Genomic DNA, 72,089 nt, shown 5'->3' with positions numbered 1-72,089 from the left:
CCGAAACATCACATTTGTCACAAGTGAGAGAGACAGTGTGTGTGTGTGTGTGTGTGTCCAGCAGAGAGCAGGATGCAAAAGAGCAAAAAAGCCCAATTAAGATTGTTTTAAAAAAGCCAGAAAACTAGCAAGAGATGGAGACAGAAAGAGTGCTGATGAACTAAAACAAAGGCAAATGGCAAATGAAAGACTGACCTCTAGTGGAGATCACGAGAGAATTCAAGCACGTTTCAAAATTCAGATCAGTGGATATCACAAAATCCATGTGTTCTGTAGAAAAACTGATCACTGCAGAAGCAGGGGAATGCTGTCTGCAACAAAAACATTTTAGCAATAAATTATGCCTTAATGAGATACAAAGACGATAAAAGAATAAAAAACAAAATAATAATAATAATTTTGGGGCATAATCTTAATTTTTAAGATCTAAGAATGAAGTATAAAAAGTATCACACTCGTACATTATCTTATATACTGATGTTCTGTCTGATATTGATTTGTATGAGTGTTTGTACAGTACATCATCTGTGTGTGTGTGTGTGTGTGTGTGTGTGTGTGTGTGTGTGTGTGTGTGAGAGAGAGAGATGCATTCAGCCAAGGCTATTTTAAGTGCAAACACACATGCACACAAGATTAACATGGTTCTGCTTGTCTTTGACTGTGCTTTAAGAATCATAATGCAGGAACACTTTTAGGATTTAATGTATATTTTGTGTGGGGTTGTGTAGATTTCTCTGTCCTGCCTTTTATCTCACAAGATCTTTTATTTTGCTTGGTCTTATAGGAAAGTAAAATCACAAATGCTCTTTCCCTCCGATGTTGTCGGCTGTTTCTCATAGCAATATAAATAAAGGGAGAAAAAATATAAAGGTTTTCTTAACGGTTGTGCAGAGCTGGAGACACCTAATTTGATGTTCCTGGTGCAAAAATTGATCTGCCTTTTAAGAAGTGTTTTTAAATCTCTCATTATGCTGTACTATCATGACATCGGATTCAGCTTGTTTTGTTTCAGTTAGCACAGGTTTTGTATTTCTTTTCTCTTTTTTTTTACAGATTGATCATATGCCTCATTGAGCTGAGCTTATGCAACACAGTTTTTGAGCAATAAATAAATAAATAAATAGGCACCTTATTTTTGTGTATTATTCACTAAACAACTTAGGCCTATAGTTAATCGGTTCCAAAAAGAAATACAAAACCTGTGTTAACTGAAAATTGAAGAAATTATAATAATTTTGCAGCCACAAATCACTGAAAAAAAAAATAATAATATTTGAGAATAGCATAATGAGACATTGATAAGCATTTTTTTTGCAGGCCAGTCATTTTTGACTGGGAACAGCAAAAGTGCAACAAGGTGGGAGAAAATCCAAAAACAGAAATCAGAAAGAAATGGTAAGCTGTTATACACTGTGTGAGCAAAGTCAGTAAATTTTAGTCCAATGCGATAACATTATTTTTTGACAAAAAGAAAATCCTCTCCGGGAAATGACTGAAACTCAAAATGAGGGTCTCTTTTCTTTTCTTTTCCTCCTGAGGCCCAGAGATGACAGCTAGTGACTCATTTGGACTGGTTTTTATTTCTGCTGAGAAACATCTCAGACAAAGTTGATAGTTAAATGAAGCATAATTAAAATGCTCTATTGAGCTCTGAAAGAGCAACCTCTGAGCAATAGCATTTTCCTTTAGGATGAAATGATATAATCAGAAGCAACAGAAAATGTGGTCGTCTGCAAACTCAATACACACACACACACACACACACACATTGTGCGATGTTAGTGTGACGTTAGTGCTCACCTCCGAACGCTCTCACTTTCAAAGGAACTAATTCAATTGTATCATCTTTCAACAAACACACTTTCCATCATCGCCTCCTAAAAATGCACACACACACACACACACACACATGCAAAGAAAGAAAAGTGCAAACAGTGTAATTTTCTCTGCAATTACATGTAATGATGTTGTAATGAGACAGCCACCAATGGACTTGAGTTGGAAAATGTAATCACATGCATTAGTTTGTCTAAGCATTTCTCTGATCTGAAATCCATCAGATTTTCAGAGCTGATCTCCGGAGCCATTCATCAGCGTCAGGGCGACTTTACGGAGGAGAACGTGTTCATTTGTTTTTAGGCTGGAAGAGAGAGAGACAGTCTGCGTCTCTCTCTGCTGAGTGAATCTGACAGCTGCGTTAGAAACAGCCAAAGACATTCAGAGCATTTACACCACCGAACACACCGAGATCATCATCTGCAGCGTCCTGATTCAATTATACATTTCAAATATTACTCTAATGACATTTATAAAAAAAAAGAAGGACAAAAAAGCTTTAAAATCAATTAAATAATAATCAAGTTTTGTGTGTACAGAATACACTACTACTGTTTGTTGTTGTTGTTGTTGTTTTAAACAATAAGTGAAATTTGTTCATTTACTTCAGCAAGTGGTGTCCACAGAAATAAATATGGTAATACATTTGATCCAGTTTTATTTAGGAATATTGGCAATACAATTACATAAAAAATATAGCCACTGATATCACTCCTGCTCTACAAAGGATGAAAAGGTGCAGATAATACACACAAAAATGAAAATGTGTTAAATACTCACCCTTAGGCCATTTGGAGAAATGAAAATATTGAGCTTTGAAAGAGCATTTTCCTTTGGGATCAAATTATATTAAAGGAGAATTGCATAGCATTGCATCAGTGTCTCAGCAATGGATCCTCTGCAGTGAATGGGTGCCGTCAGAATGAGAGTCCAAACAGCTGATAAAAACATCACAATAATCCACAAGTAATCCACAGCACTCCAGTCCATCAGTGAACATCTGGAGAAGACAAAAGATGAAACAAATCCAGCATTAAGACGTTCTTAACTAAAATACATAGAGTCTATAATCTATAATAACACTTCCTCCAGTGAAAAAGTGTTCTGGTGTGAATCAGGAGAGAAATCTGCACAGATCAAGCAGCGTTTAAACAGCTCTAAACAAATATGTGTCTGGATTTTGATGTGAGAGAAAACAGCAGATGCACTTTTTCACTGAAGGAAGCATTATTATGGATTATGGACTCATATTTTAGCCGGAAGCTATGTTAAAAATACCTTAATGATGGACTTGTGTTTTACAAACACGCAGCTTTTGGAGGTTTTTAGTTTGTCCCTGTCTGCTGTCTTTGACGTCACAGCTCAAGATGAGGATAGTCACTAATGAATGCTCTGAGACATCTCCATTAGTCAGTCACTGTTGTCATGATGTCATTTCCTGTGGCTACAAGCCGATTAGTCACATGACATTTCATGTGCGTAAAATGATCCTAAATGAGAACGTACAATAGTTTCCGAAATGTATGTATATATATATTTTCTTCTTTTAATATACATGAAATTAACAAATTAGTTTCAGTGATCACAAAGCAGTTAAAATGGTGCTCATTTGTGCATGTCATAATATTAATTCATTAACTTTAACTCATTTACTGTAACTTTACATTTTCATACACAATAATAGATTAATAGCACATGAGAAGTTTGTACACATTCTGTTCAGCTGTCTTTTGCATGCATTTTCAAGTCTGATTTGTTCCTCACTTTTTGTGCAATAGGATGAATTGCATGGAATTTAGGATCAAATCCGATCGTATGAGTGTTTAATACATGAGGCCTTTGGTCTGAACACAACTGATGGAAGCCTAACTCAAGGTAGAAATGCATGTTTGTGTTGTCAGTTACCTTCTTGAAAACAGTTCTCTCTTTTCTCTTCGCATCCCAACAATTGCATTACTTACAGCACTTTCACTGTTTAATGTAAAAATCTACTCTATGCATTTAGTCAAACGTAAAGCACAAACCCTAATGAAATTCTCCCAGCATTCAGAAAGACTCGCTTCAGAAATGCAATAAGACAAGGTTGGAAAAGCTTTGAAAAGTTGAGAATCTAATTTTCACCATTAACAGGCTTTAGTCCTGCATGCAGGACCGCAGCATTTAATTGGTCTTGAGACACAAGTCCACCGGTGGGAGAACATTTACTGTAATTGCTCATAAGAAGCCGATGAACGAATGGAGTGTGTCCAGACACTCAAAGTCTAATGCACATCAAACACACGCGCTGACTTTTGTCTTCTTATTGGGTTACACACCACTTACTGAGCAACTGAGCCCATATATTTACTTAACAACAGTAAGATGGCTCGAAATTCAGTGTCATTAGAGCAGAGATGGATTCTCAGGATTCTGTAAATGTCTTTTTCTGAACTTAGGATCACTTGCAAATGCTTCAGGAATAAGGAGGAAGAGCGCCATCTATAGGTCAAGCCATCACTTAAAGTAGTAGTTTACTCAAACATTTATATTCAAACCATCATATGATGTACACACTTTAAAAATTAATTTCTAAATTGTAAATAAACATTCTTAGGGTTTGCTTTACAAGAAATTATGCATTATATATCTGCATAATTTATATTTTAGTTGTTTTATAAGAATATTGTCATGTTTTAATAGGTTCCTGTTACAACAAAATCCACAATACAAAAAAAAAACAAACAAAAAAAATAATATATCCGCATAATTTATATATTTTTTTATAATTAATATTGTAATGTTTTTTTTGTTGCTATCTACATTTTTAGGGTTAGTTTTATGACTTCAAAATACTTTAAATATAGTGTAAGCTATAAATAGAGTCATTGTGATTTTATCTGGGGTTGGTTTTGCTTTTATTTTGCATTATTTTGGAGCTTGACAGACATAGTTACTATTAACTGTTAATGTTAGGATATGAAACATGAAAATTCTTCAGAAATTATAATTAATGTTGTTTTGGTTTACACGGAGAGAAAAAAAAAGGAGAGAAAAAAAAAAAAAAAAACAGCATGCAGTTTTTTTAACACGATGACAAATGATGACAGAATATTAATTTAAGGGTGAAATATTCCTTTAATGTGATTCTCCACTCTAAATAAAAGGTCAAATGTTAATACACAAGCATGACTTGAATTTATGGTCTGAACTGGTTCCCCCTGCTGGTGAGAGACTGAAGCGCACTTTGACTCATAACCACATGCGAGAAGTCTGAAGAGAGAAATGTGGTCTTATCCCGAAGCTTAATCTGCAGTATCTGGGAGCTCAAATTCACCATCACACGGTAATTTAACAGCAGTTCAGCCAGAATTCAGCAACTAATCAGAGTGTTTCTGCTTCATACAAGTTCCCCGAGGCTCTTTACGCACAGCTGAAGACGAGGAGGGATTTCTAGATTAAGTTTTTAATCTCTTCACTATCAGTTTCATAGACTCCTCAGAGTCAGAGAGAAACACGCAGGCGATCAGCATCCGAAGAGTTTTATTTGAGATTATCCCGCTCACATCAGCGATATTAAACGGCCGTGTCAGGTCCAAGCATGGCTCCTATCTCAGTCTGATTAGGCCGCTTGTGTTTGCATATCTCACAGGTCGACATTCGGAAGAACGGATTACTACAGAAGTCCAGATCTGAGAGCGATCTGAGATAATCGCAGCCGGGTTGGACTCTGACTGCTCTCATTCTGCCAATCACACAGACCCCAAACAAACGCATCAAAAGAGGGACTTTCTTTAGCTATGGCCACTTTTGGCCCCGCGGAGTTAATACAATTAAAAATAAAACACACTTATCACACACTTATTAGTTAATTTGCCTAGTAACAATTTAAAGGAGTTGAAGTGATCACAGGAGAATTCTAAGTTTACTTACTCTATATACTCTAAAAAACTGTAATAAACTGTAATAAATCTCTAAAAACACTCTTTAAAAAGGTAATAAATCGAATAGGACATTTCATATTTAAATTTTGCAGTAAATTACTGTTTCTAAAAGTAAAAAAAAAAGGCATATCATCTTAAAATGTACAGTAAAAAAAAAAAAAAATAAATTAAAAATTCCAGAATTCCCTGTGAGACAGTTTTCATTTGATGATTTTTCAACTAAAATAACTGCTTCTCTCTCTTTTTTTCCCTTTTCTTATCAGTTATGTACATTAGTGTTTATTTTACACCTTGTGATATTAAATTAATGTTTATTGCATTATTTTAGTGTTCTGTGTTACCGTGATGGAGTTTTATATTTGTGTGTATGGTATTTTGGACCTACATTAATATATATTTTATACCATTTACAGTTATCTTTTTTTTTTCTTTTTTTTTCTGTAGTGGATTTTTTTATTTTTTTATTTTTATTTTTTTTTCTGTAGTGGATATGACATTTTAAACAATTTTTTAAACTGGCCAATTTTGCATCCGTCACGATCACCAGCTGGAGTGCCCTGGTTGTCCACTAGAGGACACTCCATCCCAGACTGTTTTTGCCTCACAAACTACATATCCCATAATTCTTTGTCCAATTTAATCATCACTGATCTTTTGCTCCACCTTGGTGGTCCTCAACTAGCCCTGGTGGTCTTTGACTCTGCCCTGGCTTCCTGCACAATGTGTCACATTTGTTACATTGTGAGATTTTTATTTTGCCGTCTGTCGGTCGAAACACTTGTGAACCGCACCAAAGCTTTATTTAGCCATTGTCATGTGACATTGGGAGCTTTAAATCACACTTCAGAGCAGTGTTGCAAAACATCTACGCTTCGGGATCTTGACACTGCGTCAGTAAAACGTATATTTCATAAATTGAAATAAGGTTAAGATACCCAATAAAAATAAATAACATTTTATTTATTTATAGATGGTCATTTTTAAATGCACACAATCTAATGATCTTTTTCTGCATGTTTATGTCTTCTTTCAGGTCAGCTTTGGTAGAGACAGACTGAAGCTGAGGTTTGCATTAGCCAAGCACTGTTTTCTGAGTTTGTGCATTTGAATTTTGTATTTTGTTTGAGTTTGCATTAAGTATTAAGTTTCAGGCTAGAGAGGAGGGAAACTGTTCATCTGAAATAACTGTTCAAATTAATTCTGGTAAACAGTTAAAGTGAAATCTCCAGCTGCCCCTCCATAAACACACACCGCTCACAGCTGCTCACTACGCCAGCCAGGAATTAAAAACATACTCTTTCATTAATACTAAATTTGCTCTGTTAATTTGCATCAAAAGGTGCAGGAGTCAGAGATGAGGAAGCTGCTGTAATTAGAGTGAATTCATTTAGTGCAGAGTAACGATCAAAGCAAAAATGTGAGAGGCAGTGTGTGTGTGTGTGTGTGTGTGTGTGTGTGTGTCTGAGAGAGAGAGAGAGAGAGGGTGTGTGTGTGTGTATCTGAGAGAGAGAGAGAGAGTGTGTGTGTGTGTGTCTGAGAGAGAGAGAGAGAGAGGGTGTGTGTGTGTGTATCTGAGAGAGAGAGAGAGAGAGAGGGTGTGTGTGTGTGTATCTGAGAGAGAGAGAGAGTGTGTGTGTGTGTGTGTGTAATGTGTGTGTGTGGAGAGAGAGAGAGAATATGAGAGAAGAAGAGAGGGAGAGTGTGTGTGTGTGTGTGTGAGAGAGAGAGAGTGTGGGAGGGTGGGAATAATAATTAACTAATATGAAGAAGTAGAAATTCATGCATTTATGTCACTATTGCTTGTTTTGTAAAGTTGTCCCTTGTGACAAACAAGCCAACAGACCACTGAAGACGACCTGAGAAACCGACAGACAGCAGATTGTTTTAGTTTCATTATTTAATTTAGTGTGCTTTATTGATAAGACAAAAAGTGTATGGGAGAATCATCCTATACCCCAATGTTAAAGATCCCAAAAATTGACATATATACATATATACATGCATAAATAAGAATTAATGTAGAATTTATGTCATGGGTTAGACATTTTTAAAAATGTATTTAAAAAAAAAGCCATTAAGCTTTTTGCATTGTGACATTATTTTCATTGCATTTAAGCGCAAATAATAATAATAATGATAATAATAATTCCAAAACATGAATAATTAAATATTTAAATAATAACTATAAAATACATAATGGAACTGTTTGTTGCACTGCTTTTATGGCGATTTTAATAATACAAAAACATTTTATTATAGAATTTAGGCCTAATTTATTGGGCTTAAAAAATGCTAATAGGGTAACAAAATCAATAAAAAATATATTCTATGACAAGAACTCTTGCATTTATTTATTTATTTATTTATTTATTTATTTATTTATTTAAATTAATTTATTTATTTTCTAAAGGAAATTTATTGAAAGAATATGATACATTGGTTGGAATGTGTTGTTGTTTTGATTTTCTGCAATTCTTTTATTGTTTAGAAAGTGATTAATTTATATATTTGTTGGCCTGAGGGCGAGCACATTTTCAGCAAAAAAATGTTTTTTTTTTTTTTTTGTACTTTAAATGATTACTTTGTTGCCATTTGTTATGTGTAAAATGTTTGAAGATAAATTAGTTGCTGTGTGAATGTCTCTCACTCATGTGGAATTAGACAGTGAACAATCATATCTCACCTGAGTGTTGTGAGGCATGTTTTCTGTTGGTGTGTGTGTGTGTGTGTGTGTGTGTGTGTGTGTGTGTGTGTGTGTGTGTGTGTTGACTGTATGATGTGTTTTGAGGAGATTAGCAGTAACTCAGATGAATGATTGTGTGTCAAGTGTTTAGACTCTTAAATGAAGCAATCAAAGCGTGTGTGAGAGCCGCTGCGGCTTCATTATGATGTCGAGAGTGTCAGTGAAGTGAGAGCAGCACAATGATTTGTAACCTATTTGTCAGCTCATTATTTCATGTGCATTTCTGAAAGGCGAGAAAAAAAAAAGAATGCAGAGCAGCAAACTCACCTGAAGAAAAGCTTCACACACACACACACACACACACACACACACACACACACACACGGCTTATCAGAGCCTTGTAAATGAGACTGTCAACACTAGAGACGCTGATTATGAGAGAATCTGTCACTGATGAAGCAGATTAATCAGAAGCTCAGAGACTTTTGGTTCTGCAGAACATTTTGAATGCTGAATTTCATAAAAATATGATTGCGTTGTATTTTAAGGAAATATTTCTATACAAGGGTTTAGCAGACTTTCAGAAATCTCAGACACTTCAGCTTTATTAATTATTGATCATTAAAAAATGACATAAAGAGCTAGAGTACACATGACAGAATTCATCAGATTCATTTTTCAACACAGTACTTGATGTTTATTCTGCCAAACAGGTCTAACTTTTCTGAGTCCTAATATTATATATATATATATATATATATATATATATAATATATATATATATATATATATATATATATATTACAATCATGGCTCATTTTCTGTGGAGAACATAACACCCCCCAAAATGATTGTAAAGTACAGCAATGCACAATAAAGTGCTATATAAATGCATCATTCATTCATTCATTCATTCATCCATTCATTCATTCATTCATTCATTCATTCATTCATTCATATAGAATTATCACCAATTAAAAAAAAAATTAAGAAAATGTTTTGATTTTTTTTTTTTTTTTTTTTTTCATTTATTTATTTCAGTTTTTTACTGTAGAGGTTACACCAGAAAAGAAATGGTAACATCTAAAATAAATGGTTTTATTCTAGTCAGAAATTATTTATCAGTGAACCAAGCTATATGCAGTACATTCATTTTTACCAACCTTAATTAATGTATTAATTTACAACTTACAGTGCAGTGCAGCACAAATGACTCAAACCAAAGAGACATGGTTTAGCATTCTCCCCAATGTTCACGACATTATATTTAAATAAAACAACTAGCTGATTTTGATTTTGAATTATGATTTTTATCTTTGTCATTTTTAGTTTAATATATGTATCTGCAAATACATACATGATATATCCTGGCTGACACACTTTTTCATTTGTTTCTTAGTGCATGTGTGTCCATTTATATGTCTATGTGTGTGTTGATATCAGTGCGGTTGGATGAGTTTTAAACGGTTCATCAGTGATGTCTCTCAGCTCAGCCGCTTGATTGCTTAAAAATAGGCACAGAATATGAAATTTGGAGAAAAGCTGCAGAAAATTGTTTCCTTCAATTCTTAATTCATTAAAAAAATAATTGAATCAATCAGTCTGTGCTGCATAGATGAAAGAGGGGAGGGGAAAAAAAGCAATTTGCCAGTTTGCATCCCATTTTTGCCAAGAATTATATCAACACACTGTCCGCTTTGATGAAGAGATTAATCTTGTTTTGATGGAAATATGTCAGTGTTAGCCAACGTGATGGACACGATTTATCATTTGGGACAATGGCGCAGCTCGAATGTTCTCTCCTGACAGCTCCATCGAGAGGAGCTCGGCCCAAAACAGCACCTGTTGTTCACCGAGTGACCTTCTAATTTTCTAATTCAATTTCATCTGGAGCCGCTCTGCCTCCGCGATCAGCAGCCAGTAATAACAATTACTGTGACCGACTCAACCTGCACCTTCCTTCAATCAGAGCAAGTACAGCTTTATTACTCTGCCCTGTTAAATCAATCTACATCTCCGCATAATAAGGCCCTAATCAGGTAGCAGAAAGAATAATAGGTTGTCACGCATGAGGAAAAATAGGCAATCATGAAATGTTTTTCTTTAATTAGGCTGTGAGGACTGGAAGGGCATCAAGAGGACCGGCTGATCATTTATCATCAGCGCGGGGGGAAATTACTTCACTTACTCGGAAAGAGAAGGAGAGAGAGGGGAGAGATTTGTCAAATGATAAAGGTGAGGACAGGCTCCGAGTCCTTCAGTGAGGTGCGTTTGGAGACGAACATTAGCATGATAAAATATATTTGGCCTGAACTGCAAAACTGGAAGAATCTCTTTACTAACAGTCATGTTCACACTGCAGTTAAACGCAATCCATTCTTGACACACAAAGCCTTTGGAATGCTTTAACGCGTCTCCATCAGTAAATGTTTCTTTTGAAAAATTACCTAACAACACATGTTAAGCATCTTTCATGTTTCCTCTTAATAGCCATGTGACCCCAAAATGTTGATATCAGCACTGTGATCCATCATGTACGGTGGCCGAGAGAGCTCAACACGCTGCGAATGAAAAAAACATGCAAATAGAAAAATCAGTTTGACAGCACATGAATGTAAGTCAAGCCAAAGTTTATTTATCAACTGCACAACAATAAAGCAGTATTTTTTTTTAAATAACAATCACAATACAGTATGTAATTAACAAAGTATTGGTCAGTATCTATCTAAAATTAATATAATTGAAGTTGTCGTACTCCTTGCAAGCATTGTCAAATCTATAACTTCCACTGAAGCCGAATTCATAAAATGTTTCATTTAACAATTATAAATAAAGTGTGCAATCTTTCCTTATCATTCAGGATGCTGTAAATTGGGGAAAATATTCTCTCTCTTTTTTTCTTCTTTTGATAAAGCTGCTTCTCATATATGTTCATCTTTCAAATTTGACAAAAATAAAGTGATCTTTGAAAGGGAATTTGATACTCTGATAGACCATGTTGAATCTGTCGTAAATCATAGATAATAAGTAAAAGTGTAAGTAGACAAACTACTGTGACACCTGCAGTGAATAACATTTCTATATATTTCAGTTCTTCACTTCCTGAAGCAGAAGTCCATAAGGACGAATGGCGCTCTCCACTATTATTCTCTCTTGCTCAGCAGATGTGCCTTCAGGGACTGGGACCAACCAATACTGATTTCTTTGGATGACTTTCCTCTTGGCAGGGTTGATTCGGTTCTGCAGGACAACTCTGTAGGTTTTTCCATCTATTTGTGAAGTGAATTGCTTCATTCGTGCATAGGTACTTGCCACTGAAATGTCTGGAGATGAATAAATCCCTCTTCCATAGATCTGACCCTTCCCGTCTGGTAGTAAGACTGTATTATTCCCTTGGCCTCCTGTAGACCGGTTCCGTGGTAGGAGACAGGCCACTCACCAGGCATGGAGTGGCTTCTCCATCCGTCTGGACCCAGCCATGCATTTCCATCCGGGTACTTATTCAGAACTTTCAGAGCAAAGCGCATCCACCCGTAAGGCCGGCGGTACGGCTCGTCCCCACGCATGCATCCCACGTCACAGTTTGTTTGTAAAGTCAAAATCATACCTTGAATCGAAAAATTCATCTGGGATCACAAATAGTTCTTGTTGCAGAGAGACGACTGTGCATTGAGTTTTCAGTGGACTTATAGCTTTCAGTCCCGAGTTCGGCAGTTGACCAAGAAGAGCAACAGCTGGCAGACTCAAAACATCCAATTCCCAGGCTGTTTCATTATCGCTTATTTGCGACTGCAGCTTCACCTTCACTCCTGTTGCGGCAGAAAGTGCCTCAGTCAAGATAAACTTGCTCATTCCCATCTTGTGGTCTGACACTGCAGCTTGTGGAGACAGAAACACACTGATGTTGATCTGATAGCGTCAACCCTAAACTTATGAAGGAAGGAGTGTATCTCGTGACTTTGAACTTGCATTTTCTCTTTGTCTGCACGTGCCTCTAGTTATCTTTAAGACAATGCCTTGATATACACTGATAGTAAATAATAAACAGTAAAAAAAAAAAGAAGTAAAAGTGAAAGTAGACAGTGTGATTTGATGTCCATCACCAACCTCATGTATAATAACTGAAGAAATCCACAAACAACCCTTAGTTAAGTAGTAAGAAATGTTCAAAGTAGATCAAATATAGACCATTTCCTTGTCTTATAGAAAACAACAACAAAGCAACTTAAAATTGTCTATTTTTTTCATGTCCTTATCATCATTGTATTGCATTATATGTTTTGAAACTACAGAGCTTTGATCTTAAAACTAAGCATTAAAATATCATCTTACTAAGAAATATTATTGGAGATATAGGGGGACAACTGATATTTATATAATTTTAAGTATCTGCTATACTTTTATAAAGATCTCATTGATTTACATTACAAGCAGCAGCAGAATTTCATCTTACTTTTTGTCAATATAAATATCAGCATCTGCACCAAATTGTATTTTTTTTTTCTGCTAAAGTGTTTTTCCCCCTCCATATTCTCAACATCATACGAGCCTATTTATGAGCCATAAAACACATATTCAAACTTTTATTATTATTATTATTATTATTATTATTATTATTATTATTATTATTATTATTATTATTATTTTTTGATATTTTAAAATATTTTATACAGGAAAAAAAAAAGTATATGGAAAACAAAAATGATTGGATTTGTAATAATAAAAGTAAATAATGACCAAAGGTTCATTTTGGTGTGAACTATTCCTTCACAGGCAGTTTTTCTCACATATTAGGCATAAAGGCATAAATCTCTTTCTGTTTATCCACAGTACTTGAGCTTTGGATATTGATGTTGTTCGCATCCCAAAATAACAGGCTGACCTTTTTGTCATTTCAAACCAACAAACTTCTTTTGTCAAATGTTTTGTGCGTTAATTTCACTAGTATCCTTTAAATTCGTGTTGGAAACATTAAAGCTGACACAAGACCGTTTTTTAATATTGTGTTGCGGTTGCGCAATTCATTCTCTTGTGCTTTTTCACAAGATGACAAGAAAGAAAAATAATAATGAATGGCCTCTGTTTGCTTATGCATGTTTAGAGTCATTAATAATGAGATTTGGTTTGCTTGTTCATTTAATTTGAAATCTGCGCACCATTCTTTATTTATGTTTGTATATTTCCATGATTTCAAAAAGCTGTACAGTGCTGAAATCACAAAAACTCTAGCTTTTTCTCTTTTTATATCTGATTTTGTGCTGGTTCATTTGTTTTGTGTTGGAGCAACATCAGTACATGAAGGTGAATTTGCACGTGCAGCATAGGAGGAACTTGGTTAAGAAGAAAGAAAGATAAGAAAACTCAATTGGGGAATAAAAGACCATGAGGAAGTGGCTATAATAAAGAAAGAGTTCTCAGAGCAATTTAGTGAATTTTTACTGTATATACACTAGAATACGAGTTCATTTCGATTTACTGTAGTGTCCTAGTCAGTATCTTTAAAGGTCAAGTATAGAAAAAAAATACAAATAAATACTAATCTGATCAGTTTAAATAAATCTTAACCCAGAGGCATAAAAGTGACATCATAATCCTCCATCAGAGGCTGAAATGCTTAGCATTGCCGAGATCTATTGCATATCAAGTTCAAGTTTAAGTTGAGCTGTATTGTCATTCCACTACGTGTGGACATACAGTGGAACGAAATGTCACATCTTGCAGGACCACAGTGCTACATAAATAAACATAAATATAAACATACAACACTAGACGAAATAATTTTTTTTAGACCTACATAGCTAACTATCTGAAGCGGTAATCTAACTATACATATACTATAAATAGTTGACTATACATACACATAACCTAATACAGACTATACAAGTACTTTACATAATAACTGTGCATGTTATTGTGCAAAAGAGGTATGCAGTATGATTTGTGGTGCATTCACAAGTAAACATTTGTGTTTATAATAAGCTGTCTGGTGCATATAAAGAGGAAAGAATGTGTTTTTCTACAGGTGGTATATCCAGCCCACTCACCTGTGTGTAGCACACTCAGAATTGCACAATGTTCTTGAGGTTTTCAATAGTTTGTATGTGGTGCATGTTGTGTGGTGTGGTGGGATGGGGGGACAGAAGATCCTGGTTTCAGGAGGTAGGGTTGTGGATGAGGTTTTAGTGGGGGGTGAGGTGATTTGAATCGAGGGCTCTCACTGCCTGGGGGAAAAAGCTGTTGAGCAGTCTTGCAGAGTTGGCCTGATGCTCCGGTACTGTCGTCCTGATAGCAAGAGCTGGATGAGTCTGTGGGAGGGATGGGTGGGGTCTTTCACAATACTGGTAGCTTTACTGGAGCATTGTGCAAGGAAAATGTCCAGGATGGAGGGGAGAGGGGCACCGATGATCTTTGCAGCTGTGTTTACTGTCCGCTGTAAGGTCTTGCGGTCAGCAGCACTGCAGTTCCCGTACCAGACAGTGATGCAGCTGACCAGCACGCTCTCAATGGCTCCTCTATCATGTGAGCAGGTTTCAACACGACTGTTGCTGAATTGAGAACTGCATATACTGTATTTAGTGCTCTTAACATTTATGATTCTCTGAAAAAATATAACATAACACAGTAACATCTAAATTAATTTGTTTGTTTGTTTGTTTGTTTGTTTGTTTTCCCCAAGTCAAAAATATCATTTAACATCAAAGAACCAACCTATATATAATGTATATAGGTTGGTTAATTGATGTTAAATAATATTGTACCCCTGGACCCAGCTTCCACTCCACAATATGTTTGATCATACTCATTTCCCAAAATGGCTTAATTATTATAAAGAAGAAGAAAGTCAACAGTTATGTTGTTGGTAGATCATTTGGGATGATCACATCCTGATCAAATGGTGACCAATATTAGAATGAGTCCCACTGAGAACCACCTTAGACAAAGAGGTTTCAGAACTTAATTAACATACAGACTACAGATGTTACAACAGGAGCAACTTCATTTACATGAAGGGTAGTAAACTGAAAATGTATAAAAGGTTTGAACTTAGGATGTTCTGGGTTCATTCTGACTCCGTTGAACCCAAGGCACTACATGTACTTTGTCACAGCCATGCTGCAATAAACATCTTCATAAAGATCTTCAACATCTCATCAGTTTTTCTTACAGCACTTTTTAGTGTCTATAAAGTAATGGTAAAAATATAATGAGAAATATGATAATATGTGATTTCAAATTCTTCCAGGGGCCAGTGCACAATTTAAACTCCTGTGTGTGTGTGTGTGTGTGTGTGTGTGTGTGTGTGTGTGTGTGTGTGTGTGTGTGTGTGTGTAATTTCCTGAATTGGTGGACTTTTAGTAAAGAGCTACACTTGTAGCTACACTAACAGGTTTGGGTAGTTATCAGATATCTGACTGGCTGTGATTGTCATTCCATAAGCAAAACTATTTCAAGACATGTCAGTGTTTGTTTGTTTGTTTTTTACTCTCTTGTTGACGGGTTCCAGTTAAATCAATAAACCTCTGGAAATCATTAATTCCAGCTCTATAGAATGTGCAACTTTTACCTTAAAGAGCTGCTTCTACCTAATTTAACCCATAAAACAATTTGTTTTGTCAATTTAAATTGATGTATACCATGGTCTGTCTGAAAAGTCAACTCTAATTGGCTAGTAGGAGTTCATTAAAACTGTTTAATTCACTGGTAGTTCACTGCCTTCCTTGAAATCCAGAAATCAGATCGAGTAGATCCTGTGGATTATCCCTTATGTAAATGTTGGTTAAGTGATGTTAATATTTTTGACTTCAATAAGACCAGTTAATTTAGATGGTACCTTTTTTTTCAGTGCACATAAAAAAATAAAATATATAAAAAAAATTAAAAAAAAAAAACTGAATGATGTCAGTATTTCACACGTAAAATGTAGGATTTATCAATAATAATTAGATTATTTAAGAATAAAATATTACAGAGCAAACTAAATCAGTGTCAGGTCCCCAGCATGATACTAGACCAAATGTGATTTGATTTTGTCATCAATCAGATTATTAGTCTTTTTCACACTAATATATCAATATTTTTACAGTGTAGAAGAACATTTGTTTTATGTGATATTTATGTTATGTTGTCTTTGAAGACAAACCCTCAACCATACCAAAATTGTCATAAATAATCACCATGATGATATTCTGTTTATTGAGCTGTTTTTGTCGTCAGGATGAATTCAGGTTTACCATCATTGTTCATGTGACACGACCCGACACAAACACACACACACACACACACAGACACACACACACTAAATCCTCAGCTGCAACGCTTGAGTGACCAACAAACTCACATCTCAGACCCAGGCAGCAATAAATCACCCCAGCTTTCATCCACTAATATTAATGAATGGGCATTTATCATCTAATCAACACTAAATGATGACCTGAGAAAGAGATCTCAGTCTCTGTCTGTCTCACCGTCATGACGGATTATATCCTTAAACTGTTATTACACTTTTAATGCATTCACTAACAATGACACTTTCTCTCTTTCTTAAACACACACATTCCAATTTATCACTAAATATTTTCCATAAAAGAAAATGAATAAATGCATTTTCAAAGTTTTTTGTCAAACTGTTAATCAGAGTCAACAAAGCAATACTGCAACTCAATACTGCACTGTAAAACATGATTTTATTGGATTGTGTTTTACAAGGAAATACTATTGTGTTCCTTGCCGGTTCTTTGTAATTATTTATGAAATTTACTTAATTTAGTGTGCATACAAAGTACACCTGTATAGTACAGATACAGATAATATAAAAAAAAAAAAATAATGTGAAGTAGAACTTAAAGGAAAATAAAAGTGTTAAAATGTCAAACATGAAAATAAATATGTAAAAAATAAGATAACAATTTAATAATTGGTAATGAATCTATTTTCATCACAAGGGATATTGTTTTGATGAATAATTTACATACTGTACAATATCAGCATGCAGTGTCTCTGTAACATCTCAGTCTGAACACATAAGAAGCTCATATACACATTCACTAAATACAAATTAAAGTTATTATATAATGTGATATACATGAGTCAAAATAAACAGTTTCTCTGATATGGTATTGGATTGATTTAATTTAGATTCGAGTCTATAATCTAGTGGGGGGGGGGGGCAATAATGAACTCTGGGGGTGAACTGGAGGGACTGTAAATGTGAATGTGTTCCAGCTTACTCCAAATACAGTATAACAGTCCATCAGGTACAGTGCAACCACATTAATCACGTAATTCATTTTAATCACCTGTAGTTGTGCTTAATTCTGAATGTGTTTTTCAGTAAGACATTTTACCTCATCATGTGGCTTAACCAGTTTTGGGTGTCATGCTCTACTGTGTCCACTAGGGGTCAGTAAACACCAGTTTCATTTCTGTCTTCAGTAAATATGCTAATCAATTCACTCTTGGAGTAAACAACTAAACATACTAATACAGGGCTCCAAAAAAAAAAAAATAGCATTTACATTTTAACATTTCAATCATACTGTCATGTTATGTCTCATTTTCTTGACTTTATCAGCATTTTTATCCATCTTGTAGATGACTTGTGAACTACGCTCAATTAAAGTAGGAACTAAATGTCTTTCCCAGCTTGAAATATACAGAATCTGTACCAATATTATGGACCATAAGCATCACTTGGCCACGGAGTGTAGTTTGGGCTCCTCAATGCATTATGTAAATGTTGTCAAACACTCTTAAAAATAAAAGGTGCTTCACGATGCCATAGAAGAACCTTTTTTTGGCTAAATGGTTTCATAAAGAACCTTTAACATCTGAAGAACCTTTACATTTCACAAAAGGTTCTTTGTGGCGAAAAAAGGTTCTGATTATAAAAAGTTAAGAGATGGTTCATTAAAGAACCTTTGACTGAATGGTTCTGTGAAGAACCTTTTAAGCACCTTTTTTTTTTTAAGAGTGTATGTCTTTCACACTTTCAGTCTGTTTTTCTTCATTAGTAAAATGCAATTTTATAGGCGGAGTTAAATCATGTAGACAACAGGTTAAGTAAAAACATTAATATGCAATAGCGCATATAGCAAAATGCTCCTCTATAGTCATTTTTCTAGCTGACTGATGAGCTCATGGACACTTAGTTATTCTGAGGTAAATGTATATTTCAGAGTTACGACCAGCTTGTTTTAAATGCAAAGGGGAACAAAGGTTAGCATAAATCAACAAGATCTTACATGTTAAAACCAGAGTGCCCCGTCTTAGTCATCAGATAACACAATTATATATGCTACTAATTAAAGATTAACAGAGAAGACCAATTAGGAACTGCCACACTCCGTCCAATATGATCTGGAGAAGACTTAGGGTCGTTACACCTCCCAGTCCAAAAGGAGGTTATCTAAAGAAACAAAAAAAAAAAAATTAAAAAAATTAAAAAAAAAAAAAATGTATATCATTTCCATATTCCATTTCACTTCCAGACTCCTGGGCCCTAGGACAGAGGAAAAACTAGAGAGGGAGAGAAAAAAAAAAAAAAAAAAAAAACACCCCCCACAGAAAGATGCACTCAATGGTACAGAGATCTCTTACAGCCATGAAAGAGCATCAGCAATTAGGTAGTCTTTGCTGTGAATGTGTTTAATCTGTAGGTGGAAAGGCGGTAAAATAATGCTCCACCTCATGATTTGATTCTTGCCATACATTCGATCCAAGAAAGTTAGTGGATTGTGGTCGGTGTAAACAACGATAGGACCACAGATTGAACTTAAATACTTCAAAATGTTGAATGTAGACCAGGGCTAAAGCCTATTTTTCTACTAAGCACTAGCATCAACTGCAAGTATGAAAGGTCTTTCAAAATTAGGTGCCAAAACAGGACACACAGGAGCATTGGCCAAAAGAGACTTTGCATTATCAAAAGGCACATTGACATTGTTGTGACCATTCAAAAGGTCTCTTCGAGCTCAGATCTGTTAAAGGTGCACCTACATTTGCAAAGTTCTGGAAAAACCCTCTATAGTAGCCCACCATCCCAAGAAACTGTCGTAATTCACGTCGAGTAGCAGAAGTGGGAAAACTACAGACAGCTTTAACTTTGGCGTTGATAGGTTTTACGCACCCTCCTCCAACCACCTTACCTAAGTCACTGTAAATCTTACCGAATTTGGCAAGGCTACAGTCAAGTTTGCTGTAGCCAAACACTCAAAAAGTTCCACAATTTGTGCAAGGTGTTCAGACCAAGAAGAACTGTTCAGAACAACATAGTCCAAATCAGCTTTTCATCCTGCCAACCCAGACAACACTATTTACTAGATGCTGAAATGTAGCGGGGGCATTTTGAACTCCAAAAGGCATAACCGTATGCTGGAGAAAACCATCAGGGGTTATAAGAGCAGATAGTTCTTTAGCACAGGAGGTTAAAGGCACTTGCCAATACACTTTCAGGAGGTCGAATTTACTGACAAACTGTGCAGAACATACACAATCTACACAGTCGTCAATTCTGGGTAGAGGAAAACAATCAGGCTTTGTCAGGGTGTTAAGTTTCCTGTAATCAGTACAAAGCCGATAAGCATTATCAGGTTTACTCACTAAAATGCAGGGAGAGCTCCAAGAACTAAAACTGGGTTCTGCTAAATAATTAAATAATCCACCTCTTTCTGAAACAACTTCCTTTTTACAGGGTTTACTCAATATGGATGTTGTTTTATAGGTTGAGCCATACCAACATCAATGTCATGCTCAATGACATGAGTTTGGGTAGGAACATCAGAAAAGATAGAGGGGAATAAATTCACCAACTTAAAATCAGTCTTCTCTGGTTCACACAAATGAGACTATTGAGAAGCTAAATCAGCAAGAATCTCAGAGTTAAGGCGCCCTTCTACTACACCTGGAGGAGGAGCATTCTTCTCCTCCAGAACATCAGCCATCTCTACAGATGTTTCTGGGACACCTAGATCTATGATGTCAGTAGTCACAAGATTAACAGGCAGAGACGATACAGGAGTCATGTAAGGTTTCAATAAATTAACATGACAAACTTGTACTTTCTTCCGACGATCAGGTGTGTTTAAAAGATTGTTTATCATATAAGGTCCAGTAAACCTAGCTTGGAATGGACTACTCAAAACAGGTAACAAAGCAAGCACTTGATCGTCTACTTGGAAACTTCTTGCCTGAACCTTATGATCAAACAACCTCTGCATTTTTTCCTGAGACTTATCTAGTTTTCGTAAAGCAATAGCTCTGGCTTCGTAGTCGATAACGAAAACTACTCACGTAGTCCTAGACATTCTCAGGTGGATCAGATGTTTTCCATACATCAGCTAAAACAGCAATAGTGCCTCTGACAGTGTGTCCAAATACCAACTCGTTAGGACTAAAACCGGTACTCTCTTGCACAACGTCACGAATAGCTAACTGCATCCAAAGAAGTACATCCTCCCAGTCACAATCAAGTTCAACATAATACGATCTCAAATGTGACTTAAGAATCTGATGGAACCTTTCCAACCCTCCTTGACTCTGGGGGTGGTAAGCACTTGAGATATTGTGTTTAACCTTGAGTTGTTGCATTACTTTTGAGAATTGTCGGGACATAAAATTTGAACCCTGATCAGACTGAAGAGTTTTTGGAATACCAAACAGACATAAAACTTGTTAAAGCCTTTAAAATTGATTTAGTTGTAATTGATCTCAGCGGATAAGCTGCAGGATAATGTGTTAACTGACACATTACTGTAACCAAGTAAGCATGCCCAGCCTTAGATAATGGAAAAGGACCAACACAATCGATGGTCAAATGTTCAAATTGAGTGGTAACTACAGCAATAGGCTGTAAAGGAGTCAGTGGAACCTTTTGGTTTGGTTTCCAGTCATTTGACAAATGGGGCAAGATTGTATATAGTTAACCACATCTCTTAATTCTAGGCCAATAAAATTTCCTCAAAATACGTCTTCCGTACCCCCATATGACCAGCAAAGCCCTGGTGTGATAACTGTAGGACAGCTTGACGAAAAGTAAGAGGAACTACAATTTGGATCCTAGGATCAAGTGAACAGTCAGAACTCATAGGCTGCTGTCTACAAAGCAATCCATCTTGAAGAAAGAAGACAGACATGGTTTTATTTCCTCCTCTACCAGCAGCTAAGGAACTTGAAGGGTTACTATAAATTGGAGACAAAGAACAAGTGTTATCATGGTCATTACAAATAAGTGACAAGTCTGCTTCCATATTTGAAAGACCAGTCTGGTCATCAACACATAGTACTTCCTGCACAGAAATCTCATCTTCGGCCATGGTGTACACAGTTTCAGGTTCAGATTGAGCGTTAATAGATGAACTAAAAGCATCATTAAGAACATTTTCCATTTCATCTGACATCCTTCTCTTGGCCATTGCTCAAGTTATTGTACAAGAAAATAAGTTAGGACATTCAGAAAATCCATTCAATTCCTCCCCAACGGGAGCTACTATAGGTGGAACTCCACAATCTGACTTTTCCCAAACATTACCTCCAGCCAAATCATTTCCGAGTATGAAAGTGACACCAGGGATAGGAAGTAAGCCACAAACTCAGACAACTACAATCACCTGACAAAAGCTCGGAATTAAGGTGGATGTGGTGTCAAGGAACTTCCATGTAGCCCATTTCAAGCCATCTGACCAACACATGAGATCCAGTAGTGGTACATTCAGACAACAACAAAAGTCCTTCCAACAAAAATGACTGCCCTGCCCCAGTATCTCGCAGGATACGAACAGGCACCATTTCACCACAGTCAGGCAAATAAACACTCCCATCAGTAAGAAGTGGCCCAAAGTCACAGTTTTTAACATTCTCCACCTTAGTGATATCCATCTGCTAAATCTTTCTGTCAGGACTAAAATTGACACGTAGAAATTAAGCAAACAGGTTTAACAGCCTTCTTTCTTTAAGAACAGCACAGTCTGAAATCTTATGTCCTAGCTTCCTACAATAAAAGCAAACCATTTCTTCTTTTGTACTGTACGTGTGAGTGAAGCATTATCTGCAGAAGTTGAGACAACACTCTGATTTGCAACAATCTTTATTCTTAACTGAAACACTCAACTTTGACCTGCTCAACTCATTTAAATGAGCAGAATTTTGAGTGAGAACAAATTCATCTGCCATAAGCGCAGTATCAGACAATTTATTCACTTTGTGTTCAATTGAGATACATAGCAACAGCACTTGGAACACAACTTTTAAACTCTTCTAAAAAGAATGAGCTCTGTAAGCTGTTCCTTAGTAATTTGTGCAGAGGAACACCAACGATTAAACAGATTTTCTTTTCCTCTGGCAAACTCAATATTTCAATACCTCAAATTATTCCTAAATTTCTGGCGATATGCCTCAGGTGCCAATTCATAAGCATGCAATATAGCAGACTTTACAATCTCAATCAGCACTTTGCTCTGTAGTCAGCACGGAATACACCTCCTGTGCTCTACCTACCGACATACACTGCAATAATAATGTCCAAAATTCTTTTGGCCACTTTCCTTTTCAAGTTGTAACTCAATTTTGCGTAACTAAGTGTTGTTGCAATTTCTTTATTTCAAAGTCATTCTCTAACTCCTTCTCTTTGAAAGCACAGACGTCGCATTCAGCACAGTTTTTCCTGCATCAACACACAACTGCTTCTCTTGTAAAGACATCTAGCTAAACTTTGAATTTTGATCGACATCAAAAAAAAGGAGAAGATACAGACTCCTCAGGGTTAATAACTTGAGCTCTTACCTCTAAAAAACCTTGCTCAGAAAGTCCACTCTTCACAACTTTCATCAGCGTTTCCTTGAGCTTTCCATCACTGCTTGTTACATCCACATCAAATTGTTCAGCAATCTGCAAAAGCTCTTCCTTTGTGCACCTCTCCAATAAAATTTCAGAAGGAAAAGCAAAGAAGTCCTTGATTACTGATGATGACAACTGTTAAAAGAGAACAGAGCAAACAAACAATGTGAACACATGCAACTGCAGCATTAAAACTACAAATCCAATCAGCCACTTCGCCAGGGATCAATCACAGCAAGCATGCTCCAAATGGAAGATAAAGACTATTTAAGATAAAGACTTACCACAAGTCATTTGTCAAATTACCTTCTAACTCGGTAGGCGTCGCAAACATGAATTCGGAAAAACAAAAAAGTGCCACCTTATGAAAAATGAGACTTCAGTTCCTAACTACAAAAAAAAAAACTAACTAAATCTACATAATCTTCAAAGGTGTACTGGACTCGAGGCCACATTTAAACACTGAACTCAAAGACAATTGGCATTTCAAACCAAAAGCCTGAAGCGTATCCCCAACGGAGACTTAAAACTTTCGTCCAGAATAACCTTCAAAAATAAGAAAGGAAAAATAACAAAAATAACAAACAGTGCCTAAATCCAGCTGAGAGCACTCTAACTACCTGAAGTCTACTCATTTACAAAGCTGAACACACAAAAACACTATACATTTACTTATATGTAGCATTCCGGAGAAGCGCCCAATTTTATGTTACGACCAGCTCATTTTAAAGCCGCAACATAAAAGAGGGATCAAACAACAAAGGATATCAATGCAAATACTTTTGTTGTATTTAACTAATACAACAGCAATCAGTGATAATAAACAAGGGGTAATAAAGAAAACCAAGAAAAAAATAAATATCACAACAAAACTTTTAACCACATGAAATCAGAATTGCAAAGAGGAACAAAGGTTAGCATATCAACAAGATCTTACATGTTGAAACCAGTGCCACTCCAGAGAAACCATTCCACAGAGTGCCCTGTCTTATTCAACAGGTAATAAACTTATATATGCTGCTAATTAACAATTAACAGAGAAGACCAATTAGGAACTGACACACTCTGTCCAATAGGATCTGGAGAAGACTCAGGGTCGTCACATACGGGTTGCAATGTTTACAAGCTTTACACGTTTTCTCTAGTTTGAAACACTGAATGAGCTTTTGCATGAGGCATTTCAGTAAGTTTTCCTGTAGGCTCTCTTATAAAATAGCCTACATTTTGATGTTAATTAATGTTCATTATTTACTATAGTGGTAAAGAGACAGATTAAATAGGTTCACTTGTTCTTGAACTGAGGCGCTAAAGATACCATGCCTGGCGAATTAAAGAGCACCAAAACTGTATTTATTGTTTGAATTTCGTTATGAATTTAGAATAATTTTAAAGCTGGTACTTTTTTATTAAAAAGTGACTCTTTTTTCCACTAAAACTTTGATGCGCATTGTCTCAGTTTAATACGTGAACATAACAAAAGGTGTGATCTCAAAACAATTAGGAAAAAAGGCATTACATGCAAAGTTATAACTTGTAAATATATACCCAGATAACAAGCACACTCGGACCGATTCCGGCTGAAATGTCGGCTCAGTCTCGGCATTGTTGAGAAGATAATGGGCCAGAGCTGCGCAGACTCTACAAAACACTTCTGGCTGACATGGATTCTTCTCCATGGGACGATGACTCTAACATCTGTCGTCATGAAGTCGTTTGAAAAAGTGGCACTGGCTTATCTGAAGGACATAACTGGACCCTTACTGGAACCCCCGCAGTTTGCTTACCGAGCAAACAGATCCATGGATGATGCAGTTAACATGGGACTGCACTTCATCCTGCAACATCAATTCTGCTTTCAACACCATAATCCCAACAGCCCCTCCAGACCAAACTGACCCAGCTCTCTGTTCCTAGCTCTATCTGTCAGTGGATCACCAGCTTTCTGACAGACAGGCAACAGGTAGTGAGACTGGGAAAATTCATGTCAAACAGCCGCTCCACCAACACTGGTGCCCCTCAGGGATGTGTTCTCTCCCCACTTCTCTTTTCCCTGCAGACCAACGACTGCACCCCTCTGTCAAGCTCCTGAAGCTTACAGATGACACTACAGTCATCTGCTTACAGACAGGAGGTTGAGCAGCTGGCTGTCTGGCGCAGTCTTAACAGCCTGGAACTGAACATGCTCAAAACTGTGGAGATGATAGTGGACTTCAGGAGAAACCCCCCTGCACTCCCACTACTGACCATCATAGTCATTTAGATTCCTGGGAACCCCCATCTCTCAGGACCTGAACTGGGACAATCACATTGACTCCACTGTTAAAAAGGCCCAACAAAGGTTGTACTTCCTTCGCCAGCTGAGGAAGTTTAACCTCCCACAGGAGCTGCTGTAACAGTTCCTACTCAGCCGTCATTGAGTCTGTCCTGTGCACTTCAGTAACTGTCTGGTTTGGTTCAGCTACAAAATCAGACATGAGAAGACTACAGAGAACCGTTCGGAATGCTGAAAGGATTATTGGTGCTCCCCTGCCCACCCTTCAAGAACTGTATACATCCAGAGTGAGGAAAAGGGCTCAGAAAATCACTCTGGATCCCTCACATCCAAGTTATCCCCTTTTTGAACTTTTGCCATCTTGCCGGCACTTCAGAGCTGCAAAGACTAGGACAGCCAGGTACAAGAACAGTTTCTTCCCCCAGGCAATCTACCTCATGATCAGTTAAATGTTCCCCACTTATGCAATAAAAATGTGCAATATCCTTATATTTATTTGTTACTACCTCCATCCTAGTACATCCCTGCACCTTACTCTATTTTATTCCATTATCATCTATAGCACAACTGTTCATAAAATTTATTTATTTATTTAGATTTATTTTGCAATATTTGTCTTTATATTTACAATTTCTTTTCTTTTTTCTTTTTTTTTTTTTTTTTTTTTTTTTTGTTTGTTTGTTTGTGTGTTGTTGTTGTCTCTGTGTACTAGAAGCTTATGTAACTAAAACAAATTCCTTGTATGCGCAAGCATACTTGGCAATAAAGCTCTTTCTGATTCTTTCTGATTCTGATAATGAAACTCTTAACAAATGTTGCCAAAATATCAAGCTTTTGTAAGTCTGCTGAAATTTCTTCTTCATGAGCTGACAAAAACATCAGTCCCAATACAAACAGACACGCATGAACCAATACACCGAATACAGGGACAAATTTTAATGTTTAAAAACAGGAGGAGCTCTGACATCACTGTAGTTCAGTGAGAAACTCCCAGAAAGTGAAACTAACTTGATCAGAAACCATATAGACTCCTGAAACGATCAAAATCTTCAAACAGCAGAAAACTGAATCGTTCAAAGACCCTTGTGGACACATCTGATACTCACAGGTAAGTGATAGAAATATAAGAGAGATTGTCCTGAACAGGTTTCTATCTGGTCTGGTTTAGTAGGGTTTATGTCAGACTGAAATAAGATGAACAGAAGCAGGTTTAAGCGTGTCAAATACTCAGCTGCTCTAGTTGATAACTTCACTGAAATGATATGAGAACTATATTAAAAGTGTCATTTGATTGGTTGAAAAGCAAATTTTGTTGTTTCTAAAGAAAGAGGAAATAAATGACCTGCAGTCAAACAGAACACAAACCTCTTATACTGCAGCTAAAAATCACAATTACACAAATCAAAAATAACAAAATAACATTTTTATTTTATTATTTTTAACAAAATAATAATTTTCAGATTTATACCATACTTTTCTTTTAATATAACCAGCAGTTCCTCACTCAAATGTTTTTTTGTTTTGTTTGTTTGTTTGTTTTGTCTTAAAAAGGTATGAACAGAGCAAGATCAGTTGATGAGTCTTCCCTGACATCATCAAATAGATGCGAAAACAGAAGAGAGAGTACTCATGATCATCCATGTGAGTCAAGAACCCAAAATGTTATTTTATCTTTATGAAAGTAGCCATTCATTGTCTTGATTTTGACTTTACACTAGTAGAGCAGGTTGTTATTATCATTTTTTCATCTAGGTATGCCATCCTCCAGTGGCTCACTGACTGAGGAGCTTCAGTGCTCTAAATGTCTGGGCGTGTTCACTGATCCAGTCAGCACTCCATGTGGACACAACTTCTGCAAGACCTGTCTGAATGAACACTGGGACAACAGCCAGACCTGCAGCTGTCCATACTATAAAGAAACATTCAAGCAAAGACCTGATCTCAAGACTAATACCACACTCCGAGAGCTCGTAGATCACTATAAAAACAAAAGTCCTGAGAAAAACTCTGAAGTTCTGTGTGACATCTGTGAGGAAAGAAAGCTGAAAGCCCTGAAGTCGTGTCTGGTGTGTCAGAGCTCTTACTGTGAAACTCACCTGGAGCCTCATTTGAGAGTGACAGGTTTGAAGAAACACAAACTGATGGATCCTGTGAGTAATCTGGAGGACTATATATGTCAGAAACATGAGAGTCCTCTGGAGCTGTTCTGTAGAGATGATCAGACATCTGTGTGTTTGATCTGCTCTTTGAAAGACCACAAGAACCACAACACTGTTCCTATTGAAGAGAAAAGTGAAGAGAAGAAGGTAGAAGATATACTTTTAAAGGGCTCATAAAATGAGGAATCAGATTTTATTTCCTGTTATGAAATAAAAGTTCATTATGAAAAAATATTATGTTTAATCTTTGTTATGATAAATGTGTCTGTTTTGTTCTCTGTATAGACTGAGCTGATGAAGACACATGAAGACATGCAGCAGATGATCCAGGACAGAATCAAGAAGATTCAAGACATCAAACACTCAGCAGAAGTCAGAAAAGTGAGATTAAAATAATCTAATGAAATAAATGTAAATATTTATTATATATAATTTAGATGCATTAGTTTAGTTGGGTGGCTGTGTTTCATTCTGAAGGGGTCATCCCTGTGATCTTTTTGAAGGGTTTACCCTCCAGAGTAAGAGCTTTGAAGGAAAATCCCAAATCACTATTTCCACCTAAATCTCCTTACTCCATCTGGATACACCTACCTGGCCAAACCTTGTTTGACATCTTGGGCTGGTGGTCTGGCTGCTCTCTATCGCCGCAATATAGCCTAGTCAATACCTTCAACCTTCATGTGACTTTAAATTTTGAATACCTAGTTCTCAAAATTTCTTGTACATCCCCAATGCTTGTAATTTTCTTGTATCGTCCACCCAAACAAATGTCAATTTTTTTTTTCACTGAACTGCACGAACTGTTAACAGGCCTTTTCCTGTGCCATGTCTTCTTCTGTTATCTTACTTGGTGATTTCAACATAAATGTTGAAAGTGACTGTGCAGATTCCCGTGAACTCATGTCAGTGTTTGAATATCACAGTCTGTATGCATACTGACTTTCCTACGCACTTAAAAGGTCACATACTGGATTTGGTCTGCACTACTGGTCTACGTAATGTTTCTGCGTTTGGCTCTCAGATTGGACTTTCTGATCACCTCTTCATCGAAATAAACTGTGAAATGCCTCCCCTCACCTTAGGGTGAAATCTACCTTAACCTAACTGTAACCTTAAAAAAACCTGGCCTCGACCCTTCTGACATGGCCAAATACCGACCAATCTTGAATCTCCCGCTTCTTTCAAAGCTACTTGAAAAAGTTGTTGCTGCTCAACTTAAATCGTCTTTGTCATCTTATATCCTCTATGGTTGTTTCCAACCCAGGTTTTGCACACTCCACAACAATGAGATAGCACTTCTTAAGGTTATCAACGACCTCATTATGGCCACTGACTCAGGCTCCATTAGCATTTTAATTCTGTTAGACCTTTACTATGCTTTTGACACAGTCTCTCACAGTATTCTCATCTTGTGACTCTCTGCTCTTGGTATTTCTGGAACTGTTTTATCCTGGTTCACTTCCTACCTGTCTGACTGTCAGCATTACATCACTATCCGCCAGGCTAAGTCCACTAGTGCCCCAGTGTCTCACGGTGTTCCCCAGGGATCTGTTCTTGGGCCTTTACTGTTCATGATCTACATGCTCCCATTAAGTAACATTATCCGTCATCATGGCTTCAACTTCCTTTGCTATGCAGATGACACCCAACTTCATATCCATTCTCAACACAATTTTCCTTTTCCCACCAACTCCATATTGGCTTGTATTAATGATATAAATGCTTGGATGACCAGTAACTTTTTCAAATTCAACACTGATAAAACAGATATACTTTTTGTTAGTTCACCAAAAAAGATTTTATCTCACTTCTTTTTTGACAATGTTAACATTGTTGGAGTCTTGGTTTGACCTTCCACTAATGTTAAAAATATGTGTATAATCTTTGATTCTTCTCTCTCATTCTTTCCTCACATATCTTCATTGAATTTGTTTGCATTGTTTAAATTTGATTTTTTTAACTTTTTATGTCCCTTCTTAAATATCAGTGATTCTGAGACACTGGTTCATGCCTTCATTACTTCTCAACTCGACTACTGTAATTCTATTTTCTATGGTCTACCAAACACAACAATAAATAAGCTCGAATATATTCAGAACTCTACAGCTAGGGTTCTCAGTTTTTCAAAGAAATCTTCTCACATTATTCCCATCCTACACAGACTTCATTGGCTACCCATTCGTTTTCATATCCAATACAAGATACTCCTCATCACCTTTACAGGACTTCATGTTCTTGTCCCCCTGTATATTTCTGAACTCATGTATACCTGCTCCCCAGTTTGAACACCAAGATCTTCTGATACTGGTATGCTGTCACATGACACAAGTTAGCATTGTTTGGTGGCGTATTGTATCTCTGCCACTCTTATCATTACATGATTTCAAAATAAACCTTAAAAAGTAAATAGTAAAATAAAATAAGCATTTTATTTTACTATTATTATTATTATTATTATCATTATTACATTGTTGCACCAGTAGGTGGTGACAAATGGCTGTCTTCATGGCTAAGTCATTGATTTTGAATCATTCGCTTAAATGATTCATTTAAAAACAAGAATGAATCAGCACTACAGTTTGTTGCAACTTTGTTTGAAACTAATATTTTCGGTGGTCGAAACAAATACAAACAAGGCAACTTACGATAATTTGTCTAAAATTTAAGCTACTTAATATTAACTTCTTTTATTGTTGCACACTTGCAATCACACTGTTGGTCTGAATATTGACATTGCTGTGATTACCTGATTACTAAAGTAATATCGCACCTCTCCTCAACATGATTGAAAGACATTGCAAACAGTGCAGGTTTAAGTTTGTTCTTCGGTTGAGAAATTTGGAAACCCCTTAAAAACACTGAAGTATGAGCAACAGTAACACTGATTCTTGTCATAGTAAACACCGCTAATAATTAGTTGACTTCTGGTTGACCAGAGAAACACTGAGAAGGAGAAAGCAGCTCATGTCGAGCTCTTCACTGATCTCATCCGCTCCATTGAGAGATGTCAGACTGAACTGCTGGAGATGATGGAGGAGCAGCAGAAAGCAGCAGAGAAACAGGAGGAAGAGCTGATTGAAGAGCTGCAGCAGGAGATCACTGAGCTAAAGATGAGAAACACTGAGCTGGAGCAGCTCTCACACACTGAAGATCACCTCCACCTCCTACAGGTCAGTCAACATGATCTCTATGATCAATGATAATGCAGGATATCACAGCATAACACTCCCCATGCTGAAGGATTTCTCCTCTCTCCTGCTGTAGGTTTACTCATCCCTCTGCAGCCCTAGAAACACCAGGAACTGGCCTGAGATCAGTATTAAGACTCATGAGAGTCTGGAGACTTTGAGGAGAGATCTGACTCAACTTAAGGACACAATAGATGAGAAACTCACACAAACTGGTATGTCAATACATACATTAATCCGAGAGAAAATTGATAATGTATTCAATTCTTAAAATATGAGATCTGATAATGTTTTCTTGTCATTAGTCTCTACAGAGCTGAAGTGGATGCAGCAGTATGCAGGTACAGTGAGCTGTCTGCACTACACTAGTTTACATTCATACACTCACAGCTTCTTTATTGCACTAAAATCTAATTACACACTGGGTTAAATATTAAAAACATCAGCATCACAAAATATCTGTATTGTGAAGTTGTGATTGATATTCTGTTTTCTCAGTGGATGTGACTCTGGATCCTGATACAGCTCATCCTGATCTTATTCTGTCTGATGATGGAAAACAAGTGAGAGATGGAGACATTGATCAGAAACTCCCAGACAAACCAGAGAGGTTTGATAAATGTGTAAATGTTTTAGGAAAGGAGGGATTCAACTCAGGGAGATTTTATTTTGAGGTGCAGGTGAAGGGAAAGACTGAGTGGGATTTAGGAGTGGCCAGAGAATCCATTAACAGGAAGGGAGAGATCACAGTGAGTCCCAGTAATGGACAATGGACTGTGTGGCTGAGGAATGGAAATGAATATGAGGCTCTCTCTAGTCCTCCTGTCTCTCTGTCTCTGAGAGTGAAGCCGCAGCGGGTCGGTGTGTTTGTGGATTATGAGGAGGGTCTGGTCTCTTTTTATGATGTGGAGTCCCGCTCTCATATCTACTCTTTCACTGGTCAGTCCTTCACTGAAAAACTCTATCCATTATTTAGTCCATCCTTAAACAATGGAGGTAAAAACTCAAGGCCACTGATCATCACACCAGTCAATTATAATAAATGAATTTACACTCTTAGGAAATACAAGATTAAAATAATGATTTCATTATTCAGTAATATAAAATGATTAAAATAATGACGTTTTATTATTTATTTTTCAATTTCTAAAAATCTGTATGCTATAATGAGATTTTTGTAATGTAAATATATGATGCTTGTTTAATAAATGATTTATGTTCAACTCTTCATAAATATTCATGCTTTTTTTCCCTTTCATCTCCACCTGACAAAGTGAAATTGTCTGTAAAAAAAATAAATAAAATATCAAGGTAGTGGCTCCTCTACAGAATGTTTTGTGATATTACTGTAGTACATCAGCTGGTAATATCTTGATATATTGTATATCATAGATCTGCATGATTACTATATTCATATACCACGGTATGTACATGAAACTCTAAGGTACCTAAAAATACTATGCTATTATGGTCAGGGTAGTGATAAGGATGGCAAGTAAAATAACAAAGTCTAAGCAAATATCAATTTCTCAGTATAATATGGCAGTTAGGAGGAAAGCCTTGGCTGTAAGTAGAGATATAACACACCCTCTGAAATATGCCTTCAAACTGTTACCATCTGGGAGCTGTTATAAGACACTGAATGCAACTAAAGCAATATATAAGCAATGTGCATGTCATATGCAATATGTCTCTTGTACAAAGGGTAGAACTGCATTGTTTTTAGCAGGGATGAATGTATTAAGTATTTATTTGATGCAATATGTGCATTGTATTGATATGTGGATTGTATTGTTATTGTTGAATGTTAAGCCAGACCAAAGACTAATTTTCAGCAATAAAGTATAACTAATTTTCTAGTGTCCAAAAAACTAAAATAAATAAATAAAATAAATTAAAAAAAAAACCTTAATATTACCATGGTATCATGGCAATGATATTAATCTTAATTTTACTAATAAATGCAAACCTTGGCTCTCTCATTAACCCATCACTTAAGATGGCCAGCCATGTCATCCTGTAGCCCAAGACTGGTTGTTAACTTATGATGATAAGGGATGTATGTGGATGGGTGGGGTACTTGGTGGAGGTGCTAGTGAGGCCAGCAGTGGGTGCTCGCCCTGTGGTCTGTGTGGATCCTAGTGCCCCAGTGTAGTGATGGGGACACTATACTATCAACAAGCACCATCCTTTGGATGAGACATTAAACCGAGGTTCTGACTCTCTGTGGTCATTAAAAATCCCAGGACGTCTTTCAAAAAGTGTAGAGGCGTGACCTCGGCATCCTGGCCAAATTCACCCATTGGCCTCTGACCATCATGGCCTCCTAACAATCCCCATATCTGCTGATTGGCTTCATCACTCTGTCTCCTCTTCACCAATAAGCTGGTGTGTGGTGAGCGTTCTGGCGCAATATGGCTGCCGTCGCATCATTCAGGTGGATGCTCCACACTGGTGGTGGATGAGGAGATACCCCCTGACAATGTAAAGCGCTTTGAGTGCTTAGAAAAGTGCTATATAAATGTAAGGAATTAATTATTATACATTATAATGCATTATTTATCTAACCAGAAGCACTTGTATTGTGCTTTTTTTTTTATATATATATGTATTGTACTATTTTACTGAAAGTATGGTGTATAACTATTCACTAAAATCAATAGACTGATCAATATGATATGATTATTTCAATTTTGGATGTCTCATGTTGTGGTGCCTGCCATTGGGAAGTTCAGGTGTTTTCCATTTAACTGTCCCAGTGAACTTAAATGAATCAATTAATTTTGGGTGATTTCCCCAATGTGACAGGTACAACAAAAAACAGTTTGATTTATGTACTATTGGGATACTTTCAACCAATCAGAGATGGTGAAATAAAAGCTATTTTAAAAATGTCAGATTTGGCCGGATTTCACAATTAAAAGATGTGCCAGGAAGGGTATGAATTAATTGTGGCAAACCAGACAGGTGAAACAAATAAAACTGGATTACTAATTTTTTGGTAAGAAAGATGCCACATGAAATGTTATCATACTAATGCCTTAATTATCTAAACAATAGCACTCGCATTGTGAGTTGTGAATTTTTTTCAAAGAATATATGTATTGTTATATTTTACTGAGAGTATGATGTATAACTATTCACTAAAATCAATAGACTGATAAATATGATGTGATTATTTCAATATTGGATGTCTTAATGCATATTGTGAGTCATATTGTGGTGTCTGCCGTTGGGCAGTTCAGGTGTTTTCCATTGAACTGTATGAGTGAACTCAAATGAATCACTGAACTTTAGGTGATTTCCCCAATATGACTGGAACAACAAAAACAAGTTAGATGTATGTCCCATTGGGATACTTCCCACAAATCAGAGATGTTGAAATAAAAGCTATATTAAAAAAGGCAGATTTGGCCGCATTCCACAATTAAAAGATGTGCCAGGAGGGGTATGAATTAATTGTGGCAAACCAGACAGGCGGAACCTATAAAACTGGATTACTAATTTTTTTGGTAAGAAATATGTCCGGACGGGTAAAGAATCAGATGCGGTGCCTGTCATCTCAGCTTTGTTGCCTTGTTCAATGAAGTCTTATTTTGACATCTGGAATTCTGCTTCTTAAACTTTATTGACAACTTTGAAAAAGACCATTGTTTGCTCCACGACACTTACAGCTGATTGTGTCTGTCCATTTGGGACAATTTAACATAGAGGGATCAATTTAATTAATTTCCAATATATTGATCCCAGAAATAAGATGTTCAATAAATAAATGATTACTTACTGTAGTTTGATTCAACAGCTGAAATACTGAAAAACATACCAGTGACCTAACACTGCACCAAACGTCACTGTCCAGATGTGTTAATTATTATAATTATTTTTTTTAATTTTTTTTTATGGTTTGCTACTAGATCCTCTTAGTAAATGCCCAGTTACCAAATAACACTTACCATATTTTTACCGTAGTAACTGTAGTTTTACTCTGGTGACATTATGTGTAGTTAAAGCACAGTAGCATATCACTTATCATGCTTTTAAAAACTTTTTGTAATGTAATTGTGATTCATTATATATATATATATATATATATATATATATATATATATATATATATTGTCTTGCAGTTTCTTTAGATCACACACATCTTTATCTCCGTCCAACAGCTCTTTATGAAGACATTTCTCGCAGAAGCTCACTTACACTCTCTCTCTCTCTCTCTCTCTCTCTCTCTCTCTCTCTCTCTCTCTCTCTCTCTCTCTCTCTCAATTCAGTTCAGTTCAATTCAGAATTCCTTTTTTGGCATGACTGTAAAAAGATCTAATATTGACGAAACTTAGAATATATGTGGAGAAACATAATAACAATGAAAACATAATAACAACTTAAACAAATAAAAAGTGTAACAAATTAGATTGTGATACCACAGTGTTTAACATATAAACACACACGTGCTGAGGGTCACTGTTGTGTACAGTAGAGAAACACACTGAGGTCAGATACGATACACACACTCAACACATTCACCTGCTGTCTCTCAGGCTCTGCTTTGTGTCGCTGACACTCTGGAGATATTCTTCCCATGCATAATTCAATTTTATAGTTCAGTAGAATTGTAATTTACTGTGTGTTTTAGTTTCTTGCTCTCAATGTTCCAGATATATACCAAGTTCTGTCTTGAAACTCTAGATGGCACAGACTATTGGTCTTTAACATAACTGACCTGTCACAAGCTGACTGGTTCATGTTGCTTATGCAGCCAATGAGCATGCTGCTTTACATTTAAATGGCTGATTAGAATTCGCTTGAGCATTGCAACACACTTTCAGAGTTCCTCTGAACCCCTCTACCTTCCCTAGCTCCACCTGTACTCCAATAGATTGATTTTCTCTTTGCATTTTGTTGTTTGATTAACATTGATGGCCCAAGTAACAATCACTGCTGTCACTTTAAAACAATATATATTGACACACATCGGATTTTCTCCCAACTGTTCACGTCCACTTAAGACATAAACTGTGTTCAAGTGAACAATCTCCAAGCTGGCCATTTTAACATATTTTGTGTGTATATGATTGCTTGGACATTCACCCAAAGCCCAAAGTGTAATTTGCTTGCCTAGTTGCGGTGCATATTGGAGCACGTGTACACGTTTCAGCCTGGGGAACAGTGTCTCTTGCGCAAAATATTGTGCTTTCAGCATTGTACTATCAAACATGTCCCGCAATTTAACAACAGTAAAGACAGCATTTTACAACATTCATGATTGTGCTGATTCTAATGTTAAGTTTAAATTTTAGGGAGGAAGGAATGGACTCCGCTGTTAAGGGTTGATGAAATGCAATTTTTCAAAGTTTTACCTCATATCTTTTTTGTGTGTTTGTGTAATCCGTAGAAGCCAAAATAAAAATAAAAAAAAATAATTAGATTAATATCTACACCCACGGGCCAGAAGTGTAAGCAGATGTTTGAATGTTTAGTGCTCTCCTCTATCATAATGCATCATAGACATATATCAGAATATTATTGCATATAAAAACAGCTGGTGACTCTGGTGCAATAAAATTTCCAAGATAATGTCTATATAGTAATTTAAATGTACGTTTTCCTGATCTCTCCGGTACCGACAGCAGAACCTTTAACATCAGAGCTTATCAATACTCCGGTCTTTCATAATTTATCCTCGGGGCCCATTTGATAGTGGGTTTCAGTACCCATCCCTATATATTATACAAACATTAACTTCTCAGCATTTCTGAAACATTTTCCTGTGTATTTACAGTAGTTCTGGTTCTAGTTCTAGTTCTTTTATTTATAAAGCACATTTAAAACAATCACACGACTGACCAAAGTGCTGTACAACATATTGATCATAGATAAAAATAGGCTACATTTACACAACATCAAATTGCAAAGGCTTCAGAAAACAAGTGAGTTTTCAAAAGAGATTTAAAAAAACGATAAAGTTGGAGCAGCTCTAAGGGGTGCTGGCAGGCTGTTCCACAATCTAGGGCCCATCACCGAGAAAACTCTATCTCCTCTGCGTTTCAGCCTTGTAGAGGGAACCATAAGTAGGTTATGATTACTAGATCTTAAATCTCTGGAAGGGTTGTAAGGATGCAGCAATTCAGATAGGTAACGCGGAGCAAGATGCGAACATTTTATAAAGAAATAAGAGTATTTTAAAATGTATCCTAAAGTTAACAGGAAGCCAATGAAGTGCTCGCAGAAGGGGAGTGGCAGAATTGTATTTGCGGCCTTTTTTTAGAAATTTGGCTGCTGCGTTTTGGACCAATTGTAAACGAGCTACTTGGGATTTTGAGATGCCATAATACAAAGAGTTGCAATAGTCCAATCGAGAAGTGATAAACACATGAACAGCTATCGCAAGAGGTTTTTCCAGCAGACAGTGTTTAATTTTAGAGAGTAAGCGGAGCTGAAAAAAGCTAGAGGCAACAACTGAGGACACGTGAAGACACGCCCATTGAAAGCATGTTGTTCAGTATGTAATTGCATAGCAGCACCACCAGAGCATGGCGTTCTGTTGTCAGTTTATTAATTTTGTTGCTAGATTTACGTGGAAACTCTTCGCAAATGTTGCCAAACTATCAAGCTTTTGTAAGTCCGCTGAAATCTCTATTTCATGAGCTGACAGAAACATCAGTCCTGATACAAACAGACACACATGAACCAACACACCGAATACAGGGACAAATTTAAATGTTTAAAAACAGGAGGAGCTCTGACATCACTGTAGTTCAGTTAGAGACTCCCAGAAAGTGAAACTAACTTGATCAGCAACCATATGGACTCCTGAAACGATCTAAATCTTCAAACAGGGGAAAACTGAATCGTTCAAAGAACCTTGTGGACACACCTGATACTCACAGGTAAGTGATAGAAATATAAGAGAGATTGTCCTGAACAGGTTTGGTTTAGTAGGTTTTATGTCAGACTCGAATGAGCTGAACAGAAGCAGGTTGAAGCGTGTCAAATACTCAGCTGCTTTAGTTGATTACTGCGATGAAATGATATCAGAATTTCATTCAAATTATGTCATTTGATTGGTTGTAAAGCAAAGTTTGGTGTTTCACCCTTTTGTAACACAAGAGAAAGACTAAAGAAACATGAAATAAATGACCTGCAGAAAAACTGAACACAAACCACTTATACTGCAGCTGAAAATGTGTGTATATATATATATATATATATATATATATATATATATATATATATATATATATATATATATATATATATATATATATATATACAGTATTATTCCTATAATATAACCAGCAGTTCCTCACTCTTTTGTATTTTTACTATATTTTTTTTTGTATTTAATCACTGTTTTTGTTTTGCAAAAGCAGTTGAGGAGTCTTTCCTGACATCATCAAAAATACAAGAAAATAGAAGTGGGAGTACTGATGATCATCCATGTGAGTCTCATTGGTTGTTTAGCTTATTGTCAAAATATTTATTACGATGAAATATCAATAATTACATTAATAGAACTACAGAAAATATATGTATGATTTTAAGCAGTCAAAAAGGAAATGTCCAACACAGGAAGAAACAGTTATTTTCATCTCATTAGGTAACATGACACAACCCCAGCTTCATAATCATTTCACTTTTTTCCGAACTTTTCTGGATTGATGTACACTGGTGGCCAAAATTATTCTGGAAGAAGTCTCTTTGATGCTCTAAAAACATTTCTTATTATCAATCTCTGTACTCCTCCATCTTTTCCACAGCACAGGAGTAAAAGTAATTATCAAAATAGCCTTTTAAAAGCCAACACAATGTTTTGTCCACCTTTGGGAATAAATGAACTTCTCTGAAGACAGAAATCAGAGTTTTCATTGGTCTGTATGCGTGTCCACAAACACAAATGCACTCAGTCTTTAAGTTGAGATCATGGGTTTCAAAACTATTTTAAAATAGAGAGAGAGGAGAAAATTCCACATTAGTGTCAATTTATTTTTAACCTACATTTTTAAACCTTTTACACCTTTTTTACTCTAAGAATATATATTTGTAAGTAACAGCTTGTCAATAACATATTCAATAACATATTCGAAAACATTTCAGCTGAACTGTAAACTAAATTATACCAGATTTAATTTTAATAGATATGCTAAATTCTGTCCAAAAAATGATGAGATCCATAGAGAGAAAGACTCCAATTTAGGATTTAGCCTTTAGATGGTCTGCAGTGAAGGGGTAGCTGTTTGAGACAAAAACACACTAAGACACATGCAAGAAATCATGTGATGATCTTTCTCCTTCCTACAGTAGGTAACCCACCTGTGCGCTGATATTAGATACCTTCCTGGTCATGTGGGACTGCAATGGTAGAGAGTCTTCTGCCTAATGAAAGATCAAACAATGCTAAAATATAAACTAAAGAATGCTTGATTTGGTATGAATGAATGATTTAGTGTAAGTTTTACTGCAGTGCTTACCTGAATAGTGAACAGAAAAAGGTCAATCTTCTGATTGGTTAATTTCCTGTGTAATAAACATAAAGTTAGATATTACTTAACGTTGTTTGATGTAATGTTAGCAAATTTAGATTGTCAGCTACCTGGTCTGCACCAGTGGCTCCAAAGCATAATACTTATGACATATTGCTAATAATTTCAGCAAACTTTTAAATCATCTACCACTACTTGTTTTTTTTTTTTATTTGTAAAGGTCTATTCACCCCTGGAAATTTTGCGTGAAAGTGTGAAAGGATTGTAGATTTGAAATCAATTTTCAATGCTTTTTCGCTGCGCTAACCAACAGAAAGCTGCTTGGTTTACAGTAAAGTTATGTTACATTACTAATGTGCTTCAGCTAACATTACACTATTGACAATAACCGTCTTTTGCCCACAAGATTTTGCTGTGTCCGCACATTTAAAACAGTATTAAAACAACAGCAGCAGGAAACATTGCTTTTGTTAATAAATGTGAGCAAAATATGATTTGAAGTACAGCTTACCTCAGGAATCTTGCAATAGTCTCCAGCTCGAATTGGCGGGACATGGTGCGAATCATCTTCGTCTCCTCGCTAGCTGGTTTTGATGAGCAGTTTTGACATGAGGTAGTCGATAACATAATAAAGCGATTATGGTATAAATAAGATATTTTACATTATAACAATACAGAAGTAAAATGAAATGGCACGTTGCTGTGATTCGGACTAAAAAGATTATGAGCTGACTTTATTCTGCCAAAGACCCTAACGTTAGTCCCTATTGGTTCACACTAGCTCATTTAAATAAGGGACATCTTTAAAAACTACACATAAAAGTGTTAGCACATCGGTCTGCACATATTGTGTTAAATGCAGTGTGAAAATACACAAATTGTGTTGATTTTTTAAACTACACATGAATATGTGAAAAAGACGTTATTCTTTTTTAAGCATTTTTATTTAATATTGACACAAAATGTGTAAATTAGACAGGTTTTTTTTTTTGTTTTTTGAGATATTTGTTTTTTTTTTTTAAAAATGTACATTTCATGATCTGTTGTATAAATTAATTCATCATTTCTCCATCTAGGTATGTCATCCTCCAGTGGTTCACTAACTGAGGAGCTTCAGTGCTCTATATGTCTGGATGTGTTCACTGATCCAGTCAGCACTCCATGTGGACACAACTTCTGCAAGACCTGTCTGAATGAACACTGGGACAACAGCCAGACCTGCAGCTGTCCATACTGTAAAGAAACATTCAAGCAAAGACCTGATCTTAAGATAAATACCACACTCCGAGAGATTGTAGGGCACTATAAAATGAAAAGTCCTGAGAAAAAGCATGAAGTTCTGTGTGACATCTGTGAGGAAAGAAAGCTGAAAGCCCTGAAGTCGTGTCTGGTGTGTCAGAGCTCTTACTGTGAAACTCACCTGGAGCCTCATTTGAGGGTGACAGGTTTGAAGAAACACAAACTGATGGATCCTGTGAGTAATCTGGAGGACTATATATGTCAGAAACATGAGAAACCTCTGGATCTGTTCTGTAGAGATGATCAGACATGTGTGTGTTTGATCTGTTCTGTGAAAGACCATGAGAACCACAACACTGTTCCTATTGAAGAGGAGAGCGAAGAGAAGAAGGTAGAAGTTAATATACATTTAAAGGAATCAAGTTTTATTTCCTGTTGTGAAATAAAAGTCCACTAAGAAAATATATTGTAAATTTAATCTCTGTTATGATAAATGTGTTGTTCTCTGTATAGACTGAGCTGATGAAGACACATGAAGACATGCAGCAGATGATCCAGGACAGAATCAAGAAGATTCAAGACATCAAACAGTCAGCAGAAGTCAGAAAAGTGAGTTTAAAATAATCTAATGAAATTAATTTAAATATTTATTATATATAATTTAGATGCATTAGTTTAGTTGGGTGGCTGCATTCCATTCTGAAGGGTTCATCCCTATGTCCTGAACTATGAAGGGGACCAAAACCAGTTCCTTTATAACACACTTCTGTGTCATCTTTCAACATCTGTGTCACAAATTAAACAAGCACAAAGAATCATGGGAGTGAAAAGTGTCCACCACTTGTACCCTTTCAGGAGGGTCCTTTGAAGTGGCCGATTTTGAGGACTTCAGTTTGGAGTAGAGACCTGTGTGGGACGGATTTTTCAATCCTGCTCCCACAGAAATATATGTTCTCTTTCATCATCTCATTTTTGAGATCAACCTTTGGGAAGGGCATCCGTTCCTGACCTCTGCAGAAGTATCCAATTGCACCAAGTCTGGCTTGACAAACAGGAGTGTGTGCCAATTGCAGGTAAGGGACTGCCCCTTAACCAAATGCATAAAGCCCTTGCACCTTTTTTTGCACCTTTGCTACCTTTTCCTCACAGCTCCTTGGTTGTTTGACTTTCACTATTGTCTTCAGGAGGACACGTCTTTGGATCAGCCTCCGCCAGACGTGTTTGTCATTTTTACCAGGTCATTTTAACTGCTCACGCTCGCACTTGTTACTTGGATGCTCGCCTCTTACCGCACCTTTTCCTCACTCCATTGTTCGTTACTCATCGCTCTGTCAAAATTGAACCCTCATCGCCGCTTAAGATCCCCATCCTTTCTGCGTAGTTTGCATAGGTCTTCAACATGCTCAGGAAGCCACTGATTTCTCTGAGAACTTTAGTCATTGCTTGGGGATTTCTTGACGCCTCAGATGACAGGGAGGCCATCTTGTCATCAGTAGCCCCTCAAGTTTATGTCTCACAGCCCTACCCCAATTGGTCCTCCTTGAGTTTTTGTAAGTGAGCGGCCGCATGCCTTAAAATTTAATGTGTCAGCCCTAAAAAGCAGCTTCTTCCCATCCACCCGGCATCTGCTAAACATATGAAGCACTACTGGGGAGATCCGCTTGATCTCAAACATGGTCTTGTGGGTTTGAAGTTAAGGATATGCCAAATCTCGGTATGTGTGACCCATCAACCAGAAGGAGATGAACAACCTTGTTCTCCATAATGCCTGTCAGGCTGTCCAAGTGTGCGGGCGCTCAGTGATTGTCTTGGTGGTCGGAGAGAGCGTAATATGGCTCAAAACATGCCAGATGTGTTTTTTTTTTTTTTTTTTTTTTTTACCAGGTCATTTTAACTGCTCACGCTCGCACTTGTTACTTGGCTGCCCGCCTCTTACCGCACCTTTTCCTCACTCCATTGTTCGTTACTCATCGCTCTGTCAAAATTGGACCCGCCTACCCCTGTGGACAATCACTCACATGCCTGCCCAGCCACGTGCGGCACCCTCATCGCCGCTTAGGATCCCCATCCTTTCTGCGTAGTTTGCATAGGTCTTCAACATGCTCAGGAAGCCACTGATTTCTCTGAGAACTTTAGTCATTGCTTGGGGATTTCTTGACGCCTCAGATGACAGGGAGGCCATCTTGTCATCAGTAGCCCCTCAAGTTTATGTCTCACAGCCCTACCCCAATTGGTCCTCCTTGAGTTTTTGTAAGTGAGCGGCCGCATGCCTTAAAATTCAATGCGTCAGCCCTAAAAAGCAGCTTCTTCCCATCCACCCGGCATCTGGTAAACATATGAAGCACTACTGGGGAGATCCGCTTGATCTCAAACATGGTCTTGTGGGTCTTGAAGTTAAGGATATGCCAAATCTCGGTATGTGTGACCCATCAACCAGAAGGAGATGAACAACCTTGTTCTCCATAATGCCTGTCAGGCTGTCCAAGTGTGCGGGCGCTCAATGATTGTCTTGGTGGTTGGAGAGAGCGTGATATGGCTCAAAACATGCCAGATGTGTTTTTTTTTTGTTTTTTTTTTACCAGGTCATTTTAACTGCTCCCTAACAGAGAGAGGCAACGCATTGCTGGAGCACTGGTTGAGCCTGACCAGGCTCTCTTCGGCCCTGCCATCGCGCTAATGCAGCAGCGCTGCGATGATAAGAAAAAGGAGGATGGGGCTTTCAAATTTTGTTTTTCCTACGATGCCCGCACCATGCCAGATTCCCTCTGTGCAGCCTCCTAAGCCCCCGCTACGGGACGCCATCCTCATAATGCAGGCAGGGCTCATAGACCCCACTGTAAGCAACTGTGCAGCGGAGTGACCCTCCCACCTGTTAAACCCTGGAGGAAAATGTACTTCGCCATGGCCGCCATAAAAAAAAAAAAAAAACATTTCTTTGTCTCAGGATCCTGACATACATAGACGATTGGCTGATTAAAGCTTATTCAGGAGAGAAATTGATGCAAAACACTGCCTGTGTGCTTGCTCATGTCACAGCCATTGGCTTCAGAGTGATTGTGAGCAAAAGCAATTTCACTCCACTAGGGGTGTCCCCGACTAAGGATTTTCATAAAACGTTAGCAGTTAATGTTCTGCATTTCTGTTTTGAGCTGCGCGCGCTGAAGATGACCAATAGAGTGACGCATTTGATAGCAAGTTTTGAATCAATGGCATTCAACTCATAATTTCATATAGAATAGGCTACGCTTCGTTATTTATAAAACATAACATTAATATTAAGACTTATAGGCTATTTGCAAAAAGGCCCCGAATGCACATGAACATATCTGCGGGGCTCTGAATGCGAACTCCTTTTGTGGACGGGTTCTGCATGAAACAATGTGCATAAACACGGCAGCTAAACTCTAAAAATTCATAGCGTTTTAGTATAATGGTCTTCTCATTATAATAGTATGTATATAACAGTCCCAGTCATAGTTATTAATATTCTGCATTGTAGTTTGACCTGCTTGCGCTGTGCGCTGAAGAGATATAACCGTAGTACTAACAATGAAGCGCTTGACTCAAAACCAAATGCATCTTATACAGGTGCTGGTCATATAATTAGAATATCATCAAAAAGTTGATTTATTTCACTAATTCCATTCAAAAAGTGAAACTTGTATATTATATTTATTCATTTATAATTGGTATATTTTAAATGTTTTTTTTTTTTTATTTTGTTGTTTTTAAATGGTGAATAAGGAAAATCCCAAATTCAGTATCTCAGAAAATTTGAATATTGTGAAAAGGTTCAATATTGAAGACACCTGGTGCCATACTCTAATCAGTTAATTAACTCAAAACACCTGCAAAGCCTTTAAATGGTCTCTCGGTCTAGTTCTGTAGGCTACACAATCATGGGGAAGACTGCTGAATTGACAGTTGTCCAAAAGACGACCATTGACACCTTGCACAAGGAGGGCAAGACAAAAAAGGTCATTGCAAAAGAGGCTGGCTGTACACAGAGCTCTGTGTCCAAGCACATTAATAGAGAGGCGAAGGGAAGGAAAAGATGTGGTAGAAAAAAGTGAACAAGCAATAGGGATAACCGCACCCTGGAGAGGATTGTGAAACAAAACCCATTCAAAAATGTGGGGGAGATTCACAAAGAGTGGACTGCAGCTGGAGTCAGTGCTTCAAGAACCACTACGCACAGACGTATGCAAGACATGGGTTTCAGCTGTCGCATTCCTTGTGTCAAGCCACTATTGAACAACAGACAGCGTCAGAAGCGTCTCGCTTCAAAAAGGACTGGACTGCTGCTGAGTAGTCCAAAGTTATGTGCTCTAATGAAAGTAAATTTTGCATTTCCTTTGGATATCAGGGTCCCAGAGTCTGGAGGAAGAGAGGAGAGGCACACAATCCACATTTCTTGAGGTCCAGTGTAAAGTTTCCACAGTCAGTGATGGTTTGCGGTGCCATGTCATCCGCTGGTGTTGGTCAACTGTGTTTTCTGAGGTCCAAGGTCAACACAGCCGTATACCAGGAAGTTTTAGAGCACTTCATGCTTCCTGCTGCTGACCAACTTTATGGAGATGCAGATTTCATTTTCCAACAGGACTTGGCACCTGCACACAGTGCCAAAGCTTCCAGTACCTGGTTTAAGGATCATGGTATCCCTGTTCTTTATTGGCCAGCAAACTCGCCTGACCTTAACCCCACAGAAAATCTATGAGGTTTTGGGAAGAGGAAGATGCGATATGCCAGACCCAACAATGCAGAAGGCCACTATCAGAGCAACCTGGGCTCTCATAACACCTGAGCAGTGCCACAGACTGATCGACTCCATGCCACGCCGCATTGCTGCAGTAATTCAGGCAAAAGGAGCCTAACTAAGTATTGAGTGCTGTACATGCTCATACTTTTCATTTTTATACTTTTTTTGTTGGCCAAGATTTCTAAAAATCCTATCTTTGCATTGGTCTTAAGTTATGTTCTAATTTTCTGAGATACTGAATTTGGGATTTTCCTTAGTTGTCAGTTATAATCATCAAAATTAAAAGAAATAAACATTTGAAATATATCAGTCTGTGTGTAATGAATGAATATAATATACAAGTTTCACTTTTTGAATGGAATTAATGAAATCAACTTTTAGATGCTATTCTAATTATATGACCAGCACCTGTATCAGGTAAATAATATATCCACGATATATATACACCGGCTGTACCTACCTGTTAGAAAAAATCCAGTCTCTGCCTGTGTCAGTTTGATTCTTGGTAAAGCTTTTAAAGATGCTCCTCTGTCGGTCACGGATTATGGAAAGTGAAACATAAATCTATAGGGGTGGTTGGATTTATTCATGCACTTTAAAATATTAATTTGAAGCTTCTTTCTTTTCAGATTCTTACTGCTTTATCTTAATAGGCTGTATATTAACTTATTGGGATAAAACCAGTAGTTCTATGTGAAATCAGACGTTTGAGCTTCCCCATATAGTCAAAATGGCATAATCAATAACACCCCGCAAATATTAGACTGTTAGATTGGTAGTCGAATCAGGTTCCTCGAATCAAAGCATCGATTCGTCGACTATTCAGGGTCACCCCTACACTCCACTCAACCCACGTAAATTATTTGTAGCTCCTTACTGTTTGGAAGACACTGAAATATTTTCTGCCCCGCCTGCAAGGGCATCACGTGCAAGGGCATCACATATCAGGCATCAAGGTTTGATGCGTTCCTCAAAGCTTCATGATCTAGGTCATGACCCACTGTTAGTATGGAGCAGGCAACATTTTCTGTTGTTAAGGGCGACCCATTAAGGGCATTCTGAACAGGGGTGCAGACCTTTTGTCGAGGGGGAAATCACTCCACAAAGAATGGCGCCTCCACCCTTAGATGGTGAGTCTGCTGTGGAAGAGGTTATGTCTGGAGGCTATCGATCTCTTCACCTTGTGTGAAAACGCTCATTGTCCTATGTTCATCTCACTACAGGACAAGGATGCCCCGCTCAGTGTGGACGCTCTGGCCCACCCATGGCTCAATGTGCTGCTCTATGCTTTTTCTCCACTCTGCCTTTTGATTGCACCCAGATGGCCCAGAGATATTAGAGATAATCCCTCTACTGAATGCCCAACCATGGCCCCTCCCATTATAATGGCAAAATCTATTGTGCGGTCCTTGAGCTTTCTGCTTTTCACCCTCCTCCTTTCTCCTCTGTGGAGGAACAGAGGATAAATGCTTTATGTCCTGTTCATGCTCTGCGGGTCTATATCAACAGGACCAGCACTTTCAGGAGTAGTGATCAACTCTTCATTTCTTGGGCCCCCACCCGAATACGGGGGATCCTATTTCTAAGCAACGGCTCTCTTGTTGGCTTGTGGAAGCCATTTATTTGGGATATGAATTTAAGGGAGTGCGGCGTCCAGGGGGCCTCAGAGCACATTTCACTAGGGGCATGGCGGCCTCCAGGGCTCTATTTAAAGGGGTTTCCTTGCAGGACATTTGTGCCACTGCAAGCTGGGCCTCACCACATTCATTTGTCAGATATTACCGGCTTGATGTTACGCAGACCACAGTAGCTCATTCTGTTTTAGGGGTGGGCTCTTCATAGCTTTCTGCCCTTAGACCTTCTACATCTTTTAGCCTGGGTTGTTGAGCTTGGCTTATTCATGTCATTAAGCAGGCCATCTGTACCCTCCCCTAACACTAATTCTATATATATATATATATATATATATATATATATATATATATATATATATATATGTGTGTGTGTGTGTATGTGTGTGTGTGTATATATATATATATATATATATATATATATATAATCTAAAGTGGTCTTTTGAAGGCAGATTAGGATGCGAAGGAAGGATTCAATTAGAACTTGAGGAAAAACATATTTGTATATTTTAAATGTTCTTGATCATTAGAGTGTCACTTCAAAGCATTTTTTTTTTTTTTTTTTGCATTAAAAGATCTGCCATTATGTTGTTGAAGTTTGGTTATTTAAAAACACATAATACATATTCATAAAGCAAGATGCCCTGTTGAGATATTTGATTTAAACTGCTAAATTATAAGTGTGTCATGGTTTTTTTTTTGGTTGTTTTTTTATTTTTTTTTTTTTTTTTTACAAGAAAGACTTCCGCATAGGAAACACCTGTAATTCGGTCAAATGATTCTTTTAAAAACAGGAATGAGTTTTGTTTGAAACTAGTATTTTCGGTGGTCGAAACAAATACAAACAAGGCAATTGACAATAATTTGTCTAAAATCTAAGTTACTTAATATTAACTTCTTGTTTTATTGTTGCGCACTTGCAATCACACTATTTGTCTGAATGTAGATTGCTGTTATTACCTGAAACTCCTTAATTTGGAAACCCCTTAAAAACACTGAAGTATGAGCAATAGTAACACTGATTCTGATCTTAGTAAACACTGCTTATAATTTGTTGACTGTCCTGGTTGACCAGAGAAACACAGAGAAGGAGAAAGCAGCTCATGTCGAGCTCTTCACTGATCTCATCCGCTCCATTGAGAGATGTCAGACTGAACTGCTGGAGATGATGGAGGAGCAGCAGAAAGCAGCAGAGAAACAGGAGGAAGAGCTGATTGAAGAGCTGGAGCAGGAGATCACTGAGCTAAAGTTGAGAAACACTGAGCTGGAGCAGCTCTCACACACTGAAAATCACCTCCACTTCCTACAGGTCAGTCAACATGATCTCTCTGATCAATGATAATGCAGGATATCACACCATAACACTCCCCATGCTGAAGGATTTCTCCTCTCTCCTGCTGTAGATTCACTCATCCCTGTGCAGCTCTAGAAACACCAGGAACTGGTCTGAGATCAGTATGAAGACTCATGAGAGTTTGGAGACTCTGAGGAGAGCTCTGACTCAACTGAAGGACACAATAGATGAGAAACTCACACAAACTGGTACATCAATACATACATTAATCTGAGAGAAAATTGATGATGTACTCAATTCTTTAAATATAACATTAAGATCTGATAATGTTTTCTTGTCATTAGTCTCTACAGAGCTGAAGTGGATGCAGCAGTATGCAGGTACAGTGTGCTGTCTGCACTACACTAGTTTACATTTATACACTTACAGCTTCATTACTGCACTACAATCTGATTACACACTAGATTAAATATATATATTAAAAATACATCAGCATCACAAAGTATCTGTATTGTGAGGTTTTGATTCATATTCTGTTTTCTCAGTGGATGTGACTCTGGATCCTGATACAGCTCATCCTGATCTCATCCTTTCTGATGATGGAAAACAAGTGAGACATGGAGACATTGATCAGAAACTCCCAGACAAACCAGAGAGATTTGATAAATGTGTCTGTGTACTGGGAAAGGAGGGATTCAACTCAGGAAAATTTTATTTTGAGGTGCAGGTGAAGGGAAAGACTAAATGGGATTTAGGGGTGGCCAGAGAATCCATTAACAGGAAGGGAAAAATCACAGCAAGACCCAGTAATGGATACTGGATTGTGCGGCTGAGGAATGGAAATGAATATATGGCTCTCTCTAGTCCTTCTGTCTCTCTGTCTCTGAGAGTGAAGCCGCAGTGGGTCGGTGTGTTTGTGGATTATGAGGAGGGTCTGGTCTCTTTTTATGATGTGGAGTCCAGCTCTCATATCTACTCTTTTACTGCTCAGTCCTTCACTGAAAAACTCTATCCATATTTTAGCCCATGCAAAAATGATGGAGGTAAAAACTCAAGCCCACTGATCATCACACCTGTCAATTATAATAAATAATTTTACACTGATAATTTGAAATATAGGATTAAAATAATGATTTAATTTTTTATTATTATTATTTGTTTTTCAGTTTCTGAAATGCATGCTATAATTAGATGTTTGTAAAGTAAATATATGATGCTTGTTCAATAAATGATTTATGTTCAACTCTTCATAAATATTCATGCCTTCTTTCCCTTTCATCTCCACCTGACAAAGTGAAATTGCCAGTAAGATAAAAAAAAAAAAAAAAAAAAAAAACAACTATGGTGACCTTAATAAACTGTTGTATCAAGGTAGTGGCTCCCCTACAAAATAGTCTGTGATATTACTGTAGTACATCAGCTGGTAATACCTTGATATACTGTATATTATAGATCTGCATGATAACTATATTTATATACCACGGTATGTACATGGTACTTTAAGATACCTAAAAAATACCATGATATTATGATCATGGCAGTGTCCAAAAAAACATGATATTACCATGGTATCATGGCAATGATAGCTTAATCTTAATTTTACTAATTAATGCAAGCCTTGGCTCTCTCATTAACCCATCACATTAGATGTAATTATACTAATGCCTTAATTATCTAACCAGTAGCACTCGTATTGTGAAATTTTATTCAAAGAACATATGTATTGTATTATTTTAATGAATGAATGATGTACTGCATAACTATTCACAATGCATATTGTGAGTCTTTGTTTCCTGCCATTGGGCAGTACAGGTGTTTTCCATTGGACTGTACCAGTGAATTTTAATGAACCAATGAACTTTGGGTGATTTCCCAAATATGAGTAACGAGTAATACGAGTACTCTCCAGTACTGACAGCAGAACAGTTAAATGTTTAAATACAGAGAGCTCTGACATCACTGTAGTTCAGTGAGAGACTCCAAAAAAAAGTGAAACTAACTTGATCAGCAACCATATGGACTCCTGAAACTATTATAAAGCAGAATACTGAATCGTTCAAAGACCAGAGTTGGGTAGAGTACCCAAAAAAACTCTTTTTACTCAGGTAAAAGTACTTACAGAAAGTTCCTCACTCAGAATTTTTTATTTATTTATTTTATTTTTTGCTTTAAAAGGCATGAAGAGAGCAAGATCAGTGGAGGAATCTCCCCCGATGTCATCAAAAAGACAAAGAAACAGGAGAGGAAGAACTGATGATCATCCATTGAAATTTTATCTTTATGAAAGTAGCCACTCTAGATTCAAGCTCTGCACATTCTGTCAACAAGATTTTGACTTTACACTAATAGACCAGGTTGTTATCATCATCAAATAAGAGGATAACAGATTTTACTAATATAATGTATAGTAAAGGTCTATTTCTTGCGATTACAAAACCTAGTAGAATAACAGTAGATACTGCTACATTAATAGACAATATATATACAAATGAAATACAAGGGGAAATAGTAAGATGGTTAATTATAAATGATATGACTGATCATCTTCCAGTTTTTGTGATCTTTCAAAGACTATATGAAAAGATAATAGAGAACAGGAAAAATAGTTATAAAATAATTCGACATAGAACACTAGAAGTTATTGCTGCTCTTGGTGAGGACTTAAAGAAACAAAACTGGAATGAGGTTTATGTAAACAAAGATCCTAACAGAGCTTATGATACTTTTTTGACCATATTAATTGAACTATATGATAAACATTGTTTGACAAAGTGGATTGTAAAAAAAAAAAGAAAAAATCAGGATAAACTATGGATAACTAAGGGAATAGAGAAGGCATGTAAAAAGAAAAATGCATTATACAGAAACTTTATAACAACTAGAACAAAACAAGTGGAAAATAAATATCATTTATATAAAAATAAATGAATAAGCATTATAAGATTAAGTAAAAAGGACTATTATAAGTTATTGGACAAGGATGATAATGATATTCAAGTAACATGGAGAGTACTTATTAGTACACTGTAAAAAAAAAAATATATATATATATTGGCAACTGTGGTTGGCAGAATAATTTTATAAAAAAATACAGAAAAACTTGGTTTTTAGTTCATTAGTATATTTTTTTTTTGGTTGAAATTGGTATTAAAATCTGTTTTGTAACTTTAACATACTGACAACCTCCATAATAATGCATGTGGTAAAAGTGAAAGCCATATGAAGAATCAAAGCTCATCACAACTAGCTTTGCCACAAGCAGAAGTACAGTATATACTAATATAAAGAAGGTGAACAGAGTCTTTCATGCAAACACAAAACACCATCATGGTAACACACATGATACTTAAATAATGCAATAAACTTTCATTAAACAACAGAAGATATAACATAAAACCCAACTTTACATAACTGATAACAAAAACTATTAAAAAACATGATTATTTAAACATAATAACATAACATAAAATAATTATTGTGAAGTGTCACACAGAGAATTCTGGGAATATCAGTTTACAGTTTTTGACTGTAAATTATACATTGATTTGTTATTTTTTACTTCTAAAAACTGAATTAACGGAATTAAAAATGTTAACAGCATTTTACTGTAAAATTACATGAAATGTCTGGTTAGATATTTTAAAGTTTTTCCCTGTATATACGTTGGGAACTTATTGTTAACCTATTAACATTTTTTCCCGTAGCATTTTTACAAAATTTTACAGCTAAAATTAAACTTATTTAGGAAAAGTAGATTACCCAAATTATTTTGTAAATGATGATAAAATAAATATAAATAAAATGAATGACATTGTCAATGAATTCAATGAGTATTATTTAAATATTGGTTATAATTTAGCAAAAGAGATGTTGGAGCAGAGAATTGGGAATAGGGTAGATTAAGTGAATATTTCTAGTAATAATTGCTCAATGTTTATTAGGGGAGTTGATGAAAAGGAAATAATTGACATTGTTAATAATTGTAAGAATATACAGTAGTCCACTGAATGTAATGATATTGACATGTCATTAATAAAAAACATTATAGATGTAAGGGAAACAGGTCAGTTTAGCTCAAAGGGAATCATTTAAGATTTTAAAGGGAATTTGAACAGAATCACTGTTTCACGGCTGATCACTGAGACGGCCTGCGATTCACTGTACGAGCCGTTTAACATAAAATCTGCACTGGATATTAATATCCAAAGTATTAATATCCAAGTAATAAGCACAGTAACAAGATCGGCGGTTTAAGACATTAACTTGTAAGCAGAAAACACAAGATACTTCTCCTTATTCAATATGAATAAGGCTTTATTAGATAAATCTAAGACATATAAACTAATCTAACACATAAGCACACACACTCACACATTCACACAAGTTGCAGGAAGATAGAAAGTAAGGAAATGAGTTTAAGAGAATGAAAATGTGGAATCCCAAGTTTACAGCAATACGTGAAATTGCATAGACATACAGTAAACAGCCATCAATCACTTAATTAACCCTCGAATTGAGTTCCTCAATGAGGTTAAAATTATATTAGATACACCAGTACAGATCAGAGTCTGGAGGTTACTTGCGTTGCCCGTGTAACGGGGTTCCCTTTGTTGTCGTTGGAAAGGGGGTTTCCCGAGGTTGCTGATTGGCTGGAAGTTCAGTAGTCGTTGAAGTGACGTCTTGGGAAGCCCGTGGTTGGGCGTAGGCTGACGATGCAGAGTTGTGGGCTGGCTGAAGTTGAACGGGCACGCGAGGTCAGACTCGGAGACACGGCGTTACAAAACTTAACTCAGAACACGAAACTCTCAAACGGAAAAGAAAAGAAAACTAGAGTAAAAGAACAGTAGTAAAGTTTGACGAGACTATGTTGTGTTTCTTCTCATCGTGGCTAAGTAGCAGCAGCGTGCAGGCCGACGCACGCTGGAACCGCGCTCAAAGAATGTTAAAAGTCATGACTAAAAGCAGCAGCTGAAAAGCAAACGCTAAAAGCAAAGCTGAAAGCTTAAAGCAAAATTTGATGGTGTCCTGAGTATTTAAACTGGTCTTTTAGAAACACCTCAAATGTTATCTTGACCAATTAGATATTGTCTTTGCTAGGGGTATCATAAATCATATGTTATCCAAAATTTGATGGTGTCCTGAGTATTTAAACTGGTCTTGGTATAATTCTGGACATGATTCCTATAACAAGAATATGATACATTTGACAAATAACTGATGGTCAGAAACATTTCAAGCAAGCAGATTGAAACACATACAGAACATACTAAACATGAATATGAATCCTTAAGCTATCCAATAGTTATTAAAAAGGCATACACAATAAGTGATTATAAACATGGTAGTCAAATGTGTTGGTTACATATAAATGAATATGGAGTTAAGCAATGGACTGATATTCATTTATAAATCTTATTGAGTTAATTTTGGTGTATCGGCATCTTTAAAAGACAGTTCCTGTGCCAATCTCTGACATAAAGATGTTCTGTGTGGAGACCAGGTTAGAGGTTAAAAGGTCCCCTTAGGAATTTCAGTCTGATTCTGCTAGGTGGGGGGAAGTCAATCCAACGATCTTGTGTATTACTCTCATGGGTTTACATGTGCTGGCCGGCGTTGCATCTTGATTACTTGCCCCAAATTAGACAATCTCTTCTCCAAATTGAAATTGTCAATAATTGTTCTAATGGTGTTAATGTTGAAAGCTGTTCTGTGAAAGAGTTGGTTGGTTGGTTATCTTGCTTCTGACTTGTGGCACTAGGAATTGATTTACAATATCCTGTTGCCTTTCTGAGGAATTCGGCTCATGTTTCAACCATGGTCCTGATCGACTCTTTAATTTGTCTGGTTCGGGTCTGATACGCTACATAGAATATATAGTAAAACCATTTACACATATTTTTAATCAGTCCTTTTTAACAGGCATATTCCCAAGTAATATGAAAACAGCTGAAGTTATTCCAATTTTTAAAAGTGGAGATCAGCATCTTTTTTCCCAGTTCTCAATGATTTTGGAGAAATTTGAGTGCAGGCTTGATCATTTTATAGATAAACACAAACTACTGAGTGAACATCAATGTGGCTTTAGAGCAAATAGGTCAACCTCAATGGCAGTGATGGAACTGGTAGAAGAGATTTCTACTTCAATGGATAATAACGAATATACTGTGGGGGTGTTCCTAGACTTTAAAAAAAAAAGCTTTTAACACTACTTTCAGCTTTCAGCACTCAACTACTTTCGTTGGCAAAATTGAGCAAAAACAAGCAATGTTATGTCTAAAATGTAAGTCACTTATTGCTTTACTTAACTTTTATAAAATGATTATTAAATGTGATTATGCATCTGCAGAAAAATGGTACTCTTTGTGTGAAATAGATTAAGTTAACTAGGGCTACATTAAATTATATAAATATAAAAAGCATACAGAAAAATTATTGCAGTCTACAATTTAGAATGCCTGGAATATTGAGTTTTAAAAGATTAATAAATTAATGTGCGTGCACTCTGTGTATGATTCGGTGATACAGACTACTTGATAATATCAGATTGCACATCATTACAACTACACTTAACATATCATTGCAGACGATGCTGTATATCGGCCTCGACTTGAGTGGGAAATGAAATAATCCACGGTCGTGGGTGGCGCACACTTGTTTGCACATGAGCAAAGGTGTTTTTAGGAGTCTAACTTGCAAACGCCAGACCACTGATTCGTCAAACCTGCTTTCCCGCAGTCTGTGTTCTTCTGACTATTTTGTAGTAAGTAACAAATTTTCTTATGGGAAATGTATCGGAGTAAAAGTATACATTTTAATTTGGAAATGTAGTGGAGTAAAAGTAAAAGTTGCCTAAAATATAAAAACTCAAATAAAGTACAGATACTCCCAAAGTATTTTTACTTCGTTACATTACAACACTGGTAATATATTGATATACTGTATATCTTAGATCTGCATGATTACTATATTCATATACAGCGGTATGTACAGTACATGGTACTTCAAGGTATTTAAAAAATACCATGATATTATGACCATGGTAATATCCAAAAACATGATATTACAATGGTATCACGATAATGATGAACTAATCTTAATTTTACTAATAAATGCAAGCTTTGACTATCTCATTAACCCATCACATTAGATTTTTTTTATACCAATGCCTTTATTATCTATCCAGTAACACTCGCAGGTGATTGTGTCTGTTCATTTGGCATAATTATTTAACATAGAGGGGTTAATTTCATTAATATCCTATATATTGATCCCAGAAATAAGATGTTCAATAAATAAATGATTACTTATTGTAGTTGATTCACCATAGTTGAAACACTGAAAAACATACCAGTGACAGAACAGACTTAATCTAAGAACACTATTGTACTGATCAGTGATCACTTCTTAGTGTTATGTCTTCAGAATGTATTTGCCTTCATTTATTTTATTATATTAACTATATTAAGAACTCAGCAGTTATTAAATGTTTTCTGTGTGTTTACAGTAGACCTGTATTTGTTGTTCAGCATGTAATGACAAATCAGCACCACCAGAGGCAGCAGAGCACTGCTTTCAGCTTTAGCATCTTCACATCAGCTGCACGGCAAACAGTGAACCAGTGACAGAGCTGAACATTACTGAACATGAGCTCGGACAGCCAGCAGCTTTCAACTTTCTGTGTGAAGAAACCATTAGAGACACCAAAACAGAGTTTCTTAGACCGCACAAAGATGGCTGATGGCATGCACTGGCCCACAGTTCCGTCTGTTTCTCTCACACCTGTAGGCAATATTGACCATTGGTCCAAGACCCCAAAGGCTGTTTGTTCCAGCAGCAAATTACAACCTATAGTTAGGTTTAAAAATCGAGCACCCTCAAGCAGCCTTATTAATGACACCAGTCTCATTTGTCATCATTAAATTACCTTGGACTGTTGTTACCAATAAAAAAAGGAATAACCCATCAATTCACCAAACGTCGTTGTGTGTTAATTATTTTATTTTATGGTTTGTTTGACCAAAAATGACCCGGCCTCAAAAAATTGCTTATAAATCACTCATTATGCTATTTTATCACCAAATACTGGATTCAATCTTTTTGTCAGCTTCTTTTCTTTCATTTAGGACTGGCTTTGTATTTACATTTACATTTGCATTTGATTAATCTTATTCCTCGTTCATCTGAGAGTAGGCACCACATTTTTTGAGTGAAAAAGCCTTATTTATGAATAATTTTCACAATATTAAATAAAACTGGTGAAAAGTTGCAGTTTATCACTTTAGTGTACTTTGATGTTTAATTGGGGTGTTTGTTTTGAAAGGCTTTTTTTTTTTTTGTTAATTTTGTGCAAAATGTCACAATTTTGGTGTTGCTGGTGTTAAAGTTTAAAGGTTTAAAGGAATTGATTATTTGTTTATAAATTACTCATTGTTGTGTTAATGTGTTTTTGTCAACAGATTTTCTTTCATTTAGGACTGGTTTTGTATTTATATTTGCTTCTGATTAATTGCAGGCCTCGTTTATCTGAGAGTATTTTTTTTTTTTTTGTAGGCCTCGTTTATAGTAATTTTTTGAGTGTAAAAAAACTATATTTTCACACAATATTTTATCTTAAAATCAGAGACTATTTTGCACTGTTTATCACATGATTTATTTTTTATTTTTTCGTTCGCCGGCAGCACGCACATTTTTCAGACGAACGAGAAGCAGAGGACGAGAGATTATCGTTGCAACACCAAAGAATTATAAGAAAACATATTTGAAGTAAGTTTTTAAGGTTTTTAACATCGGGGTTGTTTGCTCTGAATACATTTTATGAGACCATGTGTGAGTTAATAAGGCTGCAGGCTACCAGTTAATCAGACTAGAGAGATCGGTTCGCAATTTTTAGCATAACAATCCGTACGCTTACACCTGTGCTAGTAATGCACGCATATTATACCATGCCGTGTGTACGTTACAGTATACAAAGGTTTAGCTAATGTGGGGAAGAAGGCTACAGCTGTCAGTGTTCAACGAGTTAACATTTGACAGTTTGAAATCGATTAGGTAGCTCAGTTACTTCAGTTCAGAATAGGGCTAGCAATGATCAAATTGGTAACTTAAACTGGTAGTTGATTTTAATGTAAGTTACAGTTATGAATATAATTTCAATTACTTTCTCTCTCCCCGCCATTGAAGAGTTTACAGCTTTCTGTGTTTTCACTGTTATAAGGTAGGGGGCAATATTACGCATCTCCTGAACTATTGCCTCCAGATCAAAATGCAAGCAAAGAAGAAGCAGAAACAAGCAATATCATAATGCGATCACTTTGTTGGTAGACTCTATCTACTCATCTGTGTTTTGATCATTATTCTGAATCTGATCTGGATGTATAGTCATTATTAAAAATGTGATTTTCTCAGTTTTTGCTCATGTTGCTTTTTTTTTTAAACTTACCAACATTCAAGTGTTGATAAAAAAGGATGCACAACTTTTTTGTCTAAAAGCAGAGGGTGTCTGTTCTTTCTTTTGATATATTGCATGTTCAAATATTCATAAACAAAATATTCTGGGGTGCCATGAAATTGTGAAAATTACCATAAACGCTGGCGGTGGCTGACAAATTTTCACAAATATGACAGCCTATGGTTACATCTAATCATAAAAAAATTACCATCCTTTTTTTATGCTGGCGGGAAGGAGTTCAGATAAAAATGTTGGTAATTTTTTTATGATTAGATGTAACCATAGGCTGTCATATTTTTGCACAGGATCAGTTAAACATGAAAAGAAAGGGGGAGATTTCAGAGTTCTTTTTAAAGAAGCAAAAAAAGTCAGATCTGGTGCAAACAGACCCCAGCCCTTGCATCACAACTGGACCCCAGAGCAGCTCCCTACTTGAGGCTAGTCAGAGTCAGTGTGGTCAGACTTTAGGGTTACCAACAGGTCAGAGCATCTACCAGACACAGGCAGTCAATCACATACCCAATTCAGGAATTTAAGTTGAGATGATTTGATCAGATTAAATGGATAGTTCACCCAAAAATGAACGAAAAAAAAATATATATTTTAAAGCACAACAGGTAACCAAATAGTTTTGGGTTCCCATTGTATTTTTTCTTTCTATAGTATGGATGTTGATGGGAACCAAAACTGTGTGGTTACCAACATGCTTCAAAATTTCTTCTTTTTTGTTCCACAGAAGAAGGCCTTACAGGTTTGGACTTCTAAAATGTTGGTTCATGTGTGTTCTGGACTGGTTGTTGATGGCTGTGGAATTTATATTGTAAGTATACACTAATGGTTCTTGTGTTATAAACAGATGTATCAAGGGAGGACACAGATACATCTGGTTCTGAGCAAGACAGTGAGCCAGAGCTGCCAGGAGATGTCATGGACCCCCTCCCAATGGCATCTAGCACCAGATTTGCTGTTCCAAAACGACCCAGTGGTAGGCCAGACATTTACTTTAAACTACACATTTTAGTTAGCAGCTGTTAGTATCTCTTGTGGATCCCTTAAATGTGCATTTCCATAGAGATGTGACACATTATTTAACAATATATTATTATAATTTTATTTATTTTGCATTTCAGACATCTCTAGATCCAGAGAAGAGGGTCCTGTACAGCCATGTTTGAAAACTTTTCCCAAAAGTCAGTGTGGTACTAGGAAAAGGGCTTTTAACAGCTCCTGGTATAAGGACAATTCATGGCTTGAATATTCTGTAAGTAAAGATTCAGCATATTGTTTTGCCTGTAGGCATTTTTCTCTGCCCAATACACCTGAATCTGCCTTCACTTCCCAGTCAGGATTTTGTAACTGAAAAAAAGCTCTGTTTAAAGATTCTGGGTTTAAGCTCCATTCAAAGGCAGAGCATCATATCAATGCTATGTGTGCCTGGAATCAGCATAAAAGGGCTGTTAACAGCAACTCATTGATGTTAGATCTCATAAATGAGGACCGGAAAAAGAAAGTGGAGGAAAACCGTACCTACCTTAAAACAATTGCAGATGTGCTACTATTAACTGCCACTCAAAATATAGCAAGAGGTCATTGTGAGTCTTATGACAACAAGGGAAATTTTTTGACAATCTTAGAAGAAATTGCAAAGTATGACCCTCTCATTAAGAAAAGGATAAATGCATGTGGCAATGCTAAGTACACAAGCCACCAAACCCAGAACAAAGTTCTTGAGGGATTAGCTGAGATGGTACAAAGTGAAAATTATTATTTGAAGTAAAAGAATGCAAAGTTTTTAGTTTTTGTTTGTTAGTGTAAAGATTTAAAGAAAACAGAACAGATCTCTTTAGCTGTGAGGTATTAAGACGGGGCCATCCATGAAAGCTTTTTACACTTCCAGTCAGCTAAAAGCTAAGATGCAGCAGGCCTCAAAAAATGATAATTGATTGCCTTGGAAAAACATGGCCTGGACTACAGAAAAAATCTTGTGGGGCAAGTCTATGATGGTGGAGCCGTGATGAGCGGAAAGCATTCTGGTGTGTCCACGCGGATTAAAAACAGTGCAAGATTCGCATTTAATCTGCACTGTAATGCACATTGTTTGAATTTGGTTCTTGTCGATGCTGTAAATTCTGTTCCTGAGGCAGTTAACTTTTTAGCTCTCCTGCAGAAGCTTAATAACTTTGTATCAGGCTTGAACTCAAGTGGCTTGAAGTTCAGAAAGAGCTGTATTCACAGCAACAGCCCAGGGAATTACAGAGACTTAAAGATGTAAGGTGGGCATGCAGATACATGGCATGCCGTAATATGAGGGAAAGGCTTCCAGCAGTTCTGAAAGTGCTACAGGAAATAGCACATGAAAAGAGTGGTGATAGATCAGTGGAGGCAAGGGGAATTCTTTCTCAGATAGATGTACATTTCATTGGGCTTTTGGTTACCTTTTGTAAAGTGCTTGGTGATGCCAAATGTCTTTCTGACATACTTCAATCAAGCTCTCTTGACCTAGCAAGAGTTGTGGATCTAGTAGGTGCCCTTACAGACACATTACAGAACTACAGAAGTGAGGGTTGGTACAGGTACTTGACAGTCTCACAGCTGAACTGCAGAGGCGTTTTTTTTTTAAGAAATTGTGATATAATGTGAGATAATGCAAGGGGTCTATTATCTCAAAGAGTAGAGTATTATTTTTTTTGTATGATGTGTTTGTGTTTTGCTTTGATATTTTATTTGAGTTTTATTATAGATCAAACATGAGGTTTATCAAACCAAGCGGCTTCTTGATGGGAGAGAGAAAAGTGGTGGTGTTAGTCAATCTAATCTGCTGGAAGTGACAGTAGATTTTGTTTTGTTTATTTTGTTTTGTTTATAGCTATTTCGACTTTGTAAGATTTCTCTTGTTACACCTGTCAGCACTGCTTCTTGTGAGAGAAGCTCTCAGCTTTAAAACTGATTAAAACCCAGCTTAGGACAACAATGGCTGATGACAGGTTAAGTCACCTCGGAATTCTCAGTGTTGAGTCATGGAGGGCACGCTCCCTCAACATGGATGAGTTTGTGAAAAGTTTTGCCAGTTCTCACCAGAACCACATAATTATATTGTATTAAATATACCTAGGATAAGATTGTAATATTGATGGGCACTTAAATTGTTAATATTTTTCAAATCCATGTCTGCTTGATGCCTGCTATATCTAATTTCAGTTTTTATTTACCTGTTAATTAAATTCACGCATATTACACCATGCCGTGTGTGTTGTTAATTAAAATCACGCATATTACAATAAAGCCGTGAGGGGGACTGTATTTTTTGCAAATAAATAAGCTTTGTTTTCTGAAAAATAATGTTTTTCAATTACTGTTAAAAAAAGTTTGAGACAAATTCATTGTGATGTGTTTGTTTGTGTGTGTTGTTTAACAATTACAGACACAAACAGAGTGACCCAATTCCTTGCCACCCCATGTATAAAACTCTAGTTCCGCCACTGACAAAATGGCACAAAGTAATGCTTGTGGTGTTCCCTGGCCAAAAATTACTGGCCATTTAGAGTAAGTGGGAAACATAAAAAAAATAGAATTTTGAAATGCTTTTATTTTCTGAAAAGGGGCACAAAGTAAAACTTTTGCTGTTTCCTGTCAAATTTGAACATTGTGACATACGAGAAAGAACACATTAAAGAAAACTGAGATGGTTCATGCAATTTCCTGTACTTCTCCCGTCTTTCCCTTAGCTGCAAATTCTTTTTGCAGACAAGCTCAGGGTTGGGTTCTTTACTGCAGCGGCTTGCAATGTGTCCATCCTCTCCGCACTTAAAGCAAAACCAGGGCCTTGGCTTATTTGTAGAGTCAGATGTCACGTTGGAGCTAGCCATGAGACAGTCACTGGTAACGGTGTCCTTCTTGGAATTTTTTACACAATTAACTTCACAATCTCTTGTTTCTTTCTTTGACAGACAGGAAACTTGTTTCTTCAGTGCAGCTATTTCTCCTTTAAGTTTCTGAGTTTCATCCTGTGGGCACTTCTTTGAGGGCTCACACTGGGGTTCTACATTGACAGGTAGGCCATACACTGAGTGAGAATGTGCAGCCACTTTTGTGCCACCAAAGTGTTTCTTCATTCGATCTAACTTTGCTGCAATTTTATCTTCTTCTGTCCTCACAGGGGGCAGGAGCTCAGAGAAAGGTGGTGGGTGGTCTTTAAGATGTTCAAGCTGGAGTCCTATTATCATGGTCTGGTCCCAGCACCCTCAACAAAACTGGCGAAGCAAATGTTTACGGGAGTCGCCGGCACTAGCTCCCCCTCTAGATATTACTCTGGTAAGAAGAGTATGCAGTCTTTGCAGGTATGCTGATGGTTTTTCTCCAGCATTGTGATTTTTGTTAAGAAAAGATGCAAAGAGCTCTTCTCTATCTTCTACTACACCAAAAGCGGATTCAGTCTGGTTAAGGTAAGAACTAGGTGAAGAACCAGTACCTAAAGGCTTGACAATGTCAGCTGCTGTGCTAAGCAGACTTTCTAAGATTATCCTCACTTTCTGAGAATCTGACGAAGAAGGGTCAGAGAGTAGAAGATCAACTTGAGTACACCAAGTCTCATAATCAACCTCCCCATTTGGCTTGGGGATTCTGCCGGAGAACGTGCGGATCGGCTATGCCTCAAGGATGAGTGTGCAGACTCATTACAGATAACATGTTCCACAACTACCTTTTGAATCTGAGGAGGGTTGTGCATGCTTTCATCGATGTGCACAGGGCTCTGTGGTACATATGAGGGAGAAAAGTTTGAAACTGTAGTTTGAGCTGCAATTAACTCAGCAGGGTTGAGTTCAACATTGGTTCTTCCTAAAACATGTGGGTTAGGACTGTAAAAAGTAGTATATGGACCTGCCTCAGCAGCTTGCAAGTCACTTGAATGAAGCTGGACACTCTGAAGCTCTTTCTGTAGAGCAAGTAGGAATGCTGCTTTGCTACTTCCTGGGATAGTGTTCAGTTCATCTAAATAACTTTGTGCTAGTTCTCTGCCTAATCTCTTTGCCTTGGTGCACGCCCCCACTTGGAGTAGAGTCTCGCGGGCTGTAGTCCATGTGTGGTGACACCTCTGGACAAAGGCGTGAATGGAGGGGACCGCGACTTCGGATTCCAGACTGGGAAAAATTGGTGGCTGGTATCCTAAACTACACTCGAACGGAGATAGGCCCGTCGCTGATACTGGTAACGTATTGTTGCCCTGGGAGGGCGGGAGGGCGGGAGGGCGGTAATAAAATCTGGTGCAATATGGGACCAGGGTCTCGAAGGGACCGGCAGCGGTTGAAGTAACCCATCTGGGGGTCAACTGGAAGTCTTACCAGTGGCGCAAACCGAGCAAGCCAAAACAAAACTGTGAACATCGCGAGCCATAAGTGGCCACCAGAATCGTTGCTTGACCAAAAGTCTGAACATCGTGGCAGATGGGTGAACAGAAAAATCGATAGTGATGATCGCGATGAATAACGTCGGACCGTAATCCCTCCGGCACAAAAAAAACGATTCGGTGGGCACCCGGGCGGAGGCGTTACCCCTTCTAAGGCTGTCTTGACCTTCGATTCGACCTCCCATGTGAGTGTGGAGACCACTAATGTCTCGGGTAAAATACACTCGGGAGTAGACGGGCGTTTGGAACGGTAAAAAATATGCGACAAAGAATCGGGTTTGATGTTCTTGGAACCCAGGCGGTACGAGAGAGTAAAATCAAAACGACCGAAAAAAAGTGCCCACCGAGCCTGCCTGGAGTTCAACCTTTTGGCAGTACTAATGTATTCTAAATTCTTATGGTCGGTCCACACTATAAAAGGTACCCCCGAGCCTTCTAACCAGTGGCGCCATTCCTCCAATGCCATCTTGACTGCCAACAACTCTCGGTTACCAATATCATAATTACGTTCGGCAGGGGATAACCGGTGGGAAAAAAATGTGAATGGGTGCATCTTGTCTGTAGGAGAACGTTGGGATAGCACTGCACCTACCCCCACCTCGGACGCGTCGACCTCCACCATGAACTGACGTAATGGATCAGGGGTAATTAAGATGGAGGCTGAAACAAAGCAACCCTTCTGTTTGGCAAACACAGCCTCGGCTGTGTCTGACCACCTGAACGTGGTTCTGGGGGAGGTCAAGGCGGTCAGAAGTGCGGCTAGTTGGCTGAAGTTGCGAATAAAAAGCCAGTTGGTGAACCCCAGAAACCTCTGTAGGGCCTTACGGGAATCTGGACTTCGCCAATCTACCACAGCCTTAACCTTCTCAGGATCCATACGAATTCCCTCAGTCAACACGATGTACCCCAGAAAAGGAACAGACTGTGCATGAAAAGCGCATTTCTCCGCCTTGACAAAAAGCCCATTCTATAGCAACCTCTGAAACACTCAAACACTACGAGTAAAATTTAACCCAAGCTCCTGGCTGCTGGTTTGCCACTTAATTTGTGTAACCCCCTTAATCTCAGGGGGTACTTCAGGGATTTGTGATCTAATTGAAAATATAAATTTTCTAAGTTTGTTTAAGGAGCTTTGGGGTATTTTTCCTTTTAAACCAAATTCTCATAATTTAAATTAACAAATGAAATATCATGGAAATTTAAAAAAAATAAATAAAACAAAGCCACAAACAAGAATTCAAGTTAGCCATAAATGTATTTTGTGAGGCAATCAATTAAAATGCTCTTTGTTCTGGCACTTTAAAACCAAAGTAATGAACACTGAATGAAACTCAATCTCCAACAATTAATTTAGCTTGATAACAATGTAATTGTAATTCAAGGAAACTGATTTTGAAAATTTAAGTTTGGGAAAAAAAAATGTCTCAGTCCCAATGTAGTGTATGCAAAAAAAAAATCTCAGTCCCGTGTGATGTGTGGAAAAAAAAAATATCTCAGTCCTACCACTTCACCAGGATTAACATTCAGTTAATCAAGTACGAAGGAAAGAAAAGCTGATGAGTTGATAGAGCGCGACAAGATGATGAAAAGCAGAAAAGTTGATAGAATGCGATGAGATGACGAAGAGCAGAAGAGTTGATAGAGTATGATGAGATGACGAAGAGAATTTGTTCCGGAGGAATCCACTCAGATGATTCAGGTCCAATTGTATCACCGAACAACAGTCCAAGAGGGGAAAAAAACAGTCTGCACAAAAGTACATTTCAAATTGATTACATCAAGAACATCAGAACACGTAAATCATTCCTTGCAAGAGAGATCACATGTTTTTTTTTTTTCTCATATTATCCTTTTCCTACTCCCATGAAATAAAGTTTCAACCTGCTTTGAATTCGTTGGTTTCAGTTTTGTCATTTTGGCTTGTTGTTTATATTGCTTTATTCTTATTATTTTTTAAATAGGCTACTGTTATTTGAAAGGATTTGTTGTGGAGTGAGGGGAACTAAAATAGCATAGCTTTGTTTACAGTGTTTATTATAATGTTTGTTAGGGCTGCACGATAAATTGCATGTGATATTTAATGCGCATCTTTTTTATAATGTTTGTTAGGGCTGCAAGATAAACTGCATGTGATAGTTGTTTGACAAGAGTTAAATAATGCCACAAAAAATGTGTCTGTGTAGTTAATGCTGCTCGATGTGGCAGGTGATGGAGATTTACCGCTGATTACAGAACCGGCTATTTCTGAGTTAAATAATAAATGTGACGTAAAGCACGACTAAGCCGGTTACAGAACCGGCTATTTCTGAGTTATTTTATAAATTGTGAATTATTTATTTTTTTATACATATATTTTGATAAATTACTGAAAATAAATAAATTACTTTTTAAACCATTTAACTGATTGTATAAATCGGTCAAAATTTTTAACAGTCGGTTAACGGTTAACCGGTTAAAATGAACATCCCTAATTCCAAATATTTTATATAGGCTATAGGGAATTGCATGCAACATAGGCTACATGGATTATTTTGTTTTTAATGACCCACACCAACCCGCCCCGCAAATAAAGTGCCAATTTCTTTACCCGCCCCAACCCAACCCGCGGGGTCCGCAGGTTATGAGACGACCCGCGCATCACTACTGTGCACTCTCTCCCCACACAAATTACCCAACCCCTAAAGGGGCAGTATCAGGTATTAAAGAAGCATGATTAAGAAGTAAAACAGTATAGGAATATAAAGGGTTAGAGGAGCAACCATTTTTTCATGATTTTACGAACTGTTTTTATAGTTTTCTCTGGAAACAAAATTTCTTCATTCAAAATTTGATCTCTAAAACATTAAAATAATATAATAAAATATTAAATAAAATATTAAAACAATTTAATTGAGGTTCAACAAATAAAAAACAGATGCAATACGGATAAACAAGCTTTTTGAATATCAGGTCCAATTCTACAAAAGCACTTTTTGTAAATAATATGATCACTGATTGTAATCTAGATGTGCTCTGTTTGACAGAAACCTGGCTAAAACCTGATGATTACATTATTTATATGAGTCTACCCCCCAAGATTACTGTTATAAACATGAGCCGCATCCAAAAGGTAAAGGGGGAGGTGTTGCTTCAATTTATAAAAATGTTCTCAGGATTTCTCAGAGGGCAGACTTCAAGTATAACTCATTTGAAGTAATGGTGCTTCATATAACATTATCCAGAGAAACAAGTGTTAATGATAAATCCCCTGTGATGTTTGTACTGGCTACTGTATACAGGCCACAAGGGCACCATACAGACTTTATTAAAGAGTTTGCTGATTTTACATCCGAGTTAGTGCTGGCTGCAGATAAAGTTTTAATTGTTGGTGATATTAATATCCATGTTGATAATGAAAAAATGCATTGGGATCAGCATTTGTTTTGTATTTGTTTAATCTGTTTGCAAACCAAATGTTATTACACCTTTGTTCATATAGCAGTAGGCCTACTTTTTAGTGGAAAAAGAGCACAATACACTACTTTTGAATGCATTATTAGTTTTGTGCATAACAATGTCGTTAATTGTGATTAATCGTAGACAATAATGTAATTAATGGTGATTAAAAAAATTAGTCGTTGCACAGCACTAATATATGTATGTGTATGTATATATATATATGTGTGTGTGTGTGTGTGTGTGTGTTTACTGTGTTGTAGGATTGTATTGTGAATAGTTTTTTTTTTTGTATTAAAACTTTTGTTAAAATTCAAATTCTCTCTCTCTCTCTCTCTCTCAATTTCAATTCAAAATATCTTTATTGGCATGACTGTAAAAGCTTGCAGTATACATGGATAAAAATAATAACAATGAAAAGATCAAAATAATAGAAGAAAACATTATAACAATTTAAACTTATATAAAAACTGTAACAAATTAGAGTGTGTGAACATTTGATACCCCAGTGTTTAACCTATAAACACACACATGCTGAGGGTCTCTGTGGTGTACTGTAGAGAAACACACTGAGGCCAGATACAATATACACACTACACACATTCAGCTGCTGTCTCTCAGGCTGTGGTACATCCCCAAATTTCCCCCCTCTGTCCCTCTAGTACTGTCTTTATTTGTTCCTCTTCAGTCATGGCTGTAAAATTTTTTATAATGTTTTTGATTTTGTTCATGTATACACTCTAAAAATTATTTAAAGGTTCTTTACATGTAGAAACAGTTCTATTTAGAACATAGCATCCTGAACAACCCTTTTAAAGCTGAAAGGGTTCTTTGTGTCAGAGTTTAGGGTTCTTAATTCTCACCCTTTTGTTTTTCAAATTTGTAACTTGCAATGAACTTCATTACTTAGTTTCTGGAGTTCAGTTATCCAACTACACAGACTGTCAACATACTCTCAGCAGGTAAATGATTTCTTTCTTAAAATGTCTATAATTTTTAGCTTTTAAATTGTATCTGGTTTCTTACAAATCATGTATTTTTATCTTTTCAGTTTAAGAGAACATGTGTTCACCAGCCCTGTTCAGTTAAGGATACTTTTCTCCTCTTTACCACTAAGTAACAAAAATATTTAATTCATGTTCCTTTACTTTTTTTGTTTTTACAAAAACACGTGGAATTGTGTATTTCAGATGCTGTCACATCCTACAACCTCATCATCTGCAGAGATAAACAGCCACTCAATCACACCAAAATACACATAATAATAGACTTACTTATTAATAGACATAGAGGATTATGAAATTACAGTATTTCACTGGAACTTGGTCTTCATTTAACTTTTTTTCAGTTTCTATTTAGTTTTACTTCTTTAAGTATTTATTTATGTGCATTGTCAATTGTCATTTATTAATGTATTCTGCTAATAACTGTTGTTAGAGCACTGTCTTTTTTATCTTTGTCCTCTTCCAGTGCTGGACATCAGTAATGTGCATGCTCATCTTCATAATAATACAGTAAATGTTGGATTCATGTTGATCTTTCCCTGTTACATCACCCTTAGTGCCAGCAGCATATAGTCCATGCAGTCTCTTAATGCATCTTTCAGCCTGCCTTTCATGTAACTGAAATTTGGCATATATAATGTATTTGACAGCATCTATGTAACTAAGTATATGCAATGGTAACAATCTAGCATATTATTTTCCCAAATGTCATTAATAAGACAAAATGTTCATATCTTAATTATAACAATAATGGAACTTATATGTATTTTTACAAAACCAAATGGTTCCCCCCCCCACCCCACCCCCGTTAACAAAGACTCCAGCATCTATTTTCTTTAGTCTGGACCATGCAAACTGGCCAAGTGTGTGAAGAAGAATGTTTTCAGTACCAGCTACCTCTTCTACCTCTTGAGTGAATGAATGACCTGGATGATGTGACGGCAGCCACAAAATGCTCTCACCACACACCAGCTACAGGTGGAGAGGAGCGAGAGATAGAGCTAATCAAGTAGATGGGGATTATTAGGAGGCCATAACTGACAAAGGCCTGAGTCAGTGCTTTTTTTTAGAATTTCATTGTGTTTTTTAAAGATGGTGCTTTTTTAGAGTATATTGCCCCCTCACTATACTCAGGACATTAGGACCCACACAGACCACAGGGTGAGCGCCCCCTGCTGGCCTCACTAACACCTCTAACAACAGAAACCTATGCTGCGTTTCCACCGAAATTACCCGGAACAATTGTACCAGGAACTTTTTTCCCCAGGAACTATTTTCACCCCAGACCTGTTGCTTTCTGCGTTTCCACCGTGGTCTAAAGTACCGGGAAGATTAGGCAAATAGTCTGGTGACATAGGTCTGCGCGCGTTTCTCAATACAAAGTACGCAAATTTTGGACTTGCGTCCTCGGTAGTTCGGACTTCGTGCATTTGACTCGGGAGTGTGATGACCGCGACGATGCAAATCCGGTAATTCTGCAAACAGCAGCGTACTTGATAACATCAGTCAGCTCGCCTTGGCTACTGCAATTTTCCTGACTGTATATTTACAATAAAACGATATTGCATCGTCCATGCTCCCTCTCCCTTGCCTGCCCCACGCCCGCCTCCAGAACCCCCACCCTCCCTCGGCTGGAATTTATCTTTCGGTGCGAGGACGCACCGTTCCAGGAGGGGGCGAACTGTTACTTTCATGGACTTTCTGTTTCCCTATTTTGGTCATGTCCTGCTTCTTGTTTGGTTAATTGATTAATCCCCACTTGTTCTCAATTTCCCAGATTACCTCCCTTGAAACCCTGTCTGTTTGGTTCCTCCTGGTCCGTGATTGTCCATATTACCTCTGATGATGTTGTTGATGTTCATTAAACTCCTCTTTTGATTTATAACCTCCTCGTGCGTCTGTTCTCCATGCCAGCATACACCAATTGTAACAACATTATTTTCATTTTAACATATAGATAAATTGAATAAAGACCAAAGATTACCTGTTAGATTTACCCAAAACTAATTATATTTTATGTTTAACCACTAAAGAGACATCAGAGCCAGCGGCAAATGTGAGAAGGACTAGCCAAGGTGAGACTGCTCTCGGCGGATACATGAGCACTGAGCTCACGCTGATCGCGTGGAGCTGATTGTCTCCGAAATCAGCGAAACACATTTTTTGATAGGCGTTGTCTTTATAAATAAACCACATATTTGAGTTTTAAACAACTACATTCTCGCCTGAAATACTTTTAAAGTGGAGATTTCATGACACAGTAACAGTAATATTTAGAAAAGGATCGTTGAATCACAATGGTGGTGAAATCAATCACAATGCTGCGTGAACTCAACCAATCAGCATGCTTAGCGCCCAAGTCCCCCCCGACACACCGAGTACCAGCCCAAAGTCCCTAGTTCCTGGGTAAAGTTCCTGCGGTGGAAACGCGGCTCTAGTTTTCCCAGGAGATCTCCCATCCAGGTGCTGACCAGCTCAACCCTGCTTAGCTTCAGCGGGTGACCAGTCTTGGGCTGCAGGGTGATATGACTGTGGCTTAAATGCATCATAATGTGAAGTAAGAATAGAACTTAAAGGGGGAAATCAAACTGTTAAAATGTCAAAAGCTAATATATAATATATATATTGGCTTAAATGCATCATAATGTGATCTAATCTAATATATATATATATATATATATATTAAAAAAAAAGTAAATGGGAATTATTCTCTTTTCATCACAAGGGATATTGTTTTGATGAATAATTTACATACTGTACAATATCAGCATGCAGTGTCTCTGTAACGTCTCAGACTGAACACATAAGAAGCTCATATACACATTATCTAAAAACAATTACAGTTATTATTATATAAAGTGACAAACATGAGTAAAAAATAAACAATTTCTCTGATCTGGGAGTAAATTAATGTAAATCCGAGACAAACCTCTAATAAGAAGGGAAAGACAATAATGACTTCTGGGGGTGAACTAGAGGGAACTTAAATGTGAATGTGTGCAAGTTTACACCAAATACTGTAATTTAATGTATGTGTCTCTGCACATGTGCCGTGAATTGAGCTCATATGACTCTTTTTACTGTTTTAATGTAAATCCATGGGTTTGTTATGGTGTTGATACTTTAATAGTGAATGTTCAAATCACTGAGAGGGTAACCATGAACAATAATAATAGTGACGATTGACTTAACAAGCAGCAGTAAATATGCTAATCATTTCACTCTTGAGAGTAAACAACTAAATATACTAATATACTAATGCATTAATTATCTAACCAATAACACTTGCAGCTAATTGTGTCTGTCCATTTAGGACAATTTAAAGTTGCTGGTTGCCATTGACTTTCATAGTATTTTCTTTTCCTACCATGCAAGTCAATGGCAACCACCAACTGTTTGATTACCAGCAATCTTCACAAAAAAAAAAAAAAAAAAAATTTTCCTACCATGCAAGTCAAATATAAATATATATATATATATATGTATGTATGTATGTTCACCATAAGAAAGCAATTCATACAGGTTTGGAACAACATGGGGATGAGTAAATGATGACAGAATTTTCATTGTTGGGTGAACGATCCCTTTAACAGAAGGGTTAATTTAATTATTATCCTTATAGATTGTACCTAGAATAAACATATTCAGTAATCAGTGATGACTGTAAAGTTACTCATCATTGAGTAAGTCATCGAATGAACAGGGTAATTTTTTAAACATTGATCAGTACAGATACCAGGGACTGACCAAACTTAATCCAAAATCACGTAGGCTACTGATTTTACGAATTTTAGTCTTCAGAGTGTCTTCGGCATCATTCATTTCATTACATTCACTATATTATATTATATATACATTAATAACTCAGCATTTATGAAACATTTTCCTTATATTGAAGCAATGTTGTTCAGCATGTAATGGCACATAAGCACCACCAGAGTGCGGCGTTCTGTTGGCAATTTAGTAATGTTGTTACTAGATTTACGAGAAAGTGAAACTAACTTGATCTGCAACCATATGGACTCCTGAAACTATCAAAACAACAGAATACTGAATCGTTCAAAGAACCTTGTAGACACACCTGATACTCACAGGTAAGTGATAGAAATATAAGAGAGATTGTCCTGAACAGGTTTGGTTTAGTAGTTTTTATGTCAGACTGAATGAGCTGAACAGAAGCAGGTTGAAGCGTGTCAAATACTCAGCTGCTTTAGTTGATTACTGCACTGAAATTATATCAGAAATGTGTTAAATGTATTGTAACCAGGTGATGGTTGAGGGGGTTTAAATACTTATGTTCGCGAAGTATATCTCTGCGGAGAATGTAATGAGAAGTTCCTTTAAGAAATGTCAGGTGACGGCATCGCGCGTCTGTAGTTATGCTGCGCGTGTCCGCGATTGCTGTTCAAGTGTAATTTAATCAGAGGCGGACAGAGTACACAGCTTCATTACTTGAGTAAAAGTACAGATACCCCCTGCTAAATTTTACTCAAGTACAAGTAAAA

The 72,089-nt window shown here is 36.9% G+C and overlaps 2 protein-coding genes and 1 pseudogene across 5 annotated transcripts; all 3 read left to right on the top strand.

Moving 5' to 3' along the window:
* Nucleotides 1–27,276: 27,276 nt before the first annotated feature.
* LOC109083722 (E3 ubiquitin-protein ligase TRIM39-like) lies at nt 27,277–31,970 on the top strand. 2 transcript variants are annotated; one of them, XM_042757596.1, is made up of 6 exons: nt 27,277–27,846; nt 27,985–28,080; nt 30,636–30,869; nt 30,964–31,102; nt 31,193–31,228; nt 31,386–31,969. In XM_042757596.1, the coding sequence occupies exons 1-6, from the start codon at nt 27,295–27,297 to the stop codon at nt 31,931–31,933; spliced, it is 1,605 nt and encodes a 534-aa protein (XP_042613530.1). In that variant the 5' UTR covers nt 27,277–27,294; the 3' UTR covers nt 31,934–31,969. The 2 variants fall into 2 exon arrangements, with proteins under 2 accessions (XP_042613530.1, XP_042613529.1); XM_042757595.1 differs by having other exon boundaries at nt 27,295–27,846; nt 31,202–31,228; nt 31,386–31,970.
* Nucleotides 31,971–37,675: 5,705 nt separating this feature from the next.
* Nucleotides 37,676–49,541, top strand: LOC109072822 (E3 ubiquitin-protein ligase TRIM39-like). 3 transcript variants are annotated; one of them, XM_042757593.1, is made up of 7 exons: nt 37,676–37,777; nt 40,447–41,000; nt 41,123–41,218; nt 48,075–48,308; nt 48,403–48,541; nt 48,647–48,673; nt 48,839–49,541. In XM_042757593.1, the coding sequence occupies exons 2-7, from the start codon at nt 40,449–40,451 to the stop codon at nt 49,384–49,386; spliced, it is 1,596 nt and encodes a 531-aa protein (XP_042613527.1). In that variant the 5' UTR covers nt 37,676–37,777; nt 40,447–40,448; the 3' UTR covers nt 49,387–49,541. The 3 variants fall into 3 exon arrangements, with proteins under 3 accessions (XP_042613527.1, XP_042613528.1, XP_042613526.1); XM_042757592.1 differs by having other exon boundaries at nt 37,677–37,777; nt 48,638–48,673; XM_042757594.1 differs by lacking the exon at nt 48,647–48,673.
* Nucleotides 49,542–71,550: 22,009 nt separating this feature from the next.
* The window catches only part of LOC109087509, a 21,893-nt pseudogene continuing 21,354 nt past the window's right edge, over nt 71,551–72,089 (top strand).

This window comes from Cyprinus carpio, chromosome A6 (assembly GCF_018340385.1).
Source record: "Cyprinus carpio isolate SPL01 chromosome A6, ASM1834038v1, whole genome shotgun sequence".
NCBI classification, from domain to species: domain Eukaryota; kingdom Metazoa; phylum Chordata; class Actinopteri; order Cypriniformes; family Cyprinidae; genus Cyprinus; species Cyprinus carpio.
Note: the sequence above shows the minus strand (reverse complement) of the source record. Positions and strands in the feature narration are given on the sequence as shown.

Coding starts and splice junctions, on each gene's coding strand:
- LOC109083722 (XM_042757596.1), top strand. CDS start 27,295: ATGCCATCCTCCAGTGGCTCACTGACTGAGGAGCTTCAGTGCTCTAAA. Junction 27,847..27,984: donor AGAAAAGTGAAGAGAAGAAG/GTAGAAGATATA, acceptor TTCTCTGTATAG/ACTGAGCTGATGAAGACACA. Junction 31,229..31,385: donor GTGGATGCAGCAGTATGCAG/GTACAGTGAGCT, acceptor CTGTTTTCTCAG/TGGATGTGACTCTGGATCCT.
- LOC109072822 (XM_042757592.1), top strand. CDS start 40,449: ATGTCATCCTCCAGTGGTTCACTAACTGAGGAGCTTCAGTGCTCTATA. Junction 48,309..48,402: donor ATCACCTCCACTTCCTACAG/GTCAGTCAACAT, acceptor CTCCTGCTGTAG/ATTCACTCATCCCTGTGCAG. Junction 48,674..48,838: donor GTGGATGCAGCAGTATGCAG/GTACAGTGTGCT, acceptor CTGTTTTCTCAG/TGGATGTGACTCTGGATCCT.